Source organism: Pteropus medius, unplaced genomic scaffold (assembly GCF_902729225.1).
Source record: "Pteropus medius unplaced genomic scaffold, Ma_sr-lr_union100, whole genome shotgun sequence".
NCBI lineage: Eukaryota > Metazoa > Chordata > Mammalia > Chiroptera > Pteropodidae > Pteropus > Pteropus medius.
In genome coordinates, this window is record NW_024340692.1 from 8,922,115 (window position 1) to 8,994,203 (window position 72,089).

Here is a 72,089-nt window from a genome sequence, read left to right on the forward strand (position 1 = left end):
AAATCATGTTGATATTAGTGATTATATCATTACTTGTAAAGGACAGAGTCATAACTAAAATATAATAAAATCTGTCACTTGTTAAGTAATGTGCCAGACAGTGTGCTTAACTACCTTAAAAAAGTTATCTAATTTAATCCTAATAACAATCTTAGAGTCAGATTTCCTCCCCTCACATCTTCCACTTTACAAATAAAATGAAACCAACCCTTAAGGAAATTGAATACATTCATTAAGGTCACAAGTGAAAAAGGACAGAGCCAAGATTACAACCAAATTTCAGTTGGAAAACAAATAGGTAATATGCCCATAATAGCTTTTATCTGAACAGAGAATTTATGTCTGGGATAATTTCAAATATTGTCTTTACTTTTTTAGAGAGGGATGAATAGCCTTGTCATAACTAAAATTCTGAAAGCATTGTCCACTATAATAATGTTGTTCCGTTTCATTTTATTTGTGCAAATAATTCTTTTTTTTTTTTTTTTTTTTTTTAGATCGGTAATCAACTAAATGGGGAAACACCAGTTAAAATCAAATGTTTCCGGGCATTTTATAACTTATTTGCTAAAAATGACCTTCCCCATCACCAGTGGGGAAAATTATCGCCCCTACATCAAGATGAAGTATCAGATGGAGTGTCTGATATTTTGAGGCACTTTATTAAGCCCCACTGCCAAAACTGTGTTCCTCAACTGGCCTTTCCTTCTTTTCTGGAGTATCTCAATGAGGTTCATTTTTCTGACTTAAGATGCTGTATATAGAAGGTCTTGAGAGAGTGCACAAAAAGATCCCAGAGATTGCTAACATATTTGTTCATCAAAGTCCATCAATTTATTTGATAATCTTATTACCAAAAACTTGAAAGCATGGGGCAAAATGTAGGTACCCTTCAGGGGAATGGTACATAAAAACAGATATGTCTGTGATGTTCTCTGAGAGGAATAAATGTAAGAAAATATATATTTATGAGGGCAAAGATGGTTGTGGATAAAGACAAATTTGAGAGTGGAAGTTAGACTTGGTGGAATAAGAGAGGCTATCTTCCTGAAGTGACTCGGATGGGATAGAGGCCTCAACAAGTGACACAAGACAGTGGGAAATGTGAAAAGGAGATGACTAAAGAAGAGACTAGATTGAAATAGCAATAACTGCAGTAGGAAAGTGAGAGTCTGTATCTGTGCCCAGACCTGTGAAGGCTGGATTCCGGGAAGGCAGCCACAGCAGCTGTGGTCTTGGCAATCAGTGCAAATAAAGTGATAGGAAGCTGTATACACATTAATTTAAGCAATGACTACAACAGGCCAATGTGTTTGAGATGCTGGGTGGCATAATATGATACTTGTCTTTTTCCACAAAGCCACAAATGTTAGTTAGAAAAAATTAATTTGTTATAATATGAAATAAGGAATATTCATTAAGATACAAAAGTGGGTCAAATTTCTATTTGTAAAACCTAAATCAATTCTAAGTAATTCTGGCCAAAAATAAAAACAAAAGCAGTAGTATTTGCATGATTTGGGGATAAAATTGAATTATATCAGAAACTTTGCTGTGTAATCTCCTTTTCTCTGTACTCTGCTTTTAGGGACACATAAGTATAGCAGAAAGAACCACTAACTTGTGGTCAGTAGACAGGGATTCACTATGTGGCCCTTTAATAGGCCACATTTTATTCATCTGTAAAATAACAGCATTGCTTTAAGTGATTTCATATATCTCTTTCCTGTACAGTCATCAGCTCATTATAAATTTAATACTTCCTTGCCTAGAAAACTTTTTCAAACACATTTAATAATTACTTAGGGATTTTTTTTTCTGTATAGTGTTAAAATTCTTTGTGTTGTGAATTTTTCGTTTAATTTAAATTATTAAAAGAAACATCACCAGTCTAACATGCAGGCACTCTAGCCATCTGCCACTTTAACAGTAATGCAAGTTGCCTGTTTAACTCTTTTTCTTGGGCATCAGAAGGCAAATACCCTCTTTCATTGACAATATAAGATGATGTAGTTCTCATTTTAGAAAAGTTAACAAAAGGTTGTTTCCACTTTAGGTTTAAAGATCTCAATAACTCCCATATAGTGAGTGGCATCGTATGATACCCTACTATACTTCAGGGAAAAAGTATAATTTGACTGCTTTTGTTTAGACAGTTCTAGACATCAATGATGATATTCATAGGGATTATTTCTGCAGAGACAGAAAATGCTCACAATCCTGAAGAAAACAACTTATATTTGGTAGCTTAAAAACTCTTTTATATTTGGGTGTTAATTAGAAGGCCCGATTCTATGAGACAAAAGTCTTTGTTCTCATCCCTGCCCTGATTATCATGAAAAGGACAGACAATACCATGTATCCTCAGGGATTTTACTGTGCATCCTAATGCATTATTAGCAGCTGAAAAGAAACACAATATATGTCCCAGTCTGGAGTGTAATTTCTAATCTCTTTCATGTCTATTTCAATGGAAACCCACTTTATGGTTCATTTCTTTTTTAGGTTAATGGTATATTTATTTTTATAGTCATATACACATACACACACATACACACACAAGGTTTCTCATTTGTGGTGAAAAAAAGTAACCACATATATTTGGCCTATTTTTCACTTGATTAAGTAAGGCTTGCACGCACCCACACTTATTCTAAGCCCCAATTTAGGTCACTGAACATTAGTCAGTTCATCACGGCACCTTCCGCTCATCACATGATTGTGGTCACAGAATTCTGCTGAATATGTTTCTCATGTGTATGTGCATGCACGTATATGCAAGCATGCATTTGGGGGGAAGGTTCATGATGTGTGGCAATAATAGTTTTAATAGACAATAGTATAATATTTGTTAATATTCAAGCCTAGTGTAGTGTGTATGTGTATGTATAACCTTCAATTAACCATAATCACAGTTGTTTTATATTGTCTTTTACGTTAAAATCCCTAAAGCTTCCTGTTTTCCTCCTGCCTATCACTTCTAAACTCTTCTACTTAACCATTAAGGTCCTTCCTTACTCTGTGTACCTTCTTTCTAAAAAATAGTTTTTATCTTCTTATCTGCCAATACCTTCCTAGTAAATTGAAGATTTTTTATTCAGGATCTAGTTATTCTGAATTCTGCTCTTCTTATATTTTTAATAAGTATCACCTGTGTGGACTTCTTCCCATTGTAGATTGCTTATGAACATTACAAACTGTCTGTACCAGAAAAGGGAGACATGGAAAAAATCCACCTTAAACTGGACAGAAGAAATAAAAATATGAATTATGAATGGCAATTTCAAATCATTTTTCTTGTGACATCTATATCTAAAAATATGTTATTTTTGTTGTACATGTCCATTGATTTCAGAGTTTAAATCACAGAACTTTCTTTTTTTGCCTGTGATTTATAGCAAATCTGCGTACTGAATTTCAAGCACCCATTACTGAAATACCATATGGACTGAATACATATTTCAGCATATTGATTAGTGCCAGTAACCTCTGGCCTAGAAGCCCACTTCATTCATCTAAACAATTGATGTCGTCTTTAAAGACATATAGCACTTACTGGATTAGTATAAAGCCACCTAGTAACCCTTACTGTAATTTCCATTGTGCTGTATTACCTCTCTAATGTGTTTGACAAACAGCTTTTTAAAAGGAGTTACTTACATTTTTTTTATATTTTCCTTTTGCAGGTAGCAAAAGATGGTAATCAGTAAGACCAAGACATTACATTTTAATCATTTCACATACATTTGAATAAAATATTTGATTTGGAACCATTATTAGGCCAAAAGGTTTTCCTTTTTAACTGTGTCACATATGCTGAAAATAAAATATTTGAAACTTTAGGATTTTTGTTACCTGAAATATGAGTTTATCTGTGAAATAAAATGTTTGAGGTCTAGTCATCCAATTAACGTGAAAATCAGCTGCTTCCCCGAGGCTCTCTTAGGGTTTGAAAATAATCAGTCCTGGGCTTTTCTATTATTTCTTGGAATGTAAATTTTTCTACTTTCTTCATTGGCTGGTTCTTCCTTATTCTTCTTTTACTTCTGTGGTTTGTAATTTTTATATTATGAACTCATCTTCAGTGACGGGTCTTTTTCTAGAGAAGTTTTATATGCTCTCAGTCAGCTATGGTAGTCTCTTTTCAGATCGTTTGCAACTTGCTTCCGTTAATTCACAAGATGCGTTACTGGTCTTGAATTAGTTTCATATGATTTTTCTGGCCTCTAAAAATATACTCAATTCTGCTTAATAATTATATTTAATAACTGCTGCAAATTTGAATAGGTAAAGGGTTTCTATATCAGCTTAGTGGACCATATTGCAAGTTGTGGCCCAAGCACACAATTCCAGATTTGAAGAAGCTCGTACTATTGTAAAACATTACTATGGATAAAAAATGACCTGAAGTCAAGTATAACAAATTCAATGATGAAATATAAATTAAAAATTGCTATTGGATGTTATCATAGATGACTGTATCTGTAGTAGGAGTAGACAGGTGGATAAAATACTGTCATAGGTAGAGTAATCCTGATTTTATAAAAACACTGTGAGAATAATATACAGGGACAAGTTTAGTGTGTGTATTAAAATCAGAAAGCCTAATATGAGAATAATGAAAATTCTTGTCAGGTAGGAATATTTAGAGTAGAGTAAAGACATATTTCAGAGAAGTTATAATAACCATGTCTAAGTTTTGATCAAATTGTAGTCTTCTACTTTCTTAATAAATATTGATTTAAAAGGCCTTGATATATTTTGTGATATATTAAGTGATATAAAAAGTCTCTAAAGAGTAAGATAAAAAAATAAAAATGGGAAATTTCTATTACTTAGAATAAAATATTTTAATAGTAGAGTAATAAGAGACAGAAAATATATTACTGAAAACCTATTTTGTTTCAACAATGTGAGGGTGTATTGTGTTCACTATTTTTTTTTTTAATCCTCACAGTCACCTCTTTCTACAGGTGAGAAAACTAACCCAAAGTCAAATATTAGTAAACATTGGTATTGATTTTCAAACTAGGCTCTTTCTAAAACCCCAAATCTCTGCTCTTTTCTCTAATGCTTCTTAATGTAATACTGTTTTGCTTTTTACATTTTACCGCAGTGTTTACTAAGAAATAAATAGGAACAGATGAAAATTATTCCTTTATTTTCTTTTTCTTAATTGAAGTAAATCCCCAAATTGACTGTGATGTTAGGTGTCTATTTTATTATAATGATCTAGGACTCTAAACAAACAAGCAATGCAGGTATGAATCTCAATAAAAACACATTTGTAAACAAAACACACACATTTAGAATCATAGATGAGAGTTGGAAAAATTGCCTGTCATACTTGTGATTTTTTTAAAATGCTTTCTCACAAATGGTATTTTATTTGTTTTAGATTTTGCTGGTTCAGTTGAGTGTAGTTCCCAACTGATCCAGAATTTTAAGAAAGTGATAGTCAATTTGCACATATAATCATTTTCTTATAAATGTTAAAAAACAAAAATAGAAACCTGAAAAACATAGGTAATGATTTAGTCTGTACACTGATACAGTAACTTATCTGTATTTTTCTTCTCTCTACTGCCAGTGTTACTCTGGTGGCCTCAGTTCATAGATTTATAGCCCCAACTCAAGGTAGCTTACCCTGTGAATAGTTTGCTACCCTGTGCTTACAATGTCAATAAAAAGTAAACATTCTTTTGATTTCTCTAATATTTATTTTATTTTAAATTACTATACTATAAATTCTTCCATATATCTAACCCAAATTTTGCAAGACAAAAATTATCAGAGGGAAATAGTGTTCTCTTATCATAAATACAATAATACAATTTCAACAAATATGTATTGAATGATTGGTTTTTGCTTGGAACTCGACTGAGTTTACCTGTGTTAGGTAATTTATTCCTTGCGACAATCTTATGAGGGAGATACTCTGATTCCTTAATTTTACAGCTGAGCAAATGAAGAAACTGAACCTCAGCGAAGTAACAAAATAAAATATTAATAAAATAAATAAAATTAGAGATAATAAGTAGTGGCACTAGAATTTAAATCAGGCTTTTTGACATAAGAACTTATATTCTAAATAACTATGGTATACCAACTTCCAAATTTTGTTTTCATTGTAGAAAACTTAGAGCAAGGTAAAATTTTCCTCATATCCCACCACCTATCTTATTTAGATAAAGACGTATTTTCTGAATATTTGATATATGTGCCTTTGTGTGTGTGTATATGTATATATATATCCAAAAGAATCATTTGTGTATCACCACAAAGCATATACAAGTGTGTTCATAGAGCCATTATTCATAATCATCAGAAAGTGGAAACAGCCCAATATCATCAGCAATAGAATGGATGAATAAGACATTGTATATTTATATATTGGAATCCTAGACAGCAATTAAAAAACAAACTACTGCTACATACATCAGGGTTGATTCTTACAAACATAATATTGAACAGAAAAAAGCCAGACATACAATCAGACATGTCTGGTGTTTTTATTTAACTTTCAGAAACAGACAAGTCATTTGGTGGTGTTCAAAGTCAGATAATGGGGGCTTGAGCTAAAATCGTGGAGGTGAAAATGAAAAGAAGTAAAGATTAAATAAGAACAGAAAACTATTTTTTTTGTATGTGGGTACCAAAAGAGAAAGAAGTTTAGGTTGACTCTGAAAATTTAAATGAGAGGGTGACAGGGGTGACAAAGTAGGGGAAACCAAGAGAGAGGCTGTATATAGGGGATGAATATTGACTTATGAGTAATGTGACTCAGAGGTGGCAGTTGAATGTCTACCTAGATGGAGAAACTCCCTAAAAGTTGAAAATAAAGATGAAGAAAGAAGTTTTGGTGAGATCTATGTTAATATGAAGTCTTGTCTTTGTACATGGTAGTTAAAGTATGGTAATAGATGCAATTGCCAAAGAAAAGGCTAACAGAATACTAACAAGATAAATCCAAGATCTTAAAAAATTCTTGTTTTCTGAATTGGAAAGAATAAAGAGATACCAAAATAAATAAATAAATAAATAAAATGAAATAGAAGAGAAACTAGAAATGGAAAAGAAAAAGTTCATATCAAATATTTTTTCAAGATCACCGCTCTTCAAACCTTTCTCCCCTTATCTCTCCTAAAAACTTGCACATTAATCATTCTGCCTCCCACAGGCTCCTTTCTTAAGTATTCAGCTTTGGTAAAGTCTTATATCAAAACATTACTTTTCCTTCCTTCCTTCCTTCCTTCCTTCCTTCCTTCTTCCTTCCTTCTTCCTTCCTTCCTTCTTCCTTCCTTCCTGTCTTATTTATTTATTTTTGTGTGTGTGATTTTGTTTGTTAGTTTGTTTTTAGCAGCACAAATCAAAACATTTTATTATCTCACATGGTTTCTGCCAGTCAGGAATATGGGAGAGTGGCTTTCCTGGGTGTTTCTGGTTCAGGGTTATGTCATGAGTTGACAGACATTGGCTGGGGCTAAAGTGTTGACTTCTAAGAGGAATTGAGACCACCTGTGGTGACTATTGAGAAAACATTCTCTTTCAATTCTGTTGCTTGTTTCATACTCTCACAGACTTGCTTTAATCTCCTTACTTCTGGGAGTGGTATTGAAAACTCAAGAGTATATCAACTTCTTCCCCTTCTCTTACCATCTTAGAATTGTGGAGAGGAGTTGGAAGGAGACCTGCATTAGAAAAATGAGTGAATGTTGTGAGTAGAAGTGTTAATTTTAGTGAAAAAGTAGAACTTGGTTGAAAAATTGGTTTATTTACAGTACAAGAGAGAATGTGCCAAGAACCTGAAGTAAACTCTATGGAAAACATTGTACTACATACTGGAACATTGTCTTTGAGCAGAAATCAGGGAAATAAGAGGTGAAGTAGACAGACTTTGCAGTTAGAGGAAAGTACACATTAATTGTGGAGAATATATTGGTGAAGTGGATATGAAGACAACAGAGATTCCAGTTGGAATATGTACATGTTAGTAACACTTCCTCAAACTCCCACTAAGAGACCAGATTCTGTAGCTCTAATAAGGGGAAACTGAAGAAACAGACTCATAGACAAAACCAGGGATGCAAGACACCAGAAATGTATATGTTTAAAAACCATTAATTTATTTATTATAGGTTTTTTTGTTATGCAGAATTACAATTTCCTTAATGTTAACTAAAAGCTTATATTTTTCTACCATACAGATTTCTCCTCCCATATCTTACTTATTCTGTTTATTCAATTTATTTACTTTATTGATTGAACCCAGCTAAGTGTTTACTTCAGATTTAGTGTTCTAAAACTTCTACTTCGGAGTGAGAGACAATAAGAAGGATAACTTTGCCTGTTCCTGCCCCCCACATCAAAGCAATAGCCTGAACAAGGATCAGTTCCTTTTCAGTAATGGCAATTTTCAGAGGATAATTTTAATACATTTCAAAGTTTCTATCTTTTTATGTATGTGTACATTCTTCTTCAAATTCTATTTTAGTTTTTCTGTCTTCTCAATATATTTTACTTCTCTAAATAGAGTGCAAAGGTGAATTTTATATTAACACATACTCCAAAGCAACGCAATCCAAGGAATATATTTTTAATGTACAAGAAAAATACTAACAGAATGAAATGACAAATTTGCTACTTTTTTAGGCTAAGCAGATTAAACACGCAGAAAATATGCAAAGCTATAGTGTTTGCAATGTGTTCGCAAATTAAAAATTATCTCAAGGAAGAGAAAAGCCAAAGGGCAAACACCAGTATAATTTCCAATGGCTACATAAAAGTGATTTAAGTATTGGACGTAAAAAAATTTAGATGAAGACAAGAATGAAAATGAGGGAATATGCACTCTGTTAAGCAACTGTCTCCCCAGAGTTACAGGATGAAATTCGTTTTGCACCAACCATATTAAAGTCTTCTGAGAAGAGAACATGTTTTGTTTATGGCTTTATTTTACCTAAACAAAAAATAGTTTGATATTGCACAAACCTAAGCTATAACAAAACAGGCCCCTGAATTTTCAATTTTATTCATTGAAACTAAAGCAGATTTACCCAGGCTAATGTTATAATCCATCCCCTGAAACAAAACACTGCCTGCGAAATTTGTTTCAAATTTTGGTACCTACACATTTTTAGGATTAAAAGTTTTAATGATTTTTTTTTTTTAATTTTTACTTTGTTTATTCTACTGGTTTTAGATGTACGTTGTTGCTCTGCCTGCAACTTCTGTAGTGACTGGTAGCAAACACTCAAGGAATTTGAAAGTTCATCACCTAGATCATTCTTCTTGAAGAAGCCATTGCAATTTCCCATACTGCTGAGTTATAAATTGCAGAAAAATAAAAAAAATAAAAATAAAGGATCAAATAAAGTAAATAGAACAATATTAAGTTGCAGCTATATCATGAATTTCTTATATCTTCTTTTCCAGAAATGTGTAGTTCAAGGAAAGAAATATCATGTTGTCACTTTTTTCCCTACTGAACTTATCTGTAGGTTTTAGATTTTGAAAGGAATTGGGAAGAAATTAAAGGAGAGTGGTTGTTATCAGAAATGCTTGGTGCTGGAATAAAGCACTGGTTGAAACTGACAAATCATTAGAGTATCACATGAATTCAGAAATTCTAGAGAAAGAAACAGAATTTTTGAAATCTAAACTGTAAGCCAGATGAGGCATAAGTCATTTTTGTTTATTGGGGCACCTAGCACAGAATGTGGCATTGAAGAGAGACTTGGTAAAGGCTCCATTAAATCCCCTCTCTAACTAAGCCCCACAGAGCTTGATTGTAATTTATCTTCAGTTCTCACTCTTAATATTGGGATTCCCTAAGCTCTGGCCTCAGCCTTCTACTCTGTGTACAAACACACTCTCCAATCACCATGCCTTCAGATACCATCTGTATGAAGATTCTCAGTGTGTATATCTAGCCCTAATCTTCCCATTAAATTACAGATTTCCACATCTAACTTCCTCCTTGTCACTTGTACTCATGTAACTAAGAAGCACCTCAGCCTAACATGGCTAAAATAGAATCATCACACCCGATACACACATACTAAACCTATTTTCTCCACCAGTCTTACCCATTCCAGTAAATATCACTAATATCCACTCAGTTTCTAAAATCCCAAACCAGCAATTTTCCTTCATCTCTTTAACTCACTAACCACAACCAATTCATCAGCAAATCCTATCGACTATACCTCCAACATATACCCCAGGTCTACTCAGATCTTTCCAATTTTCTCCATCTCCAAATACACGTTAGTCTAAATCACCACAAGCTCGTGCCTGGAAAGTTTCAAATTTCTCAGAGTTGTTGCTCTTGCCTCTGCTTTCCATTTGCCAGAGTAGCCATAGGCATGTTTAAAACAAAATCAGATAATATCACTCTACTGCTTAAAACCCTCCAGTGACTTCCCATTGCCCTTAGAATATAATCCAAACTTCTTAGCAATGGCCTACCATGTAGTCTGTGATGTGGCCCCCATCTACCTCTCTAACTTTATCTTTTACCATTCTTCCTGCTTTCTAGATCCCAGTTACACTGGCCTTCTCTCTGTTGCTTGAATATAAGTTCACACAAAGCCTTATGTTCACTATTTCTTTATATAAACATTCTGTCCTTTTGCCTGCATGACTGTCTTCTTTGTGTTTTTCAGGCCTAACCATCTGATCTGAGTATATCTCCTCTGAGTCCCATCACTTGCTTTATTTTTTTCATTTCACTAATTGTATATTCTGGGCTTGGGAGTTGTGTATAGAATATATGTAGTTAGGCTTAGTCACGCCAATTCTCTGTCATTTCTAGTTCCTTTAGCTATTACCACTCATCCTCTGTCACTTCAACCCAAGCTCTGCATCTACTCTTGCCTGATATGAGAAATGAGGACTAGAGTTTTGGTATGAAGAAAAGAAAATACCAAAAGAAAGAGAAATCTGATAAAATTCGAATATAAGAGAATTCCTCCAATCACCTATGTATTTATCTATATCTGTACATGTGTCTATGTGCGTGTGTGTCAGGACAATAGAAAGTAAGAGAGATGCATATGTGTACTATATATATATGAATTCATATCTACAATATTATTGGAACTCAAGAATTTCATTGCTAAAATAATTTTCTATGCACAGAGTGGGTACCTATTTGCATTTATTTTTCATAATTATTTCTATAATTGGTTCTACAAGTAAATACAAAAATAACTGGCTTATCCCTACCACCTGCTTAGTACAGATTATACAAAGAAAGCAATAATAATACATATTTAATTTCTCCTCCACTTTATTTTCTAACAAATCATAACATTACAATATTGGAATTACATCCAACTTAGTATTCTGTTCCTGCATTCAAACACCAGGATTCTTTTATAGAAAATAGAAACTCTTCATGAAAATTAAATGGTCAAATATGAGGAAGTGAATGGCTAATTGTAAATGTTATTTGAATCAATTCATATACAAAAGGTTCTCAGAAAACTTCTTTTAAGAGAACATTTTCGTAGGTGCATATGCTATCCATAAATCATTTTATTTGGTTTTACTCCATGTCAGTATCTCTGGAGTCAAAATAAAAGCTTTAAAGTTTTTGATTGGATCTTTTTCCTTCTCTCTCAGTCAATTAGTTATCCATTTAGTGAGTTATCTGTTTATCTGGAAGCATTGTCATATTTTGTGGATGCCATTTTCAGGACCGAATTGAAATGCAGAATAAAAAAAAAAAAAAAAACTATGGAAAAGATGAAGCAAAAAAAAAAAAAAAAAAAAAAAACACTTGGGATTGATGAAGATAGTGAACTAGATAGATAAACATGCTAGAAATTATAAATAACTGAAAATATTTTGTGATACTAGAACTAGAGGTTTTGATGACTCCCGTTCTTTGGCATTTCTAATCACATGTTAAATTACTGAATATCATTCTCCTTTAAGAGAATCACTGAATCACAATTTTTTTAAATTTTATTTTCTTAAATTGTATGTTAGACCCAAGCTCTTCCTGTGAGAACTATATGGGGTTGGAATGAAGAACATATAATCCCAGAAGCTGAAAGTTGAAATATTGCATTTTTGGTTTAGGTACAAAGAATCTAATAAAGTCCCACCTCTCACAAAACTAAGGAAAATCACTTTTATTTTCAATATCCATATTAAAATCTTTACATCTGTTATTTAAAATTTTATTAAATTCAATAATAATTTATCTTGATATTTAATATGTTACATGAAAATAATAAGTCTTTAATAATAAATGGATGAATTCATAGCCAATTTATAACCATCTCAAAAAATCAAAAACCTTAAATGAGTAATTCCACAGAATTATTTGCCAATTATTTGAAGCCTAAAGTGATTGCGGGCCCTGAAGGAGAATAAAGGTTGAAATATTGTGAGCATGTACTACACCTGCATGCTTCATACTGGCAACATCTGATCTAGCATAGTTAAATTGGCAAGGAATACAAAATTACCAACAAGGCAATGTTATAATTTTGTTCTCCATGAGAAAATAGATTCTTTGTTCTAAGAGTACACTACTAATTTCAATCTTGCTGCTGGTGTGACTGTGTTAATGGTTCAAGGCAAATATGGCACTGTTCCTCAAAACACTAATTTTAAACACATGCTGTGCTGATAGAGGTCCATAATTATTATACAACATTCAAGCCTACAAAAATGTTTTAATCTAATAAAAAAGAAAAAAATGTATTCCCATATGGTTCCAAAATCCTTAAGAACTTAGCTAAAAAGGCACTTATCAATAGAGGAAATTTTCTTCAACTACAATTTCTTAATTTATTTTTGTATTAAACCAAAAACTATTTCATTCACAATGGATATCACTATTCCTTTAAAGTTCAAGCTTTATTGGCAGACACAGGTGCAATGCAATTATATTGTTCTCTTAAAGAATGGTAGATGAACATAAGGAAAATGTACACAACATGTTATCTCTATATAAAATGCATCTTTTCTTTATCTCAACCAGCATCTTCTGGACATCTCCCATGCCTAAAGCATAGCAGGAAATCTCGATAGGCAAAAATGAACAGGATCAAGACATAAAAATCCATATCTATACTATAAGATAGAATTCTATGAGTACTGTAGTAGGGATAAAAAAAAAACATATGGTGGGGATGTCTAAAAAGAGAAGGGTAATTTCTTCTCTGGATATCATGACAGCTTCATTGAGAAGTTAATTGATCTGTCACTAAAAAATGGGTAGAAAAAATGCTGAGGCAAAGAAAAGAGGGTGAACCAAAGTACTGTTTAAGAATTAGTATGAGTATAGAGCACAAGGGAAAATAGTTGGAGATAAATTTGAAAAGTAGAATGAGGGTGTACTATAGAATTATGGGAGAGAATCTTAGGTAGAATAGAAGCACTTGACTGAAGCCTCTGAACATTGCGCTATATAATAATATAATAATTATATAATATATAATAAAATATATGCTGCAGTCATGTATAGAAAGAAGTAAGCTTTCTTTATATAGACAATAGCATATTTGAGCTCAGGTGATTTAATTGGCATTATCAGAATTGTGTGTTATTATAAGTATTTCACAATTATGTTCATGCTAGGACCAAGAATGTGTTATCCAGTAGTCTCTGTACTTTTGCCTATCTTTTAAACTTGAGCATTAGAAGAAAATATACATATTCCAGTATACATATACAAAAGATTTTGAAAAAAAAACAGTTATTGAATTAGGACCTAAAATGGTTCTTGATGAAATGCTTTCATCTGAAATAATGATTGAGATAATACAAGGTATTTGTACTGCTTATTTAATTTTACTTCTGTAGATATATTCTCAAAATGTGTTTGAAGAAAATTTGAAAGTTTTGGGTAGATTTTATGATCGTAAAATCAAAATAATATTTTTGTTGTTTCAGATGATGGTGCCTATTAATTAACTGAGCAACTGTGGTAAGTTAGTTTATCTCTTCTCAAATCTACATAAAATGCTTTCTCCTTCTAAGATTCAAAGGATTTATGCTGCCTGCAAAACCTATAAAAACATGAACATTGAAATGAACTGAAAGTGAGGCATGACCTAAAGTAGACTTTTTTTCCCAAGGGTGTAATCTCCCCCACACACCCCCCCTTTTTTTTTCCTTGAACTGAACCGAAACTGTAAATCAGAGAGTCTCTTCTACATGTACACCAGGAGGGGGTACTGTTTTCTAAATATTTTCTATTTCATATACATCTACTTGCCCAGGGATAACCTAAGAAAACACCCAAATGTTCATACCATCAAAGGTAGCAGAATGTCTTTTAAATAAATATTTATATTTTTAAGTAACTTAAAGTTATATAGAAGTTTGGCAAGAAAAAGTAGATGTTTCTCTCTTTTCTCTCCTCATTTCATGGAGGCGTTAGCAATCATGGTCATGATGTACACACAGGCTGATTACATTTAATTTTATTTTAATTGAATCATCATATTGGAAAGGAGAAATTTAAAAACGGTTTTCTCTTTTTGTTATGAATGTGCTGTAGCTTCACTCCTTTTGGAGACTTGGGAAATTTTCCATATGGATGAAGGAAATGAGTTATTAAATATTGTGAAAATAATAATAAAATATATGTTGCATTGATGTGTGGAAAGAAAGAAAGAAAGAAAGAAAGAAAGAAAGAAAGAAAGAAGTTGCTTGAAAACAGCTGTTGTTGTTGTTGTTGTTGTTGTTGTTGTTGTTGTTGTTGTTGAAAGAAAGTTATATAGTTGAAGGAAATGAAGGAAATGGCATGGAAATAAAATGAATGGTGTCGAAGGAAAGGGAAGGAAGGAAGCCGTGAAGGAAGGGAAGGAATGAAGGAAGGAATGAAGGAAAGTCAGCGAAGCCAGAAGGAAGCCGAAAAATGAATGGAAGCTGAAGGAATGTAGGCCGGATAGGGGCCGTAGGTCAGGGAGGGAAGGAAGGAAGGAGAGAAGAGAAGAGAAAAGAAGAAAAAGAGAGAAAGACAAAAAACACTTTTTCTCTGGTAATCTGTTTGGTGTTTTAGGGTATTTTCTTCCTCTCTTCTGTTTTAATTTTTTTAAAAAAGATAATTTAGTTTTCAACCAGATTATATCAATGGATATGTTTGTTATTATAGTCATTTTATTTATTCAACTCTCAATCAAAATCTCTATCAATTAGAGAAGTAATATTTTATTGTTACAGTTTAAGTAGTTACAAAAAAACATTTTATGGTTTTTATATCGATAGTAAAACACCCAGTACTTACTGGCACAAATTATTTTTGTTTTCTCTATTATTATTACAAGCAGTGAAAAAAAAAAAGAATGTATATGTATTAACTTGAATAATTGCCTTTGATTATTATGATTATTCATTGAAAATTAGGACGACTGTGTGTAGTTTGCATCTATCTAATTCATCTTTGGAGAAGTTGGTACTCTTTTCTCTCTATTTTGGAAGACTAAACCCAACACATTTGTGCTTTTACTATACTGGGAACTAGTATTTTCATAGACTTTCTTCACATTGTCAGATTATAGGAAGACTGCATCAGGTTGTTACCCATTTTACATCCATGAGAATTTTCCAGTTTAGAGTACCTTGAGAGAAAGTGTTACCATTTTTCTCTCTTATTCAACTGCAATAAGAAAAAGGTTATGAAAGAGTGACTTTGTGTAGCATAGAGTAGCCTGCTTGGTAAAATAAGAGATAGTCAGATTAGGAGGTAGTTGGAAGTGTTGCCTAACTCAAGGAGTTCATTTTGCCTGCACACATCAAAGCCAAAAGAGACACAGCAGTCTGCAGCAGAGAAAGTAGAGCCTTATTTAAGAAAACGACACCAAGCCCATAACACAGATAAACTAGATACTCAAAGACCTGGTTCCTCGATGGCCTTTAGGGGATAGGTCATATAGGGAAAAACTCACTGGTCATGGTAGTTAAGGGAGTTGGGGTCCTGGGCTCTATCTACTGATTGGTCAGGGCTAGGGTAGGAGGCAGTTGATCACTGCATCAGGTCCTGAATTCAGTCATGGCATCATTCTGTCTGATTTAAGAGGATGCTAATAGGGTCATCAGCCTTCATGGGTGTGGAGCCGCAAGATGTTATTTTTAGTTTGACTTGAAACTCTGTTTCCGTGGGCAACAGACCTGAGGCTTTGTTCCTAAGACTGTCTGATGCTGACCTAAGGGCTTAATGACGAAGGGAGTGGTTGTACAGTAAGCATGCAGAAGGATAAGGAAAGAAAAGAAGCCAGAGAGCCCAAGGCCAATTTGAATCAAGGAGCAAGAAGAGAGAAAGTCATTTTAAAGAAATGCAGATTTGTTTGGTTACAGGAGGGTAACAAAAAGTTTGAAGGTGTAAGAAAAGTTTACAGGCATTTAGATAAAAAAGAAGAATGGGTAACCTTATGGGATGCTGTGTGAGATGTTATTTAGGTAAGAGCGAATGATGGAGGAAAAAAATGAGTCTTACTGTATATTACATTAGTGCTTTTCAGACTTTAATGTGCCTATGAATCACCTGGCTGTCTTGTTAAAATGCAGATTCTAATTCAGTAGGTCTGCAGTATTGCTCAACTATCTGCATTTCTATAAGATTCCAGGTGATGCCAAAGTTGCTGGTCCAAGGACCAAACCTGGAATAGTAAAATACTACATAAATAATTCTCTCTTTGTATCCTATTTAAGGAATTTCAATCAAGATATTTCAGGCATTTGATTTGATTTTAGTGTTCTTATTTCACTGTGTAAAGATCAATCTTAAGATTAGAGAAAAAAAAAAAAGCGCTCAGTCTTAGTTTAGCCAACATAAAAAGAAATGTTTTTTGCTGGTTTCCAAGATCTATTTTCCCTTTCACTAACTGGTTAATCCAAGATAAACTGTGAAGAATCAGAAAAAGTCAATCTCTTTGACTAAAATAATTTTCAAGAGAATGAGATGTAAGATTTTGTAACCATACAAATCTTCACTTCTTTAAAATGACTTTCTTCTTTCTCCTTGATTCAAATTGGCCTTGGGCTCTCTGGCTTCTTTTCTTTCCTTATCCTTCTGCATGCTTACTGCGCAACCACTCCCTTCGTCATTAAGCCCTTAGGTCAGCATCAGACAGTCTTAGGAACAAAGCCTCAGGTCTGTTGCCCACAGAAACAGAGTTTCAAGTCAAACTAAAAATAACATCTTGCAGCTCCACACCCATGAAGGCTGATGACCCTATTAGCATCCTCTTAAATCAGACAGAATGATACCATGACTGAATTCAGGACCTGATGCAGTGATCAACTGCCTCCTACCCTAGCCCTGACCAATGAGTAGATAGAGCCCAGGACCCCAATTCCCTTAACTATCATGACTAATGAGTTTTTCCCTATATGACCTATCCCCTAAAGGCCATTGAGGAACCAGGTATTTGAGCACCTAGTTTACCTGTGTCTCTGGGCTTGGCGTCATTTTCTTAAATAAGGCTCTACTTTCTCTGCTGCAGACTGCTGTCTGTGTCTCTTTTGGCTTTGACATAGATAGGCAAAACACCTTGAGTTCAGTAACAATTTTACAAAAAAATAACTGTGGTTTTCTAATATTGCAATATATTCAAAGGCAATCACATTATCACCTTGCGGTAGTCAAATTATAAAAAAGCAACAATGGAACTTAGGTTAAGTGGAATTTCTTAACCTAAAAATAAAAAGCCATAGTGAAAGACAACAAGCTTTTATTTGAGATCCAAAATGACAGCTTTTTTGGGCAGAACCCAAATAGTGTTTGGATTAAGAGGTGAAGGCAAGGGGTATTTATGAGAAAAAGAAGGGGGATAATTACCTGCATAGAAGGAAGGAATTTCTATCAGAGTTATTATATTGAGGAAAGGATTTCTATAGGTTCAGATAAGCTAACATAGTGATACTAATTCTAAACAATGTCTTTAATTTTTAGTTCTTAGACATAATGTCTGCTTTCTTAGTTTTGCAAACAGTTCTTCGGAGTACAATTCTGCTTTATGCCCAATACAAAGGTTATTTTGCTCAGCTTTAATATTCCAAATGTTTGAAGAGTAAGACCTGCAATGCAGGTCCTCAGACAACATTTTGAAGTGGCTCCATTTATATTATTTTCACATATTAGAGAGTCTTAACTATAATATAAGTGGACATTATAATCATTGCTATACTTGAAAGTACTTGAATTTTGCCTTGAAAATATAATAAAATGTCATTTTTTTTATCACATCCCTATTGACACCAAGAATGTCCTCTAGTCTAACTGTTAAGCATATTCAGATTCCAAAGAGATTATCAAGAAATCACAGTAGAAGTTAGACTAGGCAGGGTAGGTCAGTAATCATAAATAATAAAGTCAAGAGGCCCTAATCTAATGGTATAAGGAAATATATTGGACCTTCTAGAACCTGGATTCCCCTAGGAGACTGGAGGAGGCCAAAGAAATAGATGTTTTAAAAACAATCTGAAGTTTTACTTCAAACTCTTTCCTCTTGATGAGTGTTTCTTTACTCAAAATTCCTATCAGAATCTCCTGGGGAGTTGAAAACATAGATATCACCTAGAACCCATCCAGACCAATTAACTCAAAGTTTCAGGGTGGTACCAGGTATCCAAAGGTTGATGCCCCATCTCTCTGGTGACTTTGTGGGGAAATGGAGTTGAGAATCATTGTTTTAGACCACATATTACCTTTTTTTCTGGTCTTCTTTTAATATGCATACATATTCCTTTTCTTTAAATTAAGATATATATGTACTCTTCCATTTATCAAGAAAATATAGGAGCTCAACAAAATAATAATAACTAACTGTTATATAGTGCTTACTATTTGTCAGACACTGTTCTGAGTGTTTCGTATGCACTAGAATGATCCTAGACACTATGTACTGTTGTTATCCTCTTTATATATAAGGAAACTGAGACACAGATATTAAATTTCCAAAGCTTGCATAGGTGGTAAGTAGTAGCATTGGGACGCTACCCAAGCTTTCTGGTTCAACAGCTATGCTTTACTAAACTACCTATCAATTGCCAATTGATCCTTACATTCATCAAATATTTCTGGAACAGCTTCTTTATGCAAGGTGCTAGGAATAGAGTAGTAGGCATAACATAGCATCTGCCTTTATGGAAATTATTTCTCGTGGGAGACAGAATAGTCAAAAATTTTTAAAAACCTTGGAATTTATGGCAAGAAGACATGGGATTCAAATATGAACATTCCATTTGCTTTCTGAACGATCATAGCAATCTCTTTACCTCTGTAGTGATCTAAAGAAATAATGTGAAGATTATCTAAGTGGGTTATTTTTATTACTTTACATAATCATTGACCATAATGAAAGAAGTTTTGTTTGTACGTCTGGCTTTAAAAAAGCATTTTATCGAAAAAGATTTGCTCCATTTTAGTAATCACTAAGGACATTGTGAAAGCACTAAATTTCAGGAAGGTATTGGTGGCAATGTTAATGGTGTTGGCATCACTGGTGTTGGTAATGGTGATTATTGTAATTATGGTGGTAATGGCTGAAATGTTGAAATTGATGGTAACAACTACCATTCATTAAGCATTAGTTATGGCTCAGACATTACACTAAATTCTTTTTATTTATTACTTTCTTTAATCCATTCCACAGTCCTATGAGTTAGTGTAAGTATTGTTCATACTATAGAGCTAGAAAATGTGAGAATTAGGAAGCTTAATATACTCAGGTCACATAGCTGAACAAGTAATAAAGCCTGGATTTGAACCAAGATGTATCAATTATCTGTTGTGTAACAAATCACCGGAGTTTTGGTGGCTTAAAATAACCATTTTTTCATGATTCTATAGGTTGACTAGGCAGTTATTCTACTCTACTTGGTGTTGGCTGGGGTCACTTACGTAGCTACATTCAACTAGGAGCCTAACTGAAGGTCTCAGATTTGCATGTGGCCTTTCTTCCTACATAATGAGTTATCTTCCAGAGACTCTCCACATAGTATTTTTCTGTAGCAAAATACCTTAGACTTTCCCATAGCATGCAGCTTGGTTCTAAGGAGTCCATTCCAAGGGACAAACCCCACTGAAAATGCCTTGTCTTGCAACATACTTTCTAAAGTCTCATTTGCCAAAATAAGTCAAATAGCCCAGCCCAGAGTCAATGTAGGAGGGAACCAAACAAGGGCAGGAATACTTAGAGGCATGGTTCAGTACAAGGGCAGGAATGCTTAGAGGCATGGTTCAGTACAAGATATGCCTGATTCCAATACCCACTGTGCTTTTAATTGCTATAGTTTATTCCCTCCCTAGAGATTTTGAAATTGAACTCTGAAAGAAAACAGACCACATGGTATTGTTGAGGACACTCCATAGACAGACTTGACCTGGACTTATTCCAATAACAGTGAGCACATTTTAGTACTCAACCAGGAGGTTTATTATAGAAAATTCAATATTGAGGTGGATGGCAAGATTAAAAGTTTAAGAATTCAGAGCTTTGTAAGGGATCTCTCTGTAGTCTGATTACTAAAAATGTCAAGACATAGTTGGCAAAACTGCGAATATTTAGACACTGGATTTCTACTTTTGCCCTAATGTAGGATCCCATTTTCACAAATATACATCTACATGCAGGTGAACGATATTTAGTGATAGTATTGTGTCTACTTAGATTACCAGATTATCAGTAGGATCCTCAAAGCTGATCCCCAAAGCATGCAGAAAAGATCTGGGTCTGAAGGGTTCAGAAGGTGGAAGACACTTGCTGTTACCAATGACCCATCTATCTTGTAGAGAAACCTGTTAATATGAGTTCGTGAATAGCTTTCAATTTTGAACAGGCTGTGTCTCAATGGGCCTGTCAAATGAGTTAGTTAGAAAACAAACATTCCACTTATCCAGAACTTTATTATTGTGGTCACCAATTTTCCTAGCCTACTGTACATACCGCCTTCACTTAGGGCCAAAGATTATCTTGATTGTCTCTCAAGATCATGATAATATAAAGAGTTTTGCCTCACTGCCTTTCAGACTTTGTTTTAATTTCTTTTTTTCATCCCCCCACCCCCACCCCATCCTGGAGCTCCACAGAGAACATCAGTCTCTAGGACAATAAATTTAGAACGTTTTAATCATTCTAATTTTTTCTATTGTTTAAAAGTAGTACGGATCAACCACCCACTCCCATCATTTAAGGACTAAAATGTTGAAAATTGAGTAAACTCAGTATCATCATAAATCAGGGTTCTCCCTGTGTACCAAAGTCTTTTTTAAATTTTGAAATAGCTTCCAAAGAAGAAGGAAGAAAGGGGGAAAAAAATGTGTGTGTGAGAAAACATGGTTTTTTTTGCTTTTTCTTAACATAGAACCAAAGTTTAGTAGCATTCCCCTTTATTATGACTGGATGCAGGATCCATTTCTCATGTTCTTCCAGAGAGTTTTGTTTTACTAGTCAATAAACACCGAGTCCATATGCTATAAAAGGAAAAGAACTAATGCCTCGATATATCAAATAGGGATTTCTAAGTTGCACCAACAAAATAATTGGGTACATGTACAAACTAGGATTCACATGTACAGAATTCAGATTTTGTGTATGCAAAAGAGATAATTGCACAATCAAGTAGATACCTTTGGTTAAAATCATTGTATATGCAAATTCATCATTTGCAGGAGGTAGTCATATTTTGTACATGTATACATAATTTGTGGTTTCTAATTTAAGGTAGTTTCATGGCAGAAGTAGTCTTACCTATTGGATCTCATGTTTTACTTATTAGCCAAATACTAATTTTTATAATTTTTTTTATCTTCAGTAATCATATTACTGTCATTTTAAAGATGAAATTTCTCCTTATCAATATCATTTAAAATCAGAGTTATTATTAGCCTATTGTTTTGAAAACTGGTTGCACAAATTTACTTGTGCAAACACTGATGATGTTTTGTATGTCGAATCACCTTCAATTTTGAGGTTTGTTCCAAATGAGAAAGAAAAAAAAATTAATTAGAATATCGCTAATTAAAAACCCCCATCTATTTCTCATTTTTATTAACATTTTTACATTTCTGAAAATTAGATAGATTTAAAAATCAATTAGTACATTTAATATGGTCTCTTATTTATTCTGAAAGTAACCCTTAACTTAATGACGCATCTTACAATAAAGAATATCTTATAATCAAGATATTTTGATAAATCCTATCTTGCAACCATTATTATCTTATTATAAATCCCATTTTGTTATCGGTAACAAGAACAACACACACTTACACTTGCTTATTATATGCTAGGTCACTGTCTTTCACAACTAGCCTGTTAGGTTTATCATATTTTACAGATGAGAAAACTGAGGCACAGAGCACATGACTCACCAAGGGTCACACAGCAATTACATGATAAAGCTAGGAAATTCAGTACTTGATAAGACTGTAGCTATTGTCTTCCTTAGCTGCAGCGCTGACTCTACTCAAGTCACTTCCTTAAGGCATCTGTGACTGAAAAGCTATAATGAGATCAGTTTGTACAGGATTTACCTCCTCTTTCTCTTCCCTCTTTTGCCTGTCTTAAGGCAAAAAATGTATAAAAAATAAAAACTCAAAACATTCCCTCCTTACTTTTCATCCACTTTCTTGCTTATCTTTTGTGCCTGTCCTCTGAAGACTCTGGGGCAGAAGAAAACTGGTTAGAGGACCTGGAGAACCTGGAGGATGGAATCCACCATTGGTAGTAGGCTAGAGTATCAGGGAGTCCAGGAATTTGTTTTCCTATGTCTCTTGATAACCATATTAAAAGAAAATAAATCTAAGCACCAGTGTATTCCAAGTTACTGTGATCTTTGTTCAGAACCCTCCAATGGTTCCTTCATCTTACTCAGAATGAAAGCCAAAGTCCTTATAATGGCCTTCAAGGTTGCCCATGATCTGGCCTCCTCTCTGATCTGGTTTCCTGTCACCTTCTACCTCTGTCACCTGTTCAAACTAATTCAGTTTCCCTTCTTGCCCTAGAATCTGCTCAGCAGTCTCAGGCCTGAGATATTTTGTACTTGTTTTCTCCACCTGGAACAGCCTGTGGTTTCCCCGGGTGACCTTCAAGTCTCCGTTCAAATGTCATCTTATTACAGTGATATTTCTCCCACCTCTGCCCCTTCTTATCCTACTTAATCTGTTTTCTTTTGCTTCCAGAGTACTTACCCATCACATCTATTATAAATGCATTTGTCTGACTTTTCTTACTACAATCTGTAGACACTATAAGAAAGCAATGATTTTAAATAGAATGTTTTCTGCTGTATCTGCCACCCCTGGCATAGTGTAAATGCTCAGTAACTAATTGTTGTACAGATAAATGAAGAAGCAAATGAAGGAAACAAACAAATAAATGAATATTCTCGATTTCTTATTCAAGAATTTTTTTCTTAGCTATTGTTAGAATGATTGCTTGTTAGGTGCAAAATGATTGAACAACATTAATACACATAAAGATATATTAAAGTGTTGCTTTACATGAGACAAGCTAAAGGAGGTGAAACTGAAAGTTATTGCAATTAAAGATAAATTATTTAAAAATATTTATTATTTTATTGAACATAATTAAAGCAATAGCTAGTCATTATACATACTTATTTTGTACCATCCCTGTTTTATGTTTTACGTATAGTATATAATTTAATCCTCACAACTTTATAATAAAGGTACTGTCTTTATATCCATTTCACAAATGAGAAACCTGAGGCACAGAGAGTTTGTTACTTGCACAAAATCAAAGAGAAACCTATAGACTCACATTATAAAGTGAAAATATATGTACATGAGATTTATTGTTCAATACTAAACTCTCTCTAATAATCCCACTTTGATTTTTTCCACAAGAGTAGCAATATTGTTGCATCCCTTTATACTCATTATCTCAGCAACCCATTTTTTTTTCTTTCTGAATGTTTCAGAAATTATCTTGGAGGAATTAATAAATGCATTAGTATACATATGCTACATACTTTCCTGGCCTAATACCTATAATTACAGAAATCAAATTTTATTTTAGTTTATTTTTTCTCTCATGACAGTTTTAGCATGGCATATTTAAGAGTTTCCTGTTAAAATGCAGTTTCTGAATCATTTCTTCAAACCTGTATATGAGAACATGCTGTGATTAAAAACCAGTTTTGCAATGAATCACTGGAATCATTTACTATTGCCTTTCTTTAATATCTGAATGATACTTAAAACTAAGGTAACTATACATCACAGTTTACTTGGGAAATGTCAGTTCATGTCTGTTTTCCCAGTGTAATTATTAATATATGTAGATATATTATTAATAACATACTTTCACTTTTGAAAGTGTCTCAAAAATGTTTATTATAGACAGTATATTATGTTCACCTACTTAAAGCAGATATATGATATTGACAGAAAGTCTTTTACCCTGGTGTAAAAGGAGGAAAGATTAAATGTACTCAATAATTTTATTTTAATTTTATAAGAAATCACTTTATTAAAATCCAGAGAGAGGGAATAATACATGTTCACTAAAATGAAACACAGTAGGCACAAACTATTCTTCCACTTGCTTAATAGAAATTCCCTCAACAAATCTGATAAACCAAGTTGAATTATTAAAAGAATTACTTTGCTAGAAAAGACAAAACATTTATTATCTATTCTTTACTAGATTTCACATAAACACATACTGAAAGCATTAGAGAAGCAGAAAAATCATGTTCCATTTACTGTTCCACCAAATTTTTTCAAATGTAAGCCTTGTCATTGGCTATACTGGCTAGTACAAAGAAAACAGATTTCTACTCATCCTCAGCACCTGCACTTGCACCCAAACTCTTTAATGCCTCCTGGCATTGAACAAGCACGCAGCCAGAATGTCCTGATATTTTTCAGTTTAGTTCCATCAAGTCACAAATTCCTGAAAGGCCCAACCTGCAGATTCTACATGAAGAGTTTTTTTTTTCCTTTTTCCCTTTAGGTGAAGGAAAACTCTGTGTTAGGGCTCAGGAGCCTGAGACAGCCACTCAGTTCCCTTTTACTTCATAATATTCTGAAAAGTACAGCCAACTGTCCATGATAACCTACGTTCTGCCTTTGTGTGTATGTGTGTGTGTGTGTGTGTTTTATTCAGAGGGCCTAATTTAAAAAATTAATACAGAAATGTTAGTTACAGTATTTGTGTGATTATTTTGTATATGAAAGATTTAATTTTTAGGAAATTAGAAAAGATTTTATTATTTTTTAATTTTTTGCTATTAAAATACATTTTTGCTGCAACTCTTTCCCCTTTTCCTCCCTAGAAACTTATAACCACTGCTATAAAATGTTTCTAGTCTTTAGAATGGTTGACTGCTTTCTCAGAGAACTGAATTACCTCCAAGAATCTCACCACCATCCTCTGTGAAGTCTACAGTAAGACTGTTGCAACCACCATTTATTTTCCCTACACATACTTTTAGTCCTCAGTGTTTTATTTACAAGAGTCTTCTCTACTAAAATACATTGCTAGATCTGCCAGAAATATTCCAGACCTTGCCTCAGTGCCACACCTTTGTTTCAAAGTGAGGTAGATTAGTATGTCAGCAACCTTAGGTGATAAATCTCCATGTGGTGCCTGAGCCTCTAAGGTGACTGCCAGAGGCTCATAGACTTCATATCAGTCACTTAGACAGGATTAGGGAAATCTAGAAGGTGCCTGGCATTGCAAATAAACATTGGAAGTTATCTTTGTAGTTATATTTTTAAACTAGGGCCCATGTAAATCAATTCCAACTAAGTTCAGAGTAGGCAAATATTTTCTCCATTTTTAAGCTGGCAGTCTTAAAATTTTCCCTGAGGTAAATTCTTTCTCATAAGGCAAAGAAAGCCACAATGGGCTTCTGAAATCTCTTAAGATAGCTGTCTCAGAAGTTAATGGATATCTATGCAATGAGGCCCCGGGTAGGTGGACATAATTCTTTAATAAGACAACATATTTTAAATGAACATAGGATTGAATCACAGATTAAAATTACACCTCTGCCACTTACTTTCTGTGTATCTCTGGACTATTCACTTTAATTACAAGGTTGTATCTTTAAATGGAAAATGGAAATCAAAAGTAATATTCACTCCAAAGTCGTTAAATGGGTTAATGCAAATAAAATGCATAGAAAAGTGCCTTGCTTAATTACTGTTCCCTCAGCCAGCATACTAGGATAATCATTTTTCTTGTCCATATTCACTTTCACTAAGTTTTGTCAAGTCTCAGCATACACACACACACACACACACACGCACACACACACACACACACAGCCATGCTATAGAGTAGTTAGAAGCCGTGTGGGATGAAATACGTGCTCACTGAAAGAACCCATAAGCTATTTCACATGCTTTCCTGAAAATATATATGTAAATATTGGCCTGCTGTGATTACTGATCCATGTTAGGCTTAAGGCAAAAGCGGAATCTGTAAGCATTTTGAGCTATTTGTATAAGATTGTCTAGAACTTCTCTTTTTCTCGTTCCCCCCCACCTCCGCCCCACCGCCCACTTTCTTCTTATTTATCTTACTTTCTGGGACTATGTCTGAAGGCTGTTGATCAAAAGAAGAAGAAAAAAATCTATACCCTGGGTAAAAATTGTGGAGAATAAAAGTTTGCCTAAAACCTCTGGCTGTCTTCACAGTTCATGTGAGTCTAAATGAAAATGGGTGAAAATGCCAAACAATTTTAAAGGCTTTCAGACACGGGGATGCTTGTGAAATGAAGACAGAGCATGTGGGTTCATTATTCTTTTTTATGTCAATATTATGTCTACATTATGGCATTATGTTGGAAGACTTCAAGAAACAGTGTGAGTCAGGAAATAAAATTTCTATCGCTCAGATAGCACCTGAGGAAAAAAAAGTAAATGCTTCAGAATTTGAAATACTGTGTTTAGAAAAATGATATATTAAATGCATGCATGTTCAATAAATTGAGAGGGATACTGTGAGCAGCTTTTAAAACTATTTGAGAGTTTCAGGATACACAGTTGTTTTCAGGAGCACTTTATTTTTTAATGTCATATCTAATGCAGAATTTTTTAAACATCATCAAATAGAAACACCACTATAAATCTGAAAGAAAATAGTGAAGCATGAAAATATTAGTGATGAGAAAATTCATCATACTAGAAAGTTCCAATAGTAATACTTAGTGATCAAGGAGTTCATTTTATTGTACAGTTTTTGCAAACAGTCTATACCTACAAGTTACAAGAAGTAGTAACAACCAAAGTGAAAAAGCAATCAATTTTTAAATGTCAAGGAATCCACTTATTTATTTTCTAGAAGTTAGCTTAATTAGAAAAGTTGTTACAAGTGTTAAGACCCTAGAAGGAACATAATCTATAAGTTAAATGACAATGTTGTACATTCTTACTGAAAGAACTCAGAGACTTAGCTTGCACATACCAGGTGATCAGTGTTGGAGTCATATACACAGATGATGTTGTCACATTAGATAAGTTTTTGGATGGTGTTGTTTGACCCACAGAAATGTCTGGTCTATCATTCAAATATCATATTCTAACATAAAATTTTCATACCCAAGGTAAATAAGACACAAAATTTTATAGGTAGCGTGAGAATTTGAAAATCCTGACAAACTAGGTTTAGTTATCCTCTTCTATGCAAACTAGATGAATGACCTTGCACAAGTAAACTGCTGAGATGTATGTTCTTTATCTATAAATTATATATGTCTATGAACAAAAGAATGTGTATATAATTATCTAAAGTGCCCCATAATTTAAATTCAATGTGATCAGTAATACAATGCAGTCGTTTGATAAATATAGCCAGTATGTAGGTTTATACATACAGATAGACTTTTGTGAGTAAGTGGGGCCTTATGATTAGTTCTGGCCAATACACTGTGAACGGAGTGACATATCACTTTTGGAACAAGTATTTAATTTCTGTTGTAAGAACCCATGGAGTGCTCTCTTCTTTATGGAACAATGACTGTCAAGATTTAAGGTAGCAGCTGTTCTATCAGTCTCGATCTTTGAGTGACCATGGTAAGCTGAATACCCTAACTAACCGACTCTGGAACTGTAACAAGAAGGAGAAATAAGTGTTTATTTGAGATTTGGACTCAATTGTTACTGTAGCATAACAGCCTATTCTGACTAAGAAATACAATTAAGGTCTCACCTAAAAGCTTTTGATGACTTCATCATAATAATAATTGTAAGCATAAGTATAAAAAGTGCCAGTATCTGAATTTATAGTTTCTCTTTGGATGTCATTTGACTTTAATAATATATTACTTAAGACATCAAGAAGTGCCCAGGCATGGCAGCACACCCTTCAAATATTGAGAATGATTAAGAGCAAGTTATTTAAGCTCTTTGGTCTTCTTATCCTAAATTCGCTTAGTTGTGTTAGTAAGTCTGTGAGGCAAGTGTTATAGTGCTTCATAACGAGAAACCCACAGGGTTCTATTTCAGTCTTATAGGTCTATTAAAGACTTTCAAATATGGCTCTATTAATATTTCTTCCTTTTAAGACTAGATTCGTCTTTAAGACATACACTGTTTCATTTTATATCTTAAAATACTTTAGCATTTAGGAAATATTTCTCTTTATTAAGTCCAATTTCAGTAAGATATCAGTAATTAAATACCTAATGTCAAATTTCTTTCAGCTGAGTTAATGGGTTTGGGCTCATAGGTGAAATTTAATTCCTAATCCTAAACACTATTTAAGTCAATATTTGTCATGAAATAGTTGAATATATATTGTAATTAAAAAGGTAAATTGATTAATGGAGAAAGAGTTGGTCATTAGTAATCACAGATTAAGTCCTTTATACCTGAAGTCAAGTTTTACAGCAGGACGAAACTGAGGCAGGTCAGAGTTCAGCAAATGCCCCTGGAACAGTGGTTATTTAGCTGTTTGATTGCTGAGAAGGAAACAATCTTACATATTATATATATACATATATATACACACATTATACACATTATAGTAGAAATAGAAGTCTGAATGTAGACATTTTTTCAAGCCTGTGCACTGAATAGAGATTATGTGAAGGTTTTCAGCAATCAAATGTGTAATATAATCAAGAGGAATCACAGTATAATAAAATGATATCATCTAATAATGGTAAACTCTTCTCCGAACAATTTCTCCTTCCTTGTGCATTACATTATAAAATGATTTAATACCACTTCTTTTTCAAGGAGAATCTCTTTTCAATCTTCATTTTGTTTTGTTTTTATTGTGGTAAACTATATATAATGTGAAATTTACTATTTTAGCTATTTTTAAGTGTACGATTCAGTGATATTTAGTACATTCGCATTGTTGCTACCTTTCTTACTGTGCATCTTCAGAACTTTTTCATCATCCCAAACTGAATTCCATACATATTAAACCGTAACTCCTTGTTACCCCCTCACCCCAACCCCCACTAACCAGCAACCTACTTTCCATTTCTATGAATTTCAATCTTTTAGGTACCTCATATAACTGGAATCATATAATATTTGTCCTTTGGTGTCTTTGGTGTCTCGCTTATTCCACTTTGCATAATGTTTTGAAGGTTCATCTATACTTTAGTATCTATCAGAATTTCATTTATTTTTAAAGCTGAATAATATTCCACATCAACATTTTGTTTATCCATTCATCCATTGATGGATATTTGGGTGTTTCGAGCTTTGACTATTATGAATAATGCTGTTATGGGCATTGGTATTCCAGACTTTTTTTCTTTTTCAGTGTAATAAACTCCTGATATTGACCGAAATATTTAAGTTTTGTTTGAAACATGCACACACAATACAGGCTTGAGTCGTAGGCCTGTATTTAACTTGTGTTATTATCTTTTAAAATTTTTAATAATTAAAATCATGATTTTTATCTATCTTTGAATATACTTTTGCTCATGATACCATTTCTTTAAGAATTTTTTTCTAATAAGACAGATCAAGTTTTTTTTAATGTCCTCCTCTATCACTGATTTTTTCGTTTTGTTTTTGTTTTTGTTTTTGTTTTTTTCTGAAAACCAGTCAGCATATCCATAACATGTTTTTCTTCATGGTTGGTCTAAGACACTGAGAACATTTAGGAGACTTAGAAGATGAGAATGATAATGCTTAGAACCATATAAGTTCAAAATTATCCCAAATGGGACTTTCTCATGTTTGTGTCTTATTTTTCCTTGTGCATGGATTGCTTTTTAAAAAAAGATAAATTTGGCTATATTCTCAACAGTCAATGACTTTTCACTAGTTAGTATGCTTTGAGGTTCTTGAACCTGGGAGGAATAAATCTAAACTTTCTCTTACATTAAAGCCTTCTTAGCTTTTATCCAAATGAATGATTTTATCATTATTTCCCTTTACTAGCCTAACCTTATTACCCTCTGATTTAGTCAGGATTCTCCAGAGAAAAGAACCAAAAGAACCAATATATATATATAAAATTGTTTACAGGGAAGCTTAGAAGTTCCACTATCTGCCATCTGCAAGAGAGAGAAACAAGAAAGCCTGTGGTACAACTCAATTTGAGTTCTAATGCCTGAGAACTAGGGGTACTGCTGGTGTAAGTCTCAGCATCTGAACACCCGAGAACCAGGAGCTCCCATGACCAAGGGCAGAAGATGAACATTCTAGCTAGTGAACAGAGAGAGAAAATTTGTTCTTCCTCTGCCTTATTGTTTTATTTGGACCCTCTACAGATTGAATGGTGCCTCTTCATATTGGTTAGGGCAGATCTTCTTTACTCAATGTACTGATTAGAATGTGTTCTGCAGCATTCTCATAGATACATTCAGAAATGTTTTACTAGCTACTGGACATCCTTTAGCCCAGTCAAGGTGACATATAAAATTAACCATCACATCCTCACTCAGCTTGGTTTATATTAAGTTAAATTAACTTCTGGAACACACTTTTATTCTATGTTGCATGGTCAAACTTGTTTTTCCTTTCTTCAATGTTGCCTATTTCAATACTTCCAGGCATATATAATATCAACTTCCTCTAAAATTCTATAGCAATTTCAATGTACTTCTCTTTTGGCTTTAATATCCCAGTTTCAAATTTAATTATATAAATAATATATAACTATATTTATTGTTTAAAAATTTTAATGGAATTAATATAAATTAAAAAGTAATCATTTATCATACCTCCTAATCCTGCCCCCATTTGCAACTACTATGAAATTTGGAGTGTATTATTCAGAGTTTTTTATATGTATGATGGAATTATCCTTGACATAAAATCTGTGACTTTCCTTTATCACTTAACAATATTTATGAGACATTTTTGTGGGTTAATATATAGATCTGCTTTATTTTTTAATGGTTGCATACTTTTCTATAACATGGATATGCCAGTTTTCTTTATTTCCTTTTTATAGAGGTGTTAAAAGTCATAAGTGATATACTCATTAAAATTTCTATATTATGAAAATAACCATGAGTAAAGTTAAAATGGGAGGAAATATTTGTATATGTATAACTGATATAATATCCATAATATATAGTCAACAAATAGATGAGAAATATGCAAGCTTTCCAATATAAAATTTTAAAAAGTTCTGTGGTAAGCTAAATAAAGCTATCAAAAATATCTGAGATTTAATCCCTGGAATCTGCAAAGATTACCTTATATGGCTAAAGAGTTTTTGCAGATGTGATTAAAGTTAAAGATCTTGATATGGAGAGATTATCCTGCATTATCTTAGTGGGCCCTACGTGTAATCATGTGTCTTTATAAGAGTCAGGCAGAGGGAGAGGTGACTGCAGAAGAGAAGACCATGACACCAGAAGCAGAGACTAGAGTGATGTGGCAATAAACCAAGGAATGCTGGCAGTCATCAGAGGTTAGAAAAGACAATGAACAAATTCTACCCTGGAGTCTCCAGAAGGAACTAGCCCTGCTGATACCTTAATTTAACTCTCATAGACTCATTTCACACTTCTGGCCCCAGACCTGTAACAGTATTTGTTGTTTTGTTTTATGCCATGAATTGTATGGTAATCTATTATAGCAGTAATAGGAAAGTAACATAAATGCTAATAATAAATATTTCTATGAGGATTTCTAGGTGTTAGGCACTCTTATATACATATACATATAAATTATATAAACTTATCAAAAATAAATCGTCACACCAATCTTTTGCAGGATTCTGAGGCACCGGGAATTTAAGTAGCTTGCTTAGGATCACACATCAAGCAAGTGGTAAAGGAAGGATTTGAACTGAGGCAGCCCGGGTCCTGACTTGTACCATTCAGCCTTTCAGGGAATGATTAAACCCAGAGATAGAAGTTGATGGTCAGGAACATAAATGGTCAGACTGAGGGTGGCGGGGTGTTGGTGTTGGTGGCAACTAAAGATAGATAACAATGAGTGTTGGCAAAAATGTAGAAGAAAAAGTTCTTTATATCATGTGGGAGAGAGAGGTGGGAGAGGCTGTGTTCTTTTTAATGGTGGTGGGCAATTTTAAAAGATTTATCAGAATGGACCATTGGGCATCATGCTTTAACCAAGCAACCCCACTCACAAATCAATCTATCACAGCTTTGTTTTTGAAACCCTAAACATATAAACTATTTTTCTAGCTGACACTAATTAGTTATGTGTAAATATGTGATTACCTTGAGCTTAAGCTTGTCAACTAGTATGATTTCTAGGACTCTCCCCCCACCCCAGTGTGGTACATGTAAGAATAATCTTTGGGGCTTTTCCAAAGTATCACATTTATTCTTCCAACTACCTTTTCTCTAAGACTAATATTTCTCACTATGAACATGAGTCCCAAACTCTCGCTGTGAGAATCACTGTTACAATAAATGACTCAGTCTAACAGGAATGTGCTACATCCTTCAGAGGGTTGTAGTAGATGAAAGGAAAGAATCAATAAGGAAGGAAAGGACTGACACTATCTTCTGTGGCTTTTCTATACCAGATATGTGCTAGTACCTCCCACAAATTAGCACATTTGAGCTTCACAAAACCCCATGAATTTGAAACCATCTTCCCCTGTATAACTGAGGAAGCTGAGGCTCCATAATGTTAAGCAAATTTACAAGGATCACACTGTAGTCAGCAAATGGCGGCGGTAGGATACAAATGCAGACCTGACTTTTCACTGCATGGACGTTGATCAGTTTTTGAAATATTAAAGACAAATTTGGCACACAGTTTTGTAAATCAAATGCATAAAGTGAAACAGGATCCATATTTAACAAGTTTCAGGTCCTAAATGAAGATCACTAATACAAGTTCAGTGATTTAATCCTGTCAGGTTGATCTCTCCTTGGGTCAATGTAGGTTACCACCCAGTTGTTCCTCTATGGCCTACTGGGCATTCAAGCGTGCTAGTAGTTTCCTCTTATAACAGAGGTTAGAGAGAGGAAGGAAATAGACCTCTCTTAGCCTACTCTAGGCACAAAATACAAAATAAGACTGTGAAATGCTACAAATGTCACCTTTTCTTATTACTGCTATTTGACATTTCTCAGATTGCTTTGCAAATTAGAGTTAGCTTGTTATATGTGAGCCTATGATATACGCTCTGTACCTTAGAAATTAGAGCTTTTTTTTTTTTTTTTTTTTTTTTATCTGAACACTTCTTTGGAGGTTTTGATGGGAACTGCTCTCATCTGTTTACCAAGGACAGTCTGGGGATTCAGCTCCTCACTATCTGCTATGTCTTCCTAAAGCCAAAAGTTTCTGTGATAATTTAATATTCAAAAATATGAAATTTAATATTCAAAAATATTAAATTTCAGACTTTCAGTGAATGATACGTAACCTCTACCAGGTAAAACAATGTGGAAAATTTTCTAGAATTGCTACCAAGATAACATATTTCATTGGTAACTTATTTATAATTGAGATATAGTTTATAGAACTAGAGATGATATAATTTTAGACTAAAATGTTGAGGTTAAATATGATTATATCCTCTCTTATCTCTTAGTAATCTTTTATATTTTTCAAAACATCTTTGTACATGTTATCTTCTATTTACTGGAAGAAATTAAAATCTAATGTTCTTGAAATGATATTTTTTTGCCTGTATCAAACTTGTTTCCTTCTAGTTAAGTGTTGCCCCAGTACAATTTATACAAACTCTTTTTATAAAAAAAGATATGTTACATTATCCTAAGCTTTATTTTATTTGGTAAAATATTGCAAATGATAGTTTATCGAGCATGTTACTAGGAGCTTGAGAAATAATTATTATAACATTTTATTAGAAAACTTTTCAACAAGTTCAGGATATATTCTTTTTAAAAATTATTATCATAACAATTTTTTCATCATCAGTAATATATAGTCCACAGATAAATTCAAGAAATACACAAAAGTAAAAACAAAGAAATATTCCCCTACCCAAAGTTCTGTTCTCCTTTGTGTTACCCTTTACATATTTAGCTATATACTTTTTTTATTAGATGTATTTTTATTAAAAACAAAGACCTTATTTTATTTATCCTTTTTGAAACCTATTTTTTGCTCACTTAAAAGACATATTTTCATATCTTTAATAATTATTTATTTTAAATAATATATTTTTATTTCTTAAAATTATTACCAAATAAAAATTATAGCTGGTGTGGTAATAGATGAAATGTTTCTATTTATGGATTTTTTCCATTGTTCTGTTTATGGCTCATTTTACAAAATTTCTGTCTAAAACAGAACCAGATATTTGTTACAGTTCAGGAGTTGATGTTTTCTCATGTTCTGTACAGCATAAGTTCTTAAATGCTGAATTCCAGTAATTTCACTTGGCATCATAAACAACGCTTTCTCTTGCTTTTGCTTTCCCTTCAATAAAGTCTACCTTTACGAAATGAAAATCATTTGCTGTCCACAGCAATCTTACTCTCAATGATTCAAGAATTGATAGATCAGTGCTGTTTATTTAGAAGGCTTTTAAAATCAATACTTTTCAAAAAAAAAATCTCATAAATCCTCACCAAAAAGAATCTTTATTAAAAAATCCCAATTCTTGAGATTCTTGAGCCATATAGTCAATTGTACAATGAATGAACTCTAAATTACTTCTTAGTTTGATATCAAAACTGTTCAGTGCTTATTATTTTACAGTAATTAATTGCATAAATAATTTGGTGGTTAGTATAAAGGTAGATTAAGAATCTAATTGAATTTTCATGCAGTAGGCTCATTCCCAAGAATTAGTAAATCTTCAGGATATTGATAGCTTCAGTGGCAGAACTTCATTTAGAATATTATTTTAAAACATAAGATTATCTTAATGTCTTCACAGATCAATACTACTTATATTTATATCAAAATAATTATTTTATTATTAGTTCAATTGCCATAATTCTAATGAATAAATACATTTCATTATATTCATCGCTTTAAGAATCCTGTATCATAGTTCTTTAGAGTTTAGACATTCTAAAGGATATAAGTTTGGGAATGATGCCATCAGTTATGCAAATGCCTGTTTGAGAGACTCACAGAGAAACTGTGTTAAGCTATAGGTCGACATCACACAAGGAAGGAGGTAAAACCTTTTGCTGATCTTTTCTTAACCTATTTATTTAAGCCCATTTAATAGTCTGTAATCTTTGTTTTGAGAAAACATAGACATCTATGGAGTGCTTTTGATTATAATTTCCTTTAACCCAATGTGAGCAGCTGTCCATTTGGTTGTATTGGCCATATCACACTATAATAAATGGAATTTTACAGAGTTGCCTCAACCAAGATAGGAAGCAGGCAAACATCCTCTCTCTGCAGGGGAGGACAATTAGAGAATTCATGAATTAGCTATTTACATTTTCATAATATTAGGAAAACATTTCTTTGGTTGTAAAAAGTTCTTGTCATTGTTAGGCTAATACCAACTCTGTGTGAATGATAATGTATTTGGATTTACACATTTAAAATGTCATGTTTTATATCACACTGCTGAACATGAGGCTCAGTCAATGTCTTCAGTTGTATAATAGAGATGTATGAGCTTAAGTTGAGTGGCGACTGCCCTATATCACAGAACTATAAATAAAGCTGTGATTCTCATTTATCCTCTCTGCTGAGGCTATAACCTCTGCCTAAACTTTAGCATATGTTATACAGTGTTCTCCAACTCAGCACATGGCAATGGCATCCTTAGTCTCTCAGCCAGATAGGAATCATCACTGATTCCTCTCTCTCGCACGCGCGCTCGCGCTATCTCTCTCTTTCTCTCTCTCTCTCTCTCTCTCTCTCTCTCTCTCTCTGTCATATCCAGCCCATCAGTGAATCCTATGAGTTATACAATCAAAACATATACCTAGAACTTAACCTCTTCTTACTTCCTCCACTGCTGCCACTCTAATCTAAGCCTTCATTAGTTCTTATCTGGATTTTTGAAGGAACATCCTAATCTTTCTGCCTCTGTCTTTCTACCATCTGCCCTCAACACTGCTTACAGTACAGACTGAACTTCTAAAAATGAAGTAAAATCATCCCTCATCTTAAAACTCTCTGCTGAGGATAAAGTCACAATTCTAATGGCAGCCTCTAGGCTTCTATATAAGTAGAAGCTTTCCTCTCTCACTTTCTTCCTCATTCTCTTCCCTTTCTTTCTCCTTCACCTCAGTGCATTCACTTTTTCCCTCTGCTCCAACCATACTCCTCACTGTGCATCTTCCGCTCCAGATGGTCTCCCAAACTGGACCTTTTCCTCTTTTTTCTGCCTAGAATGTTCTTCCCTTATATACAGTTGTACCTAGGTGCCCATGGTGGATTCATTTCAGAGCCCCCCATGGGTACCAAAATCCCCTGATGCTCAAGTCCCTTATATAAAATGACATAGAATTTGCATGTAACCTATACACATCCTCCTGTATATTTTAAATCATCTCTAGATTATTTATAATACCAAATACAATGGAAATACTATATAAATAGGTGTTATACTGTATTATTTAGGGAATGATGACAAGAAAAAGTCTGTACTTGTTCACTAAGGATGTAACCACCATAAGCCAATTACAAAATATATGTCAGCAGCAACATAACTTTTTTCAACATAATATTTTTGATCTGCAGTTGACTGAATCACAGATGTGGAACTTGTAGATATGAGAGCTGACTGTACTTGCATGGTAGACATCCTCATCTTTCAGGAATATGCTCAAATATCACCATGTAGTGTAGCCCTCCCAACCACTTTCTTTAAAATTGTAACTGCACATGACCCAAAATACATAACCCTCTCTAAGACTTTTCTGACATACTTTCTCTTTGATGTTTGTTTGGGTTTCTGACTCCCTCCATTAGAATGCAACACTTTTGGGGGAAACATTTTTTTTTTTGATAGTTTTTGTTTACAGCTGTAACCCAGTGCATAAAACAGTGCCCAGTATATGAATTGTAAATGAAATATACTAAGACTTTCTGTACATGTAGTAGCATATTAGGCAACTGATTTCACAACAAAGAAAAACAATCACTTTATTAGTTTAGAATCTATATTTCTATTCTGAAAGCTAATTGCGCATCAATTTAGGAGAGGCCATAGGCCTTAATCTAAAGTTCAACACATGAAAGTGTTATAAAACCATATTAATAATGTGAATTAAAACTTATAAAATAAAATCAACTATCAATGAATAGTTACCGCAAAAAGAACTGTGCTAGACAATCTGGAAATTAATGGACTACAAAGGATGGTTTCTGTTTATAATTTAATTAATAAGCGAGAAAAGAGTGCCCAAAACTATATGCATAATAAATGATTAAATATTGACATAAGATACATCATGTTTTCTCACTGGGCCTTAGTTCCCTCAGCTTTAAAATGAATTTAATAAAAAAAAAAAAAAATCAGTGGTTTTTGTTTTTATTTTTATTTTTAAAATTTTGTTTGTTGAGATTTTTAAGGGCCATTAAAGAATCTTTTAAAAGCTTCCTTAGAGAGTCTAAAGTGGTCACCTATTAGAAAGGCTGCTGAGTATCTTAGTTTCAGGCTCCAGACCTGTCTATGTGCCAACACCACCTCCTTCTACTAGAAAACTCTTTATTTATTGCACTGAAACCTAAGATTTCGTTTGAGCAAAGAGAACCAAACTTCACCCCCACCTCCAAAAAAAATTAGTTGAAACGACACCAATATTATAACATTCTATGATTGGTATAGTACTTCTTCTATAATTCTTAAAAATAAAAATCTATAACCATTAGCAAAATAAAGTTGTCTTCTGAGTATAATAGGAACTTGTTGAGTCCATTTGTGTCAGGTCTTCTTGTTTGATATTCTGTTCTTTAAATACAAGGACTACAATGTCAGATCTTATATGAGCATTTCTAAGTTGAGGTCCATTAAAGCTATCTATAATATAAAGACTTGTTATGATTCTTGAAGGTATTTATAATGCCTTTTTGAGGTGTTGACCAGTAGTTTTGACCTTGTGATTCCTCATTTTGAATGACAAAAGAAACAAAAAATATATATATTTTATACTTGGTTTTAGTGTGGCTACAGGCTCAGTAATAACAACAACAAAAAGCAGAATGATTTACTGATAATAATTCTTCCCTACAGCCCAGAACTCCCAAGAAAAGAGTAGTACAATGGGAGCTTGAATAGTATTTAGTAAACTAGAGCTGTCTCTTTTTCATTTGAAAACTTTTTAAACATTTAATTAAAAAGGCTTACCAAGAACATACTTTCCACCATTGACCACTTTGTACAACTAGTGATAATTATGTTTTTTATAATTACTTAATCTACTTATTATTTTAATACATAAATAAATTTCTCATAGGATTTTATATCACTTTTATACCATTCCTTTCAAAAAGCAATAAGCTAAGCCTGGTGATTAATAACACATTTGTTATCCTATCAAGGAAGTTCTAATTTACAGATTTCAGAAGCATCATAGATTTTAAAAACATAATAATGAATGGAAATTCTATTGACAAGCAGTGAGCCTATATTGACCCATTGGGGTCAATATTGTTCCTGAGGGTAAGTGAATTTTCAGAACTGAGGATATGCCTTTTTTATTTATCTGGGACAGATACATTTTTTTTTTTTAGAAGTGAAGTTATAGAAGACACATTAGTTGATTTTTCTCTGACAATCTTGGTGATAAAGTACCACGAGGAACTCATTCTTTGTTTCACATGTCACCCTTGAACAGTATCATCCTTGAACTGTAGACATCACATTGTGTCGGTGTTTGCAGTTGGTTGATATTTTAAAATATAGTCTCTGCTCATTATAAAGCAGAAGGAAAAGCCATAAATATGTTTTCTAGGATCCAAATATACTTATTTATGTTTTATATGACTATATGTTTATTAATGCTAAAGGAAGAACCTAGGACTATATCATTCAAATGCATGGTTAGGAAGCTTTTGAGGAAAATCTGTAGAAATACTGTGTAAATGTTTACTGTGTCTTTACTTCCTGATTATATATTTGCTCTCCTTTCATTTATTTGCAATATAAAATGGAAATAGTTTTCCAAGTGACTCAATGCTAAATGTTACATTTCATTCAATCTTAAAAAAAAAAAAAAAGCCAACATTTTAGCATATGCTATGTCGTTAGTTCAACTCTTGGTGGTTAGACTCAAGAATGATGAATGTTGGCTCTTCCAAAGGGAGTTTATGAATTATTATGGTAAATGTATAAGAATCCAACAAATATGAAGAAAATCCAAGAAAGTAGAGGTTTTTGATTCTTGGCCTCTACTATATGCCCATTTCCAGAAGAGTGTCTCCTATATGGTAGGCACTCAAAAAATAATTGTGTAAAATATAGTTGAAAAAGTAGTTATATAAAGAAAATACCAAGGGAGAAATCAAATCTTCCATGCAGATATTAGAAATTTTTACACTTAAACTCAATCTTAAAAGATCAACATTAGATTTGAATCCAGGAGTCAAGAAATAAGATATAGTTTAGAAATATGAGAAAAAAAAAAATCAGGTATAAAATTGTGGAATGCCAGGAAAGAACAAAATAGATGGCTTGTAAAAGAATATTAGTCTAGGATAAAGTTATAAGTGGTTTTAAATATTACGATAAGTAATTACTGAATATTAATAAGCAACAATATGACATGATCAAATGGGTATTTTCAAAGATAGTTCTGGTGATAATGTGGAGGTTGAATTAAAAGGAAAACTGGGCATTTTCATTTGTAAGGATTATATAAAAAAACTAACACTATAAGCATTTAAGTTCCCACCGAAATTTAGTCATAAACCTTTGACCTTAGTGTGGCCTTCAAATAAACTGTTTTTCCAATGAAAGATAATAAAATATTTAAACATACCATAATTACATAATTAGGTTTCTTTTTTTTTTTTCTGGAAATAATCTCTTTATATAAAATAAGTTGAGAACCTTAGGATTAAAAATGATATTTGGTCATGTAACAAAATATCAACAGGTCATCCCTATTTTGCAATGCAATTCATTGTGGCTACTTTATTTTAGTAAAATTTAAGGTAATTTCTAACACTGATGTATACATTTTATGTTAGTGCATTGCTTTAATTTGTATTTCTGTGCAACCCAGCGAAAGTTATTAATAAATAATTGCTTATCAAATCTACATCCTCACATAATACAACCGGAAATCTTTTCCTATTATTATATCTAGTACTAAAAATTATATTGCTGTCTATAATCAAGCAGTAATTTACCATTATTTACAGAGAACATACAGAATAATTAAAAGAACCTGTAATTGCTAATGAACACTTACCTTATGTTAATGTTAATATACTGGTTAGTTTTTTTTGTACTACACTAGAACTTCATTGCATTATACTTATTTTACGTCTTATATGTTCAAGTTGCTAATTTTTAAGCATTTTTCATCATTCAGTTTATTTAGAGAGAATTTCCCAATTTACCTATTTCAGAGATGCAAACAAACTTGCATCCACACTCACACTGGCCCAGAGACAAACTTGGCCATGTCAAATCAATAATTAATTTTTCAAATAGTCATCTTTAGGAAAACATTTTAGTATAAATTTTCCTTTAGAAAATGAGATCTTATCTGCCTAATCTTGCTTAATTCCAAGATTTAAAAAAAGTTTCATAAACTCACATTTTGTTTTTCTTTTATTTGGGATAAAAGGTTACCCAGTTTTTACCTTTTCTTTCTTATGGCTTTTCCAATCATTTCCCCCCTGTATCATACAACTGTCAATCTACAGGAAATAGTTTTCTTCAGCTGCCTAATGCCCAAAATGAAAAAAATCAAATTGTCGGATTTTTAGAATCACTTCCATTAAAGGACAATTTAAAATCTAAACACTGTATACCTACCATAAATATTAAATTTGAAAACATAATGATTTTTGTTATGAAACTCCTACAAGGAAAACACACAGAATTTTCAGTTTATATAATGTACTAATCCCAAATCACTGAAAAATCTTTACTAGAAACTATTTGCAAAGATATGAAAAATGTATTTAAAAAGTTATGTTATGTTGAAATGGAATTCTATCTGTATTTCTGCTAGTCTGTAAGAGCTATGAAATTAAGGATCAGTGATTCTTCTTTCACTGTTTTACCAGAGCCCAGCATATTACCTTTACATAGTAAGCACTCAGTATACGTGCTGAATAAGTGAATGACTGAATATGTGAAAATCAAGCCGAGTCAGATGCCATTAAAGCCATTATCAACCTCTAGTGGAGTCGGATTGGGAAAGGCATCTGAAGAAAATGAGCTTAGACTCAAGTTGGAAGAAGGTATATAATTGCAGGAAAAACCGATTGGGCTCAGGAGTTTATAGCACATTTCCATGTGAATAATGACTAGGTTTAGTGGATTTTGAGTTCAATTTAATTTGGAGAGGTAATAATTGTTGCATCCCCTTTACACTGCAGAACTGTTCTGTAGCTGTGTCTTTGACAATTTAACTGCATATTTGCAAACAATGTTTCTATGAAGAGTAAGACAGAGATGAAAAGAGAGATATTGTCAAAAATCTTCGCAACCTTATATGAAGGGCCTCTTTTATAGAAATTGAATGTGAAGTCACGCATACCATTAAATCAATTTATTTGTAGTCCCCAAAGTGTCCTTTCCTCTCCTTTAGAGAAATCATAAATAGTTTCAGCTAATACAAATAGCCCAAAGCCACATTTAGCCTAATGCAGCTTAAATGAGATTTTAACCCTAGACCTTTCTTTTTAAAAAGCTTACTTTCTAATTAGCTAGTGCATTTTATAGAAAACTGAAGGATATAATGTTGATTAGGTTCATACAATGAAGGAAAAGTTGCCACCCTAAGGTCAACATCTGTTGACTCTGAAAATGACAACCAGTATTCACAGTCTGAGATAATGACCATCTGTGACAGGGTTATTAGCAGTACTACCTCATAATTTCCAGAAAATTCAGAATAAATGCAAGTGTAGGAAAATCTGAAGGAGACATTTTTTCTCACAAAATTCCTGCCCAGACAGCTTGTAGGTTAATAGAGGTGCAACAGTAAGGTTAGACACAATCAACTTTGATTGTGGGCGTCTCAGAGCTGGTTCATTTTTGCCTTAAGTTCCCTCCACAAGAATGCAATTAAGAAACAAGCAACTTAATGATGTTAATGATTGGTACTCAGAACGCAAAGATGTTCGATTAATCACAAAGTCTGAATCTGATTCAGGCATAGGCCCTTCTCAATACGTACTTTTTACTTCCAGTCTTTCAGGATCTTTGCAGTGACTCATAAGATGCAGAATGGCTAAGCTGTGGACAAATTAATTTCTGAAGCATGGGAGCCAATCAGTTCCTTTGTGACTATCGGCACGGTTAGCAGGCATATACTTAGAGTTTCAAATACAAAGATTCGCTATGAAGGCAAAAGTTGACGTTTATTTTAATTTTGAGCTTCTTAGAAACTGCCTTTCCAAGTTCTCCCTGGATGAACTGAAGCTGAAGTGTTTCTAGGAATATTTATTAAAATATTATAGATATAGATACACATACAACATACCTGTGTATATTTTTTCTCTGATTTCATCATATTAAACAACTGTATTTTTAATCACCCAAAATAATACAGCTCTTTGAAATTAAATCATTTTAATACCTGGAAAAGTAATAAGCACGTGGTATAATATAAATGATTTTGTTCTCTCTTTATTTCTAAATAGACTATAGACTGACTATAACCAGTTCAGAACTAAATAGAGAAAAAATAAACATGGCTATTTAATGTATTTTTCAAAATGCAGCCGAACAATGCAAAAAATAGAGGAGCATATACCCTTTTAGAAAGCTCTTAGGACAATAGATCTCCCAGTAGATGTGGTCAGAAACATGTTTTAATTCTTTACTTACAACATGGCAAAAATAAATCCTTATAGAAAAATCTTATTTTTCTGTGTATAGCTTGCTTACAGGAAGAAGAAATAAGTCAGTTCAGACGAACAGCAAAGCAGTAGCTTATCTGTTAGGAAAGTACACTTTCTAGAGAATCACAGAATATAAATTTAGCAATAAATAGAGAACAGAGAAGTGCTTGATTTAGGTAAAGATATTACCTACTCCCCCCAAAAGTCATAAATATCAAGTCCAATCAATAAATATATTTATAATACTTTATAATGTCAAATATATTTCAATTGCTTGAGACAGGGTCATTCCAAAATAGTCTGCACTATTGCCCTCTTAATTGTGCATTTTTTTTTGTTTTTTTAATTTTAAAAACTATCGAGCGGCAAATACTCTGATTTAATGATATCGAAGTAACTTTGGACAGAATAATTATATTTAACTACTTTGTTTCTTTCCCTCATTCATTTGATACTTAGAACGTTCTCTGATTCTTCTGCTTTCTTTTAAGGCTATTGGCCATATTTTAGGTCTTCTAGAAGCTGCAAAAAGACTTATACATGATTTCTCAGGTATAGAAACTGAAGCTACTTGAAGTATTCACCAAGCCCTACATCTTGCTTCGTTTCAGATCTAATGATAGAATGCAAGTCTCTTCCCTGTGTCACACATGGTCACTGGCAGTCCACAAAACTTTAGGGGAAAAAACATGGGGAAATCGAAATGAATTTTATCTGGTTTAAATACAGAGCTGCATGAGCAAAAGCAAGAACTTATATTTCAACATAAGATTAATATCCGACATCCCACAAATCCCCATAGAGAGAAAACACTTTGCTCACATCAGCCTCTATTCCAGTTATTTATATATTTTCACATTATTTATGGAACCAGATTTTACTGGTGTCTAAATCAGTCATTTGCTGAAAATCTGTTGAAATAAGAGCCCACCTAATTCCAAATCTCTTAAGTATATACTGAGAGGAATTAAGGCACAAGAAAAATTTGAAGTCTACAGGTAGAACAAATGAATATAAGGAATGAGGAGAACAGAAGGGTGCACATTGCATTCAAGAGCCACATTCCGTTTGGGTTCCTTACACCTGTTACTTAACCTTATTTTATAGATTTATTTGCCTCTCGTTTTCTGGAAGTTGACTAAAACTTCATCTTTCTCACTAGCTACAAGGTGCCAGTTTTATATCTTACCTCTCTTACACATAGTAGGAATTTAAGGTACATTTTTGTATTGAATTTATTAGAATGGACCTTAGAAATTATCTAGCCGAATGTATGTATTTATTTTTTTAATAGTGAAAATGAAATTTAGAGGGAGAATTGCCTTTGCAAATGTGGAAGAGCTAATAGTGGCACTTCGGGCCCAAAACTGAGTTTTCTATCTCTCACAATTCTGCTTGACATGATCAGTTCTACTAATATTTACACTTTTTCTGCACCTCACTACTCCTATCTATACAATTCACTTTCCCTAAATGTGATCAAATCATAGAAAATTACGTCTTAAAGTCAGCCATATTTAGTAAAATCTGTGTGCAAAGGGTAGCAAGCACCCATGCGATTCATAATACTCTCTGGGACTTTTAAATGTGTGCTTGTATTTAAATTGGTTTATTATAATGTAGACTGTAATGGCTTTTGATGGGCATGAAAAGCAATAAGCCCATTGTTAATATCCAACACAAGAATAATCCTCATTAAATGCTCCTTAACCTCTTGTTAAAGATATTCTAAGAATTCTCTCTGTCCTACATCAACTTTTTATTTCAATTATATTGTTTCCATAACTATGAAAACATAATGTTACTTCTTCAAGATTTAAAAAAAATAAAAACTTCCACTTACTTTCTCTGCTAGCTGAAACCTCCCCATTCCTTGACTTCCTTCTGCAGTGAAATTCCTGAAATTGTTGTTCGTACTTATTATCTTCCAGTTATCTTCTCATGTTCTCTCTTAAAACTGCCCCGGTCAGGCTTTTACTCTATCACTCCATCAAACTTTGTCAGTGTCATCAGTGTCCTCCAAATTGCTAAGTCCAGTGATCCAGTCTCAGAGCCCAGTTTGTTTACTCCTATCGATGGCATTTGACATAGTTGATCACTGCTTCTTTCTTGATACTGTTCCCTTCCCCCCACCCTTGGCTTCTCTAATACTTTGGATTTCTTTCCTTTCACTGTTTTCTCTTTTGCCATCTCCTTACTTGTTTTTCATCTTCTTCTGACCTCTTAATGTTGATGTGCTCCAGAACTTAGTCATTGGTTCTCTTCTATTTTCTGCCTTGACTCACTCTCTTGTATTCTCATCCAGTCTCCTGACTTTAAAATATCCTCTGTGGGAATCTTCTAAATGATTCCCAAATTTATATCATCAAGCTAGATTTCTCTCATCAGCTCCAGACTTAAATATATCCAACTGCCTACTCAACTTATCCTGTTGGATATCTAAAAATTATCTCAAATGCAACATGTCCAAAAAGATAAGTCCCTCACTTTCTTCATCATTAATTTCAGATGATAGCAATTCCATCTATTCAGCCACTAAATTAAAAACCTTTAAGTCATTTGTAATTCCTATCTTTATCTCATATGTCACAATTGAACACAATAGAAATATTATGAACCCTACTTTCAACATATATTCAGAATCCAATTCTTACTATCTGTACTCCTGGTCCAAACCATTGTGTCTCTAGTCTGAATTTCATCAGTTGACTCTTAATAGGTCTGCCTGCTTTTATTCTTGCCCCTTTATAATCATTCTTAATAAAGCAGCCAGAGTGGCCCTTCTAAAACTTTGGTTATGTATCACCCTCCTGCAATGCCATTTCATTTTTTCCAAACTACAAATGACACCACGATCTGTGGTTCCTCATTACCTGTTGACCTTGCCTCTTTTTTTTTCTTTTTCATCCTCATTGCACTGCAGTTACACGTTCCTCCTTGCTGTGTTTTGAATAGCCAGGCATGAGCTTGCCTTAGGGCCATTGCATTTGTTCTTCTGCCTCAATTATTTTTCCCTAGATATCTGCATGGACAATTCCATCACTTCCTATATGCCCTTGCGCAAATCTCACATTCACAAGAAGGAACACCTTTGTAGCCTACTTACCTCTTCCCTTCCTTATACACTGAATTCTTCTTACCCTGATCTCTTTGATCTCTTTACTTTTATAAAAGTAAAATTCTTGGTTCTAAACATTTTTTTCTAGTATATTAGATGGCTTTTGGCTAAGGGGTTGCTCTCAGCTTCTAGAGGATGTTCTTAGTTCTTTGCCACATGGCCCCTTCCATCTACAAAGCCAGCAACAGAGAATTTCCTTTTGTTAAAACTCTCCTATACATCAACTAGTGTTTCATCTCCTAGTATATTAGATGAGTTACTTATTGATTATATTTATCATTTATTATCTCTTTCTTCCCACTAGAATATAATTCCACAGGGGCAGGAATGTTTTAAAATTCATTGGAAAAGTTAATAAATTTTAAAGAATATATTTTAATATCATAAGACCTTATTAGTGTATAACCTCTGTTGGAATGCTAAATTATACATTGAGGTAGTGTGAGAATCATGTCAACTATAAAAAGAAGTAAAATCTTCTCTGTCACTGAAGTGTGCCTTTGTAAGAAAACTTTGTTGTGTTGACAGAATTCTAGGATGGCTGTCAAGATCCAAGCACCCATACATGTGCTATTCAATCCTAGGACTTGTGAATATGATGTGATAATCACTCTCACGATTAGTTATGTTATATAGCACAACTGACTTTAAGAAGAACTTACTATATGTGATACTGACCTATAAAAGACCTTGTAAACATATACAAGTTTCTTAAAAGAAATCAGGCACTTTCTAAAAATGAGAGTTGATGTGTAGGAGGATTTTAACAAAAGGGAATTCTTTGTTGCTGGCTTTGTAGAAGGGGGCCATGTGGCAAAGAACCGAGAACAGCCTCTAGAAGTTGAGAGCAACCCCTTAGCCAAAAATCAGCAAGAAAGAGGGGCCTCAATCATAATCCAAAGGAACTGAATTCTGTCAACAAGCTAAATGAGCTTGGAATCAGGTTCTCCCCATGAGCCTCCCAAAGCCCAGCTTTCATTTCAGGCCTGTGGTATTCTGACCAGAGAACCCAGCTGCACCGTGCCTGCACTTCTGACCTGCAGAATTGTGAGCTCATTAACAGGTGTTGTTTTAAGATGCTAACTTTGTGGTAATCTATTATACAGCAATAGAAAACTAATATATTTCTTTGATGTTGTTGGTTTGTTTGTGCTTTTTATTCCTCTGCTTTACTTTTAAGTTGCAAATCACTTGATGCTCATGTCTTAACCTAGAAAAAAATGTTCAGAACCAAGAATTTTAAAGCAATCATGAAAAGAAGGTTAAAATAAACATAAGTAAAAATTCTATGTAAAGGGACTAGAGAATAAATTGAAGCAGAGTTTAATGACCACATTTGTTAGAGTACTTGACATTGCAATATATAGAAATGGACTCTAGCCCCAGCACTCCCAACAATTACTCTATGACCATATGCAAGTATTTAACCTACCTTGACCTCATATTCCTTATTCATTAAATGAGGGAATTTTACTATGTTAACTCTAAGGTTTATTCCTACTATAAAACTCTATGAGTCAGTAATTCTATGGGTCTAAGATAATCTGTGATTAGCTGCATTCATATAGAAATATATTTTATACAATTTAAATATTGAATTATGTGTGTGAAATATTACTTTATGAGTTTGTTGATAGATAATAAAATACATTGGAAATTTTTAACTAATCGATTAAATCAATATACTATAAATATATAAATATGACATAGATGTCAAATTAAGTTTTAGAATTGCAAGGAGAATCTCCCACAAGTGGGAACTTCTCTAGTGAAGATTTAATTTTGTTTTGGCCACCAGAGGGCTCCCATGTGATTTTTCCTTACATTAAAATTTTGAAGAATTGGGAAATTATAGGATATGTTAATGTATTAATTAAAAATACAATAATACATCACCTAGTAATAGAAATAACAAGGAGCATTTTATTATTATGTTCATTATAATTATAATAAGCTTCTTATTTTGTAGAAAAATTATTTTCTAGAAAATCATTTACTAAAGAGTCTAATCATAAAGCAACAGGGAATTGCTTCTACCCTTTACATGCATGACTTTTTCACAAAGTTAAAGAGAAATTCTTCTCCCAGACACTTGTAGTTATTAAAACACTGAAAAAGTGAGTAGACCATGTACTCTAATGTGAACTACATAGGCATGATACATAGTAATCATTAATCTGCCATTCTCTTTAAATAGCCCCTACATTTGCATTTGGTAAATTATTCCAAGTTGTCTATATTTCCCTCTGAATATGTTAGAAACCTACTGAGATTCACAAATAAAAACTAACCAGCCATTTTGTGTGAAGGTAGCAGAGTGAAGAGTTTGTCTCCTGACTGATTCCAGAAACTGAATAAATACAGAATTTCATGAAAACAAATGAAGTACATTTTTTAATTTTTAGGAAAAAATTAATAAATTTGATTTAAGTATGAAATGTAGATTGCTAGGGAAATTTAATAGATAACTTCAAATTTGAGAAACCTATTTGATCCATTAAAAGAGACACATGAAATGGCATTTATGTATTGGCTTTTATCTTAATTCGTAATGGTTTAGCATTTCTCAGACAAATTGGAATTTAACTTTACTAAATGCATTTCCTTTAAATAGTAACTCTTGGGGTAATATGCACTGAAGTAGCTTTGCTCTGTTTCTTGATAGTAGAGAGCTTCCCATGTATATCTTCATGTGTGTTTGTGTCTATATTTGTCTCTATGTAGTTGTGTAATTGTGTCTCTCTGTACGTACATTAACCCTTGAAAGAAAGATTTTGAAAAAGTAAGAGAGAGAAAAGTTTCTGCATTTAGGATGTTAACTATCCTTGATCACAAAAATCTCATAAGAAAGAGGAATGATGTTTGGAAATCTTTCCATGGGGAGAAACAAAAACACTCAGTTTTATAATAACTATTATTTTATCATGCTTTTATTTTTTATAAAATTGACAATAACACACGATATTTTATAATCAACTCATAATTTTTGTTGTTGTTGTTGTTAGCCAGCATAGAAAAATTAAGTGAGAATGTTAATCAGCCTTAATATACTTTCACATAACCAGATGGACAAAATTCAAAGCTTGGATAATTCCCAGGGCAAGACTTCTCAGAATCCAATGAGAGAGTACATGGGGATTTAACTGATACTATGTCTTTTAGGGCATTTTACAAATGTGATATTTTAAGAGGTCCATATTCTTGATCTGGAAATTTCACTACTAGGAATATGCCTTAAGAATTTTTTAAAGAAATACTCTATATAATATGTAATTTTTGCAATATTATTTTTGTTTATCAGCTACCAAATCAACCTAACAATAAAGAGTTAGTCAGGTAACTCTATATCATGGAATACTATACTATGCAACTGTTAAAAAGTGAGAATGCACTGCATGTGCCAAGAGGGAAAGCTGCAAAATATATACTATTATATGGATGGCAAAAAGTTAAGTGGAGAGAAAATGTGTATAATGGGGAGTATGGTCACATTTTTATAAATAGTTAAAAGAACGTATAATAGCTGTTTATACATTTTTCTAAAATACTTCATAAGAAACTCTTAATAAAAGAGGGAAAATATTCAAAGATAGATTTTACTTTTAATTTTACTTTATAGTATGGCTTGCATTTGTATACCAAGTACATATATTAGGGTTTTTGTTGTTTGATTGTTTTAGTTGATTTTTTTTTTCTGACAATCCTACTGTCTTGTCAGTAGGATTATAGCATATTTTGTATTTTTTTGTATATCAGCAATAAGATAGCATTCTAATATGAAAAACATGGTCTTATTTATTGAACTCTAATTATACACCAGACTAATTTAATCTTCGCAAAGCTCACTTGACAGGCATGAAAATAGAATCACAAAATTTAAGCAACTAGCCCAAAGTGACAATTGGAGCTATACCATGAACCCAGCTGGACAACTCCACAGTCTAACTCTTTTAAACCTTAGTCTGTTGCACATGTGTACATTAGAATACATTTTTGAAACATTGGCATCCCACAAGTTTTTTTTTTAAATTGAAAAGTGAAAATAAAACCAGCTCTTTAGTGCACTTTATGCTCCAATTAATAACTATCTTTCCAAGTTTGCTTGGTTTGCTCCACTGACTAGTATTTTTTGCAATATTTCTGGACTTAATATTTTGCCTCTCTTATTAATGACACTTCCTATCTAATGAAGTTCATCTGAACACCTCAAATGAGGTTCAGACAGTGTGTCCTTTGGGATTTGAAGAACTAGAATACACAGGATACACAGTTGTTGCTCTCTTTCCCAAGCACCTTCTTTCGTTTCTCTTTCTTTCTAGGCAAGCTCAACAAATGTTAATTAAACAATTTGAAATCCGGTGCATGCCCCAGTACAGGTTATCCTGTGTTGGGTTTACCTTTGTTTCCTCTCTTCATGTTCAATTTTCTGCAAGATATCTTTAGAAATTTCAGTTTCCTCTGTAAGCTTTCAGTGAAATGAGGCACAACTCAAATCTGTACATTTTTCTTCTTGTTAGCAGCCCTTCTAAGAAAAGCTTAATGATGGGAGATATTGAGAGAACAGATTGAGGGATGTCTGGAAATTGTCAACAAATGTCCACGTAATCCTATATCCTGTGCCAAAGGTAAATGAGAATTGACTTTAGGCTACCAGTTGTCCTGTGGGCTTTCAAAGAAATGATTTTGCAATCTTAAAAAAAAAGAAGAAGAAGATGCCCAAAGCATTGAAATTGAAAGATCATCAGAGTTCATTTTTGATGACAGCTGGACATTCTCAGTTAGAAAAAAGATCATGAAAGGTTGAAATTGGCTGACCTAGTCATCTTAAGGATATTTTCCTTTTGTTATTTTGAAATGTATTGTTGTTGTATAGATTGATGATTTCTGCTCAATTTAGATGATACCGTAGTATTTTGGTAAAACTCTTTTTCAATTCTGGCATTTTCAATTCCACATTCAAAATTAAAAAGTAATAATCAGAGTAAAGCCTGGGGCAAGTGCATTTCTGGTCCCTCTCTGAGGCAAATGCATTGTAAAAAACATACAAGGTTTGTATCATTAAAAGTGTTTATGACCAATTTATATAATAATTAAAACAGAAGAATTAGACCATGACTCTCTTTAGCAATAAGAAGAAATGAGATTATTGACACAAAGAAGGAAGCAAATAATTTGGGATTATGTTGTTTATTTGAATCCTAGGTGATTGCACAAATGGTTTGGAGCAGAGGTCTCTAATCATTTTGATACTAGGGACCGGTGCTCTTATGAGAACTTAATGCCTAATGATCTGAGGTGGAGCTGAGGCAGTGATGCTAGCACTGGGGAGCAGCTACAAATACAGATGAAGTTTTGCTTGCTCGCCTTATGCTGTGCAGCCCCATTTCTACAGGTACCGGTTCATGACCTGGGAAATGGGGACCCCTGGTTTGGAGAATCTTACAAAAGAGTTCGTATCAAACTCTTGAGAAAATCAGAGTAAAGGGCCATAAAGTAAAAAAATAAAGCCAGAAATCCGTATCATATACCTCTGCACTTGTAAGAATTAGGCTGTCCATTTGCTTCTGAGCTTTCTAATTGTCCAAAGACAGATCTGAACATCACAGACTCAGCCTTAGATTTATTATTTCCACATAATGAAAATTAGCTGCTTATTTGGGAGAAGTATATCTTTCATTGTGCTAAGACCAAAAAATAAATGTTTTTCAAGTGTTCTCATAAGGAAAGCTTATACATTTTACAGTGGGCATTTTCCAAGGATGTCTAATGAGTTTCATATGGCTAATTCTTATATTTCCGTTTAAGCCTTTGTTTGGGGAAATAGAATGTCTTCATTTGTGATGATGGTCATGACAGATTTCATTGGAACATTTCTTCCTGTCTTATTGTACTTCTGAGAGTTTTCAAATACAAAAAAAAAAAATTATGATCTTATCTAGCCAACCTTGGTTTACTAATTTCTAGTGTTGAACTGTCTGCAAAATCAGAGGTGTTAGCAGATGAGAACATATAACATGGTTTGCTTCCAGATGAGTTTAAAAGGTGCTTTCCATAATGACCTGTACTGGAAATATGGCAGACTGAGAACTGTCATTCTGACTATATGGATGAATATAGGTATTTTTAGGTTAACACAGGATTCACAACCATTCTGCAGCACAACTCCTGGGCCCATTTTTATCCTTACCTTCTTATGCATTTGTGTAGCTGAAAGGAGCCTTCTGAAGAAGGAATAGCAAGGAATGAGGTAACACCTATACTCTTCTGCTGCCAGGTAGCCTAGACCTCAGGATATCCTTATAGTTTGAATGTTGAACACAGACAGTGCTGACATTTTATATTTCTGTGATCATGAAATGGCTTTCTACAATGTGCCAGGCTCTAGGCTGAGTATTGAAGAAATGTTAATATATGAGAGATGCACATCCCATCTCCAAGGTGATCAGACATATTTGCAAATAAATATAGCACAGAGAAGTATGTGACAGGTGCCACTTAAGTAGTGTAAACAAATTGATCTAGAAACCAGGAAAGAGAGAGATCATTACCACTGGAGATGATAAGTATAGTCTCCATGAAGGGGAAAAAAAAAAATGAACAGAGCTATGAAGCAGTGATTCTCAAACTTTAGTATGTAAAATTTAGTATATAAAATTTAGTATGTAAAATTTAGTATATAAAATTTAGTATGTAAACTTTAGTATATAAAATTTATATATATATATATATATATATATATATATATATATATATATATAAAATGGGGGAAAAATCCAATTTTAGGGCTCAACGTGAAGTCACATTTATTGTGCTTGAAATGAGGCTCTAAAGTCACAAATATAAATAAATTAGGTGACACTTCTATATTATTCTAAAACTGGCAACAGTCTTGTTGGGAAGCTAGGAGACTTTTCTTAAAGCATGTTTGTAATACTCTCTATGTTAAAAAAAATATCAGCTTATGGTTTATGTCCAAGTTTAGGGATGAGAGTAAAGTTGCTGATAGTCTGATAATGCTTTGCCAAAGAAGGAGTAAACTGGTAAATTTAAGCTAGTCCTTGATCCTTCTTATTAGTCTATGTTAAGAAGTGCCTTATCATTCTATATGAAGGAGTTCGGCAGTTATTTAACAGGTGGTATGCTTAGTAAGCAGATATCTAAGCAGAGGAGTGATATGATCATATCTGTGTCTAGGAACATTTTTTTTTTCTTAAATGTGTTTGTATTCCCCTTGATGTATTGGTTTTCTAGAATGGTTCCCTTCTTCTCAAGGGTACTATGATGCTTCCCCCACCTCCACTGTAATTGCGATTAGCTACAAAATATAAACAATAAATCTGATAATGAACATCTATACTTAGACACCAATCATCTGAGCAACCATTTCCAATCAAAATAGGTTTCATCTCTTGAAAAGATTAAAATTTAGAGGCTAAAATCTCTACTGATTATTGGAAGAAAAAAAATCATACACAGGTTGTCATATTATGGAGGAACTTTCATGGAAAGAGCATCTTTATAGGGTAAGTGCGGATCTTCACCATTAACACAAACCATGTGAACCTCCATTACACACAAATGTTCAATAGAGGCCAAGTGTAGAGTACCGAACAGATCAAAGATTTAATTATATGAGAGACATCATTTAATCTAGAAAATGCTGGAATATTCACTTCTGGGTTTCTAACTTGCTCAAACTCTTTACCGCAAGCCCTAATACACAGTTTGTCTGAAGAGAAGGAAAAAATGCTCTTTTTCCACTTCAAATGACAATTTCAGGGGCGATTTTTACACACAGTATTTGTTCACCCACCCAGCATACTAACGCACTCTTTCAATCAGCAAATCCTTTTTTTAACGTTACTGTTTTACTTAAGAGATAATGTCAAAGGATTGAACATTGTGACTGGATAATGGTCTCCTGCTGCAAGATAAATGCTTAGGCATATTGAAAATAAATGTTGGAGTAAAGCCAAGACATTATTTTTAAAGTAGAAAACTATTTTCTAGTCAAAACTTTCAGTGTCAGAGGCACTACAGCTATCTTATCAAATGATTTTTTAAGTATATTGAGATCACCCAAAGAGAACAACAGAATACCTTATTTGTTCTCGCCTATATAACACATAGCATTCTTGTTTTCTTCCTATAGATACCAAATCAAATTCAAATATGCTATTTATTTGGTGGGAAACATTGAAAGAGTACATTAACCATATATTCAATCAACACTCTAGCTTAATTGTGCAGACTTGGTTTTTTGCTCTTCTAAACAAAGTGGATTTGAATATGAATGCTGAAATAGAATTTAAAAAAAATTGTGATACATTATTGAAATTGTTTTTTGCCACTTCATAGGCAGGAATGGATACTGATATCTTTATGATGTGTCGGAAAGGCATGTGAGCAGTAACTTAGGGAGCTTTAGTAGCAATGCTAATGAGCTGATATCCCAGGAAATGATGATTTTGATTCTTCCAGTCATTGTGGCATGCCTTTACATAGTGAAAGTGCTGTAAGTGAATTTCAACAAACACTACTCACATTTTTTCTCAGTGTTGAAATTCCAAAGAATACTGTTGTAACCTGACTACTTAATGGAATTTAGATGCACCATGAATCAAATTCTCACCCTCTTCACCAAAAACTGATTCTAAATATTTAACTTATAGTCACATTCTTCTAGTGATATAGAGAAACTCCATAGATAGCCTATTTTTTTCTTTGCACTTCTCTATAATAGCTAAAGAAAGATGAAAATTTATAGCTGAAACAAGCGTAACAGAAACACAACCTCTGCATCAATGTAAACAGTAAGGGCCACTCAGCAAATGGTTTCACCCTGAGGGATAAGAAAGAAAATAAAAACACAATTTAATATAATGTTGACGTGAACAGAAATTGTTATTCTTCATTTTGAAGATTGTGTTATGAGAATGCCATCTAGGATAAACATATGTACACTTATGTGTGTTTGTATGTATGTGTGTGTATGAGGTTGGTTTCATATATATATATATAGACACAGAGAGAATAAAATTCTCTGAAGTTTATATAGTATAAGTTTTCTAGAGAGATGGATAGATGCATAAATAATATATACAAGAGTTCATTTGTAAAATAAAATCATAACCATTTTTTTGCCAGTCATAAAGGGCACTTATTTTAAGATTAAGGCTTTAAAAAATTTAAGAAAATAATATAAAGACTATAAGTAGACATAAGGAGCATAAAGTTTTTTTATATGTATACATATGTTTATGACAACTAGATAGTTACACACTAATACTGAGCATTTTAAGTGACTTGAAAGTATTCCATCTTTCCAAATTTTAGAATAAACATCACTAATTGATATTTATAATAATATTATAGACTTGTTTAATGGTGTTTTAATTACTTTTTATAATTATTATGGTACTACCTATACATTTTTTACACCTTCCTCTCATTAATTAATTTTTTATTGCTTTTCTTTAAATTACTTTTCTCATGATTGAATTTTATTATATGTGAGCATGTGATTATTGACTGTTCCATGTTGCTATTTTATTATAAGTTTGTGTCTGCTATCTAATATTCTTTCTCAAATATCTGGAGGAATCTTTTCTTTTATTAAAAATGCCATCTACGTAGTGACCGTGTTAGTAGAACATTGGACTCCCTTAGGCATCTCAGGAGATTATAGCTAAGAAGATATATCCTACATTTCAGATTTGTTTTTAAAAATTTATTTTCTACCTCTGGTCTAGGGAGGTAGATGATTCCATATCTATACATGAGGAAGCTTCCAAAACATAGCCCCTATTCTAGCATCTTCAAGAGAAGAACTTGGCATGTTAAACTTTCACCTGAAATTTAACTTCAACAAAAAGTTCCATGGTTAATATTATGGACAGACTTAATAAATACAGAAATACTTAGAAATATTATAAACCTCTGTTTAGACAAATAGTAGAAATACATATGTAATATTTTATTTGCCAAGTATTTTATATTTATTAACTTATCTAATCCTTATAATAACCTTCTGAGGTTGATATCATTACCGTTACCAGTTTATATAGGAGAAAACTGAGGAACAGAGAGTTTAAAAAACTTTCAAAGATTCTGCCACTGGACGGTATCAGGATCAGGATTTATACTTCTATCTAGATAATATACCTCCCAAATCCATAATTATTTTAGTTTCAGGACTAATCTAACCAGATAGGATGATCCTGGGGGTTATAAGTAATGGTGTAAAATAGCAGCATTAAAAAGAAAGCAATTTAAATATATATATATTTCATGAAAGTATCAAATAAAAATTTATTTTATTAGGAAATTTGTAAGTCAAAATCAGAGCCCAAGGTGCATGCCTAGTGTGTGACTTCCCAGCCATCACCTAGATTGATGCCATCTCTGCCAAAGACTCATACTTCTTGACTGAACAAAGACCTATGCAGCAACCACTGAAGGGACATGTGCAGGGGGGTAGAGACTGAGCTCTGGATGTAGTTTACACATGCTTACTGAATTAACTGTGGTCAATATTTAAATGATTTTAAAAAGTATATCTCTAAATGCAAGTCCTTATCATTACTGAAAAATACCCAGATGGTAGCCCACTTTAATATTTTGACCTGCTATTAGCTTTTATAAAATTCCATATTGAGAGTCAAAAAGTCTCAAGCAACTCATTTGAGGAACCACTTTCCTGTCTAGAAAATCGACAGTTGCTTGAGATTCCTACTGGGTGGCTGCTCAGTTTACCAGCTCCAAATGTATGAATCCTAGGATGTAATTTTGTCCCTTGTATATTCTCCACCAGTTCCCCCAAATCCTGTTATTAGTAACAAAGTCGTTTTCTTCAGAATATCCTCTGGCTTTCTAGCTAATTCTTACAAAGACTTTTCTCATTGGTAAAATTAACGATATATATTAATTGTTCCTTCTAAATAATAACTGCATGTGTCTTATGTTTTTTTCCTAATTATTATATGCTTCATATCTATCTAAGATAGATGATAGATAGATGATAGATAGATAGATAGATAGATAGATAGATAGATAGTTTAATAAGACTTTGCTTCTTGAATAAAATGCAAAACCACATCAGAATAAAAATTATTACATATATTCAGGTCACTTTCCCTAATTTGGGGTACGTCTACCATATAAAATGTTTAACTTTTTAATTTTTTTTAAAAGCTAAGCTGATTTTCAGGATTAAAAAAAATGTAGAGACCTTTCAAATACCTTCTCTCTATATTTATGAACTTTAGGCGTAAATGAAAACTGAACATGAGCATCACAGTACGATATATATGCATATTTCATTCACTAAAGTGAGTTAACTTTTTTTTCATATAAGCTGTTCAGATCTGTTGCCAATGTAATAAAATATTCTTCATAGAATTAAGCACTTGCTCAGTCGAGGGATGGGCCTTTTCAACATACTTGGTTATCTAGGAGATATTTATAGCACCTTAAGTTACAAATCATTGATGTGTACAAGCTCAATTTGGAAGAAAAGCGAAGAGTTTAATTTCCAAGAGAAAGTTGGAATGCTCTTTGAGAAATGTAGGTAGTTTATCTCTTCTCATTTGTATTGGGCCATAAATAACTTTGCACAGAAAGTAAGCATTAGCTGAAAATTTGAAGAAGAGAGAAGGATCCTTTCCCCTTTCATTTCGTCTCTATTTTTAAAGGGAGTATATTTGTTTCACTTCATTTCACTGTAGGAGTAGACCTGGAATACTCAAAGGAAAAAAGAAGTCTCTCCTGTTCATGATTTTCCAACAGAATTTTTTTCATAGCATGCATGGCCTGTTGGAGATAATGTTTTATCTGATTTTATTAACTCTGGAAAAATAGTTTGTCCATTGCGTCAAACTGATATTTGCAGTTATTTATACTGTTAGGTTGTATAGACTCAGACATCAACTGAAAAAAGTCAGAGATGCAGTTCGTGAGAACTGCTTTAATGGATACTCAGGTAATCAAAATGTGTTAAATAGCAAATACTATGTCAAGATTCCTGAAGTATTTGCCATAGAACTCAGTATCCTCCAAAAGCTGAGCTTTTTCTTTAAGCAACAAGTCTAATATTTCCTCTTCTATGCATGTAATGAATCATGTTTCTTCTATTTCTTTGACCAAATTAGAAAGAACAGAGTTAAAATATGCATTAAACTTCCCCTGGAACGGATTTTATTTACTAATATTGTTCTTGTTTGTATTTTTTCCCCTGATTTTCCTTTCAACCATTCATCATCATCTTAAAAAATAAAATAGTATACAAATTTATTTTACCATATTTCCCACCTCTAAGTTTCAAGTAAAAGGGTGTAAGGTAATCTGGAATCCAAGAGCACACTACAGAGAAGTACATATTATAATAAACTGTGTGAGTTCTAAAAGCCTGCATAGTATTTCTTGTCTACTACTTGGCCATAATATCTCCTAATCTTTATTATTAACAATGATATTGTTTAATATCCCTGTCACCTTCATGCTACTGAAAGACTATCTTCACAAAAATCTTCAAGTGTTTTCTTGAGAATTATTCCAGTCTACACATTATTTTCTTTTTCCAAGTATAATCCAGGAAGGGGTACAAGTAGTGATCATTCCTGCAGGTCTAGTCTCAGAACTTTTGGCATTGCTTCTTGGTGCTGGCAGCCTTGGTGACCTTGAGCAAGTTGAAGCACAGTCTTGGTCAGGGGCTGGCACTCACCCCCTGTGACAATGTCGCCAATCTGGAATCTCTGAAGCAAGGGGACAGTTGCACGGACATATTCTTGTGGTGCTTCTCAAAGCAGTTGTACTTTTAGATGTAGTGGAGGTAATCTCGGCAGATGACAATGGTCCTCTGCATCTTCATCTTGGTCACCACGCCAGACAGGATGTGCCCTCGGATAAATCAAATCAGATCAGTTCAGGGTTAGGTTGGGCACAAGCACTATAATTCAAGGTCTAAACTCACGGTCCAAACCTAGGATGACAATTCAAATGGGTCATCAGAGCAGTAAATAGAAGTCCAAACCCCTAGAATCGACAAGCCCATCTGGCGTCAGCTGGCCAAGTGCCAGAAAATTAAGCTGCTAATAGCTATTTTAGAGCATGAGCACTGAATGAGAATATAGTTGGTGTAAACTGGGGTTCAAAAGAAAGGAAATGAGATACTATCCAATGCCTCAGCCTTGGGGGGATATTGAGGTCACAGTGGAGCAGCAACTGAGTCAAGAGTTTTTGACAAAAGACTTCTTTTAGACGCCCATCTGCCTAAAGTGAAACTCATCTCAGGGCCCTGGATCAAGCTGAAGCCACAGATGGAGGGAGGTTAAATGAAACAGCTGCAAGGGTGAAAGGCCTTTGGGGCTAGGAAGAGTGCCAGATATACCATCTTTTCCTTAAATGACCACAATCTACAACTATTAAATGTTTTGTGATATAATTATTTACTATAGTTTTATTTTCCCTTTCTTGATTTGAAAAACAGTGGACAAAAATTTTCAAAAACATGTTTACATACATCTATTAATAGAAAAGGATTTCATAGGCATTCCTTTTTCTGTATTGAACATAATGAAATTTGTAAACTATGGATTTCCAGAAGAGTTAAATGCATTCAGTGTCAAAATTTGTTCCTATGTCACCATTTCATCACTAGTGATTTACTCTCATGATTAGCTAGGTAAAAGAATCATATTTTTTTTATACAGGAATCTACTACCTCAAGAAAAATAATTGATTTGCCAAAGAAATTAATATTTATCTTTAAGTTAATATTTTTTAACTTCAAATGTCTATAATAATCTTGTATTTATTCTGTTGATATTAATTCCTATTAGTAAGGAAATATAATTGGTTTCCCATGACATGTATAACAGTTTTCCAGCTGAAGCCAACCCAATTTAATTCATAGCTCTTTGGTCCTAAGAAATATTAATTCTGTGCTGTGTATTCACTCACGGTATGATCAGACACCTACCAAGTCTCTAGCTGTAATTAATATATTACGTGGAGATTGATCCCATTAATTGAATGACTTTGAATAATGTATTTCAGGTTACTATGTGCAACATTCCTACATTTGAACCATTTATTTGTAATGCATAATATGTATAATTAAAAGGCTAAAAAAGAGATTACTACTGTCTCAAAAAATATAAATCCCTTCTAAAGCAATCTTCAATGTTCTAAGAAAATAGTTTCTCTATATTATAGTCTTGGTTTTTCATGCACTTTCTTATTTATGTGTAGTATCTGATGTAACATTTGTTTTCCTCTTTTGAATGAGAGGCATTTATTTATATATTGATTATTGACTATTTATTTTCTTCCATCTTGATAAGTCATCCCAGTTGGTCAGTATCACTTTATCTTTAGTGATTTTTAGAGTGCTTTAGCTCAAATTAAATCTGTTATTTCTTACTTCTTCCTCGAATGCCATTTATCTATCTCTCTTATTGATACTTTCTGTTACTAATGACTTCTCACAGTTACTCTCATCTTGAAATACATTTACATACATTTTACCTAATTTAATTATGGTAGTTGATGACAAAGGGCTTTTAAATAGATTAGCAATTTTTTAAATCTTCATATTTATGATTATATGTTGATATAAACTGACCAAAAATAAATGATATTTTTATACCCACTCGAATTTGGTACTAAAAGCTTTCATGAAGGTGTTCCATTGCTATGGCCTCAAAGTGGTTAGCATTTTTCATTCTGCAGTAATTAATTAGGGTGACAAGCAATCATCTTAAGATATCAGGAAACTAACCATACAATCAATTAAGCAAATATTCATTAGGTATTTGAAGTGCTTTCTACCAATCAAGTTGATATAAATAATTGAGTAAAACTGCTAGACCATTTGATACATACCTTTTATTTATTTATTTAACATATATTAAAGCAACAACTTCATGCCAGGACTAAACTAGGCACTTATTGTAGAATATAAAGATAGATATGACACAGTGCTATTCCTCAAGTTAACTCAGCTTAAATAATAAAGACACAGCATGTGTTCAAAAGAAGAAGAATCAAAATAAAAAGGAGAGGGAGAGGCAGGAGAAGGAGAAAAAGAAATGAGAAAAAAATGAAATTAATAGATAATACAGAATAAATTCTGACAACTTGATTGCTTAGTAATGGAATTTGACCAATTTTTGCCAGTCAAATTATGTTTTTATTGGTAGACCAGTCACTCGCTTGCAATAAAAGTTGTGAATCTAAACCAATTAAACAGGATGTATGTATAAATATAACCCTAATATTCTACAAGACATAATTTCAAAGCAAAAACATGATTATTTAAAATAATGTAGTTTTAGGTCCCTTTATTTTCTTTGAGCTAAAAGTAATCATGAAATAGAAATATATTATGGAAAAAATTTAAAAACATCTAAAAATTACATCCAATTGGCTATAGTTTTCACTAATGCCTGAAGGTACAAAGCCTAAGGCTTCTCTTTTTCTCATTTGTTATCATGCACAGTGAGCATTCAGAAGCCAAAGGAGAGTCTGTTGTCAATCTGTTGACCGACCTCTTTTTCCTCTTTTGTTTAAGGAGATATAAAACACTGGAAAATATTGGCCCTTTAATATTTTTTGCCGATTCAACTACAGACAGCTCATCTAGATTTTGACAAGCTTCCTCTGTAGCAAGAAACTACCTTTTTGTTTGTTTTCAGCTACAGGTCTTCATGTTTTTCATGCCTATAGAAAAGCACCTCTAGTAGCACTCATGAATAGGACAGTAATTAAAGTCTATTTTTTACTTATAGCTCAAAAGAAAAGGTTGTCATTTGTCTTTAGCTTCTTCAGCACAATATATCATCCTTAAACCCGCCATTATTTTCATTTAATATCTCTAACAAAACACCCTTGAATAGGACGTTATGAAACACATATTCGAATAATGAGGTTTCAGACGTTGAAACTTTGAAAGAAAAGCAGAAAGTTTTGGAAATTTATTTATTTGTTTGTTTGTTTGTTTATTAAGTTTATTGGGGTAACATTAGTTAATACAATTATATAATTTTCAGTAGTACATTATAATTGACATCTGTATATTCTATTATGTGATTACGACCCAGAGTCCAGTTTCCTTCAGCTACCATATATTTGATCCCTTTTATCTACTTCACACCCCCCAACTCTCCAAATATTTGAACCGTTTTACCCTATCTTTTCTCTCTTCCCCCACCCCCTACTCTCTGGTAACCACTAGTCCATTGTCCATGTCCATGAGTCTGTTCGTCCGGTTCATTTGTTTCTTTTTGTTTTATATCCCACATATAAGTGATATCATGAGATTTTCAACTTTTTCTGTCTGGCTTATTTCGCATAGCATGATTATCTCGAGGTCCATCCATGTTGTCGCAAATGGCAGTATATCATCTCTTCTTATGGCTAATATTCCATTGTATAGATGCACCACAGCTTCTTTAGCAATCATATGTCGTAGGACACTTCGGTTGCTTCCATGTCATGGCCACTGTGAATAATGCTGCTATGAACATCGGTGTGCAAATATCTTTTCAGATATGGATTTTCAAGTTTTTGGGGTAAATATCCAATAAAGGGATTGCTGGATCAATTCTTAGTTTTTTGAGGAACCTCCATACTGTTTCGCATAGTCACTGCACCAATTTGCAGTCCCACCAGCAGTGTATGAGGGTTCCTTTTTCTCTACATCCTCTCCAACATTTGTTATTACTTATTCTGTTGATTATAGCTATTCTAACAGGTGCAGCATCTCATTGTGATTTTGATTTGCATTTTCCTAATAGCTATTGATGTTGAGAATCTTTTCATATATTTGTTGGCCATTTGTATGTCCTCTAGGGAGAAGTGCCTGTTCAGGTCCTCTGCCCATTTTTTGATTGGATCGTTAGTTTTTTTGTTGTTATTGAGCCATATGAGTTCTTTGTATATTTTGGATATGAGGCCCTTATCAGAGGTGTTGCTTGCAAATATATTTTCCCATTCTGATGGTTGTCTCTTAACCTTGCTGATGATTTCTTTTATTTAGCAGAATCTTTTGAGTTTGATGTAGTCCCATTCATTTATTTTTGCTTTTACTTCCCTTGCCTTTGAGGTCAAATTCATAAAATCCCCTTTAAGTCCAAGGTCCTTGAGTTTAGTTCCTATGTTTTCTTCTATGCATTTTATTGTTTCAGGTCTCATATTCAGGTCCTTAAGCCATTTTGAGTTTATTTTGGTGTGTGGTGATAGACGACAGTCTAGTTTCTTTCTTTTGCAGGTGGCCTTCCAATATTCCCAAGACCATTTATTAAAGAGGTTTTCCTTTCTTCACTGTATGTTTTTGGCTTTTTTGTCGAAAATCATTTGCCCATATAAATATGGGTTTATTTCTGGACTCTCGATTCTGTTCCACTGGTCCACGTGTCTGTTTTGCTGCTAATATGTTTTAATTACTGTTGCTTTGTAGTATAACTTCTAGTTAGGTAGAGTGATGCCTCAGCCTCATTCTTTTTTCTCAGAATGTCTTTGGCATTAAAAAACGAGGATGGGATTTTGATGGGGATTGCATTAAATCTGTATAATGCTTTAGGTAAGATGGTCATTTTAACTATGTTGATTCTTCCAATCTAAGAACACGGAATATCTTTCCATTTCTTTGTATCTTCTTCAGTTTCTTTTAATAGGGTCTTGTAGTTTTTATTATATAGGTCCTTCACATGTTTCATTAAACTTAGTTCTAGGTGTTTTGTTCTTTTTGTTGCAATTGCAAAAAAAAATATTTTTTCCTCTTCTTTTTCTGATGCTTCATTATTAGAGTATAGGAATGCTATGGATTTCTGAACATTTATTTTGTATCCAGAGATTTTACTGTATTTGCTTACTTCTATTTCTGTTCCTGTGGAGTCTTTAGAGTTTTCTATATAGAGAATCATGTCATCTGCAAATAGTGGCAGTTCGACTTCTTTATTTCCTATTTGGATGCCTTTTATATCTTTCTCTTGCCTGATAGCACTTACTAGGACCTCCAGTGTTATATTGAATAAGAATGGTGATAGTGGACAGCCTTGCCTTGTTCCTTATCTTAGATGGAAGGTTTTCAGTTTTTCACCATTAAGTATAATGTTGGCTGAGGGTTTGTCATATATGGCCTTTATTATGTTAAGATACTTTCCTTCTATACCGATTTTGTTAAGTGTTTTGATCTTAAATGGATGCTGTATCTTGTTGAAGGCTTTTTCTGCATCTATTGATATGATCATGATCATATGATTCTTATTTTTTAATTTGTTTATGTGGTGTATCACATTAATCGATTGGCATATGTTGAACCATCCCCGTGTCCCTGGAATAAAGCCCACTTGATCATGGTGTATAATCTTTTTAATATGTTGCTGTATTTGGTTCACTAGTATCTTATTTAGGATTTTTGCATCTGTGTTCATGAGAGATTTTGATCTATAGTTTTTGTGTGTGTCATCTTTATCAGGTTTCGGTATCAGAGTAATATTCACCTCATAAAATGAATTGGGAAGTATTGCCTCCTCTTCGATTTTTTGAAAGAGTTTAAGGAGAATAGATATTAAATCTCATCGGAATGTTTGGTAGAATTCACTGGTAAAGCCATCTGGCCCCAGGCTTTTACTTTTTCATAGATTTTTGATGATTGTTTTAATTTCCATACTACTGATCAGTCTATTTAGATTTTCCATATCTTCTTGATTCAGTCTAGGAAGATTGTATTTTTTCTAAGTACTATTTTATTTCTTCTAGGTTATTAAATTTGGTGTCATATACTTTTTCATAGTATTCTTGCATGATCTTTTGTATTTCTGTGATGTCAGTCATAATTTCCTCTTTCATCCCTGATTTTGTTTATTTGTGTCCTTTCTCTTTTTTCTTTAGTGAGTCTAACCAGAGGTTTGTCAATTTTATTAACCTTCTCAAAGAACCAGCTCCTGTTGTATTTACTTTTTTCTATTGTACTTTTGTTTTCAATTTTATTTGTTTCTGCTCTAATTTTGACAATTTCTTTTCTTCTGCTGACATTAGGCCTCATTTGCTCTGCCTTTTCCAGTTTTTTAAAATGAAGTGTTAGATTGTTTATTTGGGCTCATTCTTGTTTTTGGAGATAGGCCTGTAATGATATGAACTTTCCTCGTATGACCACTTTTTCCATGTCCCAAAAGTTTTGATATGTTTTACTATCATTATCATTCATTTCTATGTATCTCTTGACCTCTCTTTTTATTTCTTCCTTGACCTAGTTATTCTTCAGTAGCATGTTGTTTAATCTCCATGTATTTGTGGTTCTTCCTGATTTCTTTTTGCAGTTGATCTCTAGTTTCAAAGCATTATGATCAGAGAATATGTTTGGTATGATTTCAACCCTCATATTTGTTGAGGCTATTTCTATGTCCCAGTATATAGTCGATTCTTGAGAATGTTCCATGTGCATTGGGGAAGGATGTATAAGCAGCTTTTTGGGATGAAAGGCTCTGTAAATGTCAATTATGTCCAGTTGGTCTAATGTATCATTTAAGGATGTTATTTTGTTATTGATTTTCTGTTTGGATGATTTGTCCATATCTGACAGTGGGATATTTAGATGCTCTACTATGATAGTGTTTTGTTCTATTTCTCCCTTTAGTTGTGTTAGTAATTGCTTTACATATTTTGGGACTCCCTGATTAGGAGCATAGATATTAATAAATGTTATGTCTTCTTGGTGCAAGATTCCCTTTATCATCATGAAGTGTTCCTCAGTATCTTTCTTTACATTTTTCATTTTGAAGTCTATTTCGTCTAATATTAGTACCGCTACTCTCGCTTTTCTCTGAGTTCCGTTTGCTTGAAATATGATGTTCCACCCTTTCACTTTGAGTCTATATTTGTCTTTGGAACTGATATGTGTCTCTTGGAGGCAGCATATGTTTGGGTGTTGTTTTTTGATCCATTCTACAACCTTGTGCCTTTTTATTGGTGAGTTCAGTCCATTTCTATTTAAAGTGATTATTGAAATATAAGGTCTTTTTGTAGCCATTTTATCTTTTGCTTTCTGGTAGCTTGGTGTTTCCATTGCTTCCTTGTCCTTGTGTTTCTGTTTTCTTTATTTTGGTTGGCTTTTGTGGGTTTTGCTTCTGGTTCTTCTTGTTTTATGTTATATACTTCAGTTCTGAATCTTTGGTGTATGTTTACCATTATGAATATGTAAAGGATAGTTATATAGATACAGTCATGCATTTTCTTCTGCACGTGCCTTATCTCCTTTCTCCTTTGTGAATTTGGATCTTTAAATCCTCTGCTTTTCAGTCATTGTTGTCTAAATTTGTCCCTATGTATGCTGATTGTTCATTACTATCTTGCTATAGCAATTCTCTTCTTATTATTTAAGCTTATAATGCCCAGTTCTTAGTAAGGGTTCCACTCCTATGCTTCTATTTGCCTGATAGTCACTTTACTCCTAATTATGCATTATTTTGTTTTGTTTTGTTATTTTGTTTTAGATAAGCTGACACCTTACAGTATCTCCTGTAGTGCAGGCCTTGTAATGGAGACTTCCCTCAATTTTTGTAGATCTAGAAAGATCTTAATTTCTCCTTCATATCTAAAGGAGCACTTAGCTGGATACATTATTCTAGGCTGGTAGTCCTTTTACTTAATAGTTTAAATATTTGATTCCATTTCTTTCTGGCTTGTAAGGTTTGTGCTGAGAAGTCCAATAATAATCTAATGGGTTTTCCTTTATCAGTGACCGTCTTCTTTTCCCTGGCTGCCCTGAGAATTCTGTCTTTGTCAAAAGATAACTTTAATATAATGTGTCTTGGTGAAGACCTTTTTTGGGTTGAGATAATTGGGTGTTCTGTTGACGTCTTAAATTCCAAGCTCCAGCTCATTCCTAAGATTTGGGAAATTCTTGTCCACTATTTGTCCAATGTAATGCTTGCTAGTCCCTGCTCCTTTTCCTCACTTTCGATAGTGCCCTTTGTTCTTATGTTTCCTCTCCTGATGGTATCAGCTAGTTCTTGTATTTCTTTTTCATTATTTTTCATTTTTCAGTTTCTCTCTTCTTCTTTCTGATTTATTTCTAGATTTCTGTCTTCAATATCACTGATCCCTTCCTCCATTTGGTCGACTCTATTTCCCAAGCTTGCTATTTTGTTTTCCAACTCTTGCAGTGTGTTCTTCATCTCCAGAAGTTCTATTTGGTTCCTTTCGAGGATTTCAATCTCCTTGCTCTGCTCATCTAGTTGTTTCTTCAGTTCCTGAAATTGTTGATTTGAGTTGTTTTGGATCTCATTGAGTTTTTTCAGAAGTACCATTCTGAATTCTCTGTCATTTAAGTCACTTATTTCTATATCTGTAAGTTTATTTTCTGGAAATTTTTCTTTTTCTTTCTGAGATGCATTGTCACCTCGGTTGTTCAGTGTTTAATGGACTGTTTCTCTGCCTGGGCATTAATGGAAGTGTATTCTGTTGTTTTTCCAGAAAGAAGAATTATTATATAAAGATCTCTCTTTAGCCTGCTGCAAAGTAGGCACTTTTCTTTTGGTTTCCGGTCTAAGCCTCTTGAATCTTTGCTTTATATAAAGCCTAAATTTTTTATTTTCTTGTTGATATTTAATCACAAGATATCTTTTTTATTTTCTTGTTGATATTTAATTACAATTATATCCAAGAGGCATCTAAGCCTCTTGGATCCTTGCTTTATATAAAGCCTAAATGTCTTTTTTTACTTTCTTGTTGATATTTAATCACACTTACTACTCTGTTTCAGTCCCTGTCAGTGTTAGCAACAGTTTTGGTAGTGTGGAAATTTATTTTTTTTACCAATAATTTTGCTGGGAATCTTTAAGTAATTTGACTTTTCTATAATGTTCTACCAGTTTGATCAAAAGAAAGATATTTTTCAAAATTAAAGTAACATCAGTGTGAAAAAAAATACTAAAACCTTTTTTAAAACCCTAACATAGTTTTATTTAGTGTTTGGGCATTAATATCTAAATTGAATCAATGTCTAAAAATACTTTTGTAGTACCTTTTTTAAATATCCACTGTGCTATAATCTGATTTAGAACGTAGTGCCAGCGGCACAACATATTAAGGACGGAATTCTTAACAAAGAATAGACACCTAAGCCTATATGCTATTTGAATTTATCTTCTGAATATGATGCAGCAAGAAATTTTACATAGGATTAATTCATTACATTCATTCTGAACATTATTCAGGAGGCTTTGATGAACACTAAATAAACAGGAAATTAGCAGCTTTGTTTAATGACTCTTTGTTATTGTCTGAGGGTACTTTTTTGATGTACTTTGCACTTGAATGGAGCAATTTTTGCATGAAAGAAAATAGTCTTCAGGATAAACACACAGATGTTTTGATCAAAGTTATGTGCTCTTAATGCATTTGTTTCTTTGGCAAGGAAAAAACTATATGTAAGAAAGTAACATCCTGAAGTTTTAGAATTACTTATGTTTGTTTTTTATCACATCATAACAATCTCTGGCTATTTATTTAGTATATATTAGGGTCAGAAACACAAATTATGAGGCAATCCCTATCTCTGATGGAGAAGCTTATATTATACTTGGTGAGGAATATCCTATATGGAACAATTTGAATGAAAAGAGACATCGTCTAAGAATTCACTTGTCTTTAAGGAAAGCCAATTGGTTGCCCAGAAGGTTCTACAGAGAATGGCATTGTTTTGTCCAAGTCATCATAGGACAAATCTTGGCCCTCAAATTTGCGGTCCAGACATTTTGTCAGGCTGTCCATTGGTTATGCATAGATTAATATTAAGCAAATTCACAGAGACTAGAATATAAAGCCAACACTTTAATTTATTAATTTAAAATGAGAAATATAACTAGAAGGAAAACATCCCTGGCTACCTGTGAAGAACACTGCAACTTGGAGTTTTCTGTGTGTGCATAGAATTAAAACAAGAGGAATTAAATGATCTGAATGGCTCCTGAACCAATATGCTTTCTGTGTACATACCATGATTATCTTCATCCACTAACAGTTATTAACTACCTGCCAATGTGAACTATAGGTTGCTTAATACAGGCTGAAACAGTTACCCTTGTTCTTTAGAGCTATGAAAAACACATAGAAGTTAGTACTGAAGTAAAGAACTATTCAAGCAGCCTCTCCACCATTGTTACCTGGTTAGACACCAAAGTCAATGTGCAACAACTCAGACCATACTCCCCATGAAAAGTATATGATTCAGTTTCTAGTTAGGATTTCAAACGTTGATAGAGTGACATCCTTCTCTAAGTATCAGAGCACATGGACAAGGGGTTCTGCCCTTGAAAAACAATACATGTGTTATTCTCATGTCTGTATGACCAACATCCTCACATTCTTTCCAGAAAAATATCAAAGCCAAATGTTTGTAAAAAAGTACATCAAAATTCTGACTTAGCTTTTCTAATAAAGAATTTACAGAGGTTATATCTTTACATTTCTCCTGTGATAATGAAAGTCACAGAAAATGTATATGACCATAACATTTGGTCAGAACAATTTATTATTTTACTTTATGTTAAATTTCTAGGGCCTCTATATGGACTGTTTAATTTAAAATAAATGCCACATTAAAAAAAAAAAAACTATTCTAGGGAAGACTAAGAAGACAGTAGAAAAATATCTTAACTAAATATAACAAGTAAAAAAATGAGTTTGTTGCTATTGTAGCCTGTTTACCTATTTAAAAAAAAATACATAGTTAAGGAGTAATTTCTGTGATTATAAAATTAAAAACCCTAATGATGGATTCCAAAATTGCCTTTCATTCTGTTCTTTCTTCTAAATCTAATTTTCTGGTATTAATATTCAGAGTTTATACTTCACCAAAAAGATTCCAATTATGAGGGAATGATCAGATTGGTGATGAGTAATTCAACTGGGGATGAAATCCTGCAGGTAATGTAACATGAAACACGATCAGGAATGACAATGACTTTGTAAGGCTTTTTCAGACTGCTTATTTGAGTCTAAAATAGCAAAGCTAATACAGAATTTCAGGCAGAAACCAAATTTTTAGTCGATGTAATTTTATAATTCAAGGAATATTAATAAAGTCTAGGAACTACAATTGACTATAAGATGAGCATATATTGAAAGCATATAGACTGGATATTGTTTTTGAAACAGATGTCTTTTACTTATTAAGCTGAAAGAAAATTACTTCTAAGTTCCCAATTACTCTGCCTTCACAAGGGTTTCTTTTAAAATTATTATAACTACCTTTTGACCCATATTGGAGGCATCTAATGTTTATTTCTCACTTAATATAATTTACTTATCTTAAGTACCTTCAAGAATCTGTTTTCTCCACAATTCTGAACAAAGAAAAATGATTGGATTAAACATATATATGATGATGGTGGTGAAAGCTAATATATTTTGAATGCTTTCTGGTGCTAGTCAGTGTACTCAGAGATTTACATAGCAAAGATTTATATATCATTGTGCTCAGAGATTTGCATAGTCTCTTATATCTACCTATTAGAAAGGTACCATGTTTAGATACATTTTACAGAGTAAAAAGAGGTACAGAGAGATAAAGAAACGTGTATAGGAGGAGAGTTCAAGCAAGGTAGCAACATAGGAGGCTCCTGAAGTCTCCTCCTCCCAGGGACATACCAAATGTATATCTACATATGGAAACATTCCCTCTGGAAGAAATCAAGAAACTAGATGAGCACCGCCTAAACATTGGGGAAATGAGAAAATACCCAAATCAAAATGTGTAGGAAAGACTGAGACGCACTCTTGCCATTAAGCCCACAGCCAGCACAGTTCCATACATTTGGGATGCCCGAAACACCTTGCTCTGAAAGCCAATAAGGTACCCACGAGATTATAGCACACAAAGGAGCAGTTAACAGATGCATGAGCACTTACTATAGCAATCCCCGCAGGTCTGAGCACAGGATTATCACTTGCACTTAACAGAAACTTATTTTATTAGTTCCATCAATGTGCTTTGTGTTTCGTAATTTGTATATGAGCAATATCAATTGTAGGTTCCTAAAATAAGGTACAACTGAAATTGTCTGTTTTTTCAGAAACTATTATGAAATTATTACCTTGAGGTAAGCTTTTAATAATTTGTTTTAAAAATTAATGAAACTTAAATCAAAGTATACATTATGAGCATGTACACTTATTGTCTCAACACTTATCAAGTTAAGCACTTCTGTGGGCCAGGCACTCTTAGGAGCCTAGACTAGTTTGGTCACAGCTCTAATCTGTTGAAATGAACAACTTTGAGGATTGAAGGGACTTTGAAATATTCCATTTCATCAACATTTCTTCTTCACCATTAGATGCTCAGGTACTTAATATGTACCATTTATTTTAAAAGACACAGATGACAAATACATTTATATTTTCTAATTATCTTATCTATCATAATTATTGTCTAGCACATCAACAAATTAGTGGTTTTTTTTCTTTAATTGTGTTGTTTTTGACATATGATGACATATAAGAAAATAGTTGTACATATTAGATTTGGAAGGTTCCATCAACTGTACACTGTTAAGAAATCAAGTGATATATTCAACATTACACAATATGTTAGTCAGCTGGACTCAAGTCTTGGATATTTTTTACATTTCCAGACTAGTG